This window comes from Garra rufa, chromosome 2, assembly GCF_049309525.1.
Source record: "Garra rufa chromosome 2, GarRuf1.0, whole genome shotgun sequence".
Taxonomy (NCBI): domain Eukaryota; kingdom Metazoa; phylum Chordata; class Actinopteri; order Cypriniformes; family Cyprinidae; genus Garra; species Garra rufa.
In genome coordinates, this window is record NC_133362.1 from 65,753,590 (window position 1) to 65,825,678 (window position 72,089).

At 41.7% G+C, this 72,089-nt stretch overlaps 1 protein-coding gene across 1 annotated transcript; it reads right to left on the reverse strand.

Moving 5' to 3' along the window:
- Nucleotides 1-16,130: 16,130 nt before the first annotated feature.
- LOC141325684 (membrane-spanning 4-domains subfamily A member 4A-like) lies at nucleotides 16,131-38,427 on the reverse strand. Its single transcript, XM_073834445.1, has 7 exons — nucleotides 38,114-38,427; nucleotides 25,569-25,679; nucleotides 25,403-25,471; nucleotides 24,841-24,984; nucleotides 24,468-24,581; nucleotides 16,660-16,740; nucleotides 16,131-16,444 (listed from the first exon to the last, which is right to left on the reverse strand). Exons 1-7 carry the CDS (start codon nucleotides 38,294-38,296, stop codon nucleotides 16,379-16,381), a joined length of 768 nt encoding a protein of 255 aa, XP_073690546.1. The 5' UTR covers nucleotides 38,297-38,427; the 3' UTR covers nucleotides 16,131-16,378.
- Nucleotides 38,428-72,089: the final 33,662 nt, after the last annotated feature.

Sequence of the window (72,089 nt, forward strand, 5' to 3'; positions counted from 1 at the left end):
CAAAACAACGGTTTCTCAGCAATGGAACAACGAACATTTCACAACGTGAAAATGGTCTTGTTTGAAAGAAGAGATCCTAATCTAAAAGACAAAATGGAGTTTGAGGCTATTTGCGGCTAACTGAAGCAGTAGTATGTGGAGGAAAGTAATAGAATATATTATCATATTCTTCAAGTATATTCTGACATCGCGATTCAATTGAAAATTATTTGATCTGTGTTTGTCACACAATAAAATGATTTATATGGTCAGATTCTTGAGAATGAGCACTTTCTTGTGATATATGATTTGTCTGTTTTGAGAAAAATATAAGAAATACACATTCTTTGTAATAATTCTTCACAATTGTTTGGCGGAAATTTGTGTGTGGAACAACATAAATTCTAAGCATAATTTTACTACTAAACTAAAAGTTATGGTATTCCTAGTAAAGAGGAGACTCTAAGCTTTCAAATGAGATCATTTATGGGCTGATACTATATGAGGAAGGTCATGTAAATGAAGCAGCAACATTTTGAAACAATTTTTATTACATTCTGACATCGCGATTCAATTGAAGATAATTCGATCTGTGTTTGTCACACAATACTACTTTATGAATCATAAAACTAAATGTTATGGTATTCCTCGTAAATTCCTCGTAAAGGGTCCGCAGAGTTTAAGAGGCTAATAATCAACTAATGTTTAAAGCATTTAAAGCACACTTTTGAAAAACACACTAATAAAACTCTTTTGCATGTTTTTTCTGTAGTATACTTTATTTTAGTACACTAAAAATTTATTTAAGTATCACTGGTATTTAGTATACTTTTTTCAAGTGTACTTAAGTCCTACTGAAGTATAAACATACTTTTAATTAGTGTATTTATAGTGTATAAACATCACACTTTTTTAACACAAAAAAATAACAATGTACTAAAAATGTATTTGCGGGTTGCAGTGTATTTTCATTGCATTTAAGTATTTTTTTTCACCTGGGTATGCATGAAATAAGAAACTAAAGTGTTTGATGTGAAATAAATTATGGTTAAGCTAAAATATAAGCATAAGCCATGAGGAATAAGTTGCATTATGTTTATTAAAACTATGAAATAAATGTATTACATTTAAAATGTTTGCAAACCCTCTCTTTCACACAGTAATCTAATCCATAGATTTGTTAAAACAAATGTATAGTGTGACAACCAGTTTTGGACCCCATGTGAAAATGACATGAGCGGGTGTGAGACACAGACTAGCCCGCTCAAACTAAGATGCACTCGTAACTGTTGTGTTAATAGAGACTTTTCAATAACTATTTTTTATATCACCTAATATATTGTTGAAAAAGCAATGTATATACAGCCATTACATGTATGGTCACTTTTACATACAGTGTGATAGGGACTGAAACACGAGTGTAACTGTGTAACGCGAGCTCAAACAGCCCACGTGCACGCTGGGGAGGGAGTATGAGAGGGTTAGAGAGAAAATGGACTCACGCACGCATACTTTTATTTTTCACCCAAGACTGTAAAAAGGTAAGGGAATTTTTTAATGATTTACTTTTAAATGATAGGAATATTATTTATTATATTATTGTTATTATTATTATTATTTAAAAATATATATTTATCTGATATATGTTTACTATTATCGGCTCTCATTTTAAAATTGTTGTTGTGGTTCATCTTTTTGTAATGAGTAAACATGGACGCCCCACCCTAAACACTTCACAATGGGGTGGGGGACAAGACCGTAAAGTTGCCAAAACATTCTTCAGGACCTCCTTTCCTGTTTGTCCAGATGGTCACGCAAACAGACAATATTTCTCCACCCTGATGACACCCAACACCGGACTACCAGACATAAACAACATATTTCACTATCCCGGGGGATATAGCTTGACGCAACACTACGTAAACCCCATCATAAATTTGTCGCAACAACCGCAAACCCGTCATCGGATGACGCAACACCGGGTAAACCCCCTTCATAAATTGTTGCAACAACCGTAAACCCGTCATTGGTTAATCCCGCACCTGGGGTAAGCATCTCATAAATTGTAGAAACAACCGTAAACCTGTCATCCGTTGACGCAACACCGGGTAAACCCCCATCATAAATCCTTGCAACAAACCGTAAACCTGTCATCCGTTGACGTCGCACCTGGTCAATCCATCAAAACAAGGTCAGTAGAGTTCACTAGGTCAGCGCGGGGACAAACATGTGGTCGGGCTCCATGTGTGTGGGCCCCTAGAGGAGGGGCGTGGGGGAGGGGGAAAGGTCAAAAGGTCAAAGTCATTAATCATTCTTGACCCTAGGGCGTCCCTATTGCTACTGACATGAATGTATCATCACGAGCCACAGGGTGTAATTTGGATTTGTGTGTGCATGCTTTTTTTACTTACTTTTTAATTGTAATATTTGGCAACATGCAACCTTAGAGCGAGTGTTTAAAGGTCCCATATCGTCAAAATCAAAATTTCCTGGCTTTTTTCATGATAACTAAGGTCTAGGGGCTATCTAACTACCATATGAGTTTCAAAACAGTCAATCCACAGTAAACTGCACACAGCCTGCTTAAAGTAGCTGTTCATTTTCACGAGCAGCTGTGACTTCCGTAACGATGTGACGTCCGATCGACTCAAGTCACCGCCTTCAGTCACAAACCAACGTCCCACCCTCCTTTTGTCAAACCCCCAGACAACAACGCATCCATTCCATTGAGCAACAACAACAGGAAAACAAGTGGAGAAAACCCTGTTCAGTCGATAGATGTCAAGCTACGATCATTACACAGGCTTCAGAACAACGTTAATATAAGAGACCAGCGGCACGTCAACTTCAGCCTCTTTCACACAGCGATTCCGGTAAATACACGGATAATGTGTCCCACGATTTGTTCCGGAATTGTTTAATTTGGTTCATTCACAGTTGTTTTCCGGGATCTGTGCGTGCTTTACACACAAACCATAAAGACATGTGACGTTTGGATGTGAGATGTAATGCGACGCGTACGTTTCACTAAACTGAAACTAACCTGAACAAACTGTGCTTCAGCGCTGATAGTGAGGAGCTGGCTCTGCCTGATGATCGCTGCTTCATTCCACTTTGCACGTAACGTTATTTTTCGTTGTGAAGAGTCGCTTGATAACGTGCTTCATTACTACAACACTGCCTTTGAAGTGGTTCCCCTCTTCCTCGATTGAAGAAACATTTTTGAGACTTGGGTTTTGATACCAAAAGAATAGACTTTATTGCCGAAACAATCAAGCCGAGCCCCTAAAGGAAAGCATCCACAGAGAACAGGCTCTGCAGTCTGGTCCTAGAGAGAACTAACTTAGCTTTGTCGAGGCAGGGTTTTATACCTGCCTTTCTCACGCACACATGTCAAACTAAATTCTTGAGGGTCCTTAGATTTACCATTATTATTATAAACAGATGTTCTTCTCCACCATGGACCAGCTAGAGGCCCCTAACATAACAAGTTCTTCCTTACCCTGGCCTCTCTAGTGGACATGGCCTGGCTAGTGGGCCTCACCATATATTTTGTCTAATGTCAAAACAAACCATATAGCGTCATCATATGAGGTCCACCATATGTGACTTTTGCAATGTTTGCACATTCCATTCTCCTGCAGGCCCTTACACACCCAGAAAGACACATTATTATAATAGTGAAATAATTTGATGCATATATGGCTGTAATCACATTGATTATACTCGATTCTGATTAATAAAAATCTTCTTCATATTTCCCCCTTTGAGACGTTTCACGTCTCACTTTTCCCACAGTGCTGTTTCCTAATTAAGATTCTACTCAGTGACTAACCAAAGTACTCTGAAGGGGTATTTATCTGTCTGCTTCTCTCTATGAAACATTTACCTCCCAATTTTACTACATCTAACCTTATGACATTTGATATTACCATGTGGTGAGCTATTGAAGATTTCATGTTGAATTCACAACTCTTCTGATCATGCACATTACAACAAGTCCACATACATTGCAACATAGCTAGTGCTGAGAGGGCAATTAATCTAATGTGTTCAGCTTTCTACCATAATTCCTTTAAACCAGTTTTATCCCCATACATTGTCATCAGTATTCATTTCTCTTGCGGTCAATCTTTCTATTGCTTTAGTCATGTTATGGATGCCTAGGTCTATCATGTGTTCATCTGCATCATTGTCTGGAATATATGTACAACATGTAGTCTCCACTATTGTACACATCCCCCGTAGATGCAGTGAGCTGGTCCAAGACGAGTTGGTTTCGCAGTGCTGTCTTAGTTCTTGCAGGTCTTCCTTGATGCCTCCATCATTACCTTCGTAGTGTTCATGAAACTTATCAGTTCATACCTTGTCACTTCGACTTATCAACTTAAAGGCTAGTTTATAGTTAATGTTCTTTCGGAACAGGGTTGTCTCTTCCCAATCTTGAATATTTGCTGTGATCTTGCAGTGAAATTACTTTCATGCCGATTTCACTTTTCGCCTTGATCAGATGATTTCTTGCCTTGTTGTGGTTAATCAGTCTCCACCACATGTTGCTAGCATAGGAGTGGGCAGGATCTGGGTTGTCCAGCTAGTGTTCATCTCTTGCCTTCACTTCTTGGACATCTCGGCCTTCTCGATCAGAGTAGCAATGAGCAAGATCAGAACGATCATATTTGTTGCTAATATCTGCAGACTCGGTTCTGTCTCTAGGGATTTCTTCATTTTCCTCATCTTCCTGTTTAATTCAATGTGTACCATTCTTGTCAGGTACTGCCATGTGACACCTGCTAACTCCTGCTAACTTCTCCTTGCTGTCATTCGTTGGCCTGTACTGACCTCAGATTACTCCCACACAGTGATGTCGCTGCGTGTTCAGCTCCCATACACCACTGTATGTTCATTTACCTTTGTCAGCCAGACGTCACTTTACTGATCTTTGTCGCCTTCGTCGTCTTCTTCCTCTCTCTTCAAGCAGCTTCTCGACATAAAAATCATGTTGTCTGATTTTCTCCAGTTTGACCAATAACATAAAAATCTTCAACCTTTTCAAAATCTTCAACCTTTTCTTGAACCTTTTCAACCTTCCCCCTTTGAGACTTATTAAGTCTCACCTTTGCATGTCTTTACTCAGAGTGCAGCTTCATAATTCGGTATCACTAGCTGGTGACTAAGGTAGGTCACATTGCTTTATTACTAATGACCAGATTATGGAATGGCACTTGGTAAAGCTGCAGGACCAAAAACCCTCCTCCCCACTCATTCACATCTGATTTTAGGGGAGAAGTAAAAAGATCCTGCCTTTAATATCAAAAGTTCTTTCATGACACAATTTTACATGTCTGCTTCATTCTCTGTCTTTGTCTTTTTCTTTTTGCGTTCTTTCTCATTGTCTGTTTCAACTTTCATTCTCTTTCCATTTCCTCCTTTCCATTTGTTGGCCTACATCTTCACCAGGGTGACTCTTTACGAGCCGTTGCGATGGTCTTTCCCTCGTTGGCAAGAGAGGGTCGTTACTAGCACGCCCTTGATCCCTTGCTTCATGCTGTGTAGGGTTGTTGAAGCTGGTTGGCGCATTTAAGGTGGGAGATTTGGACCTTGGTGTCACTCTGCAACCATGTTGCTGATGTAAGATTCTCCCTTCATAATTGCTCCCTCAGTGGTTCATATTTGTGGAGCCAACCCTTCCCTGGCCTTGATAGTGCTGTTACCTGTAAATGGAAACTTTCAGAATTTTTATTAGTGATATCAGACATGCTAATTTTTTCATCTGGCCGGTCGTCCTTCTTGGTCCGACCTGTGGAAATGTCATGTGGGTTAAGGGCTGTCCTGGCCCCTGGGCTCTCATATCCATTGCTATCAATATAATGAGCTGGGTTTTATTACATGAATTGCATTGTTACTAGTTTTAATCAGTTTCCAATTCATTCTCAACAATTTGCAAAATCAGTTTTCACTTTGTTTTATAAGCTCAGTTCTACTTTCATTGGATAATTTCTTAGACATATCATGCTCAGTAGCATAGGCCTTTCAACCAGGAAAACACTCAACCCACTTTATTCATGTTAACAGTCAGAAAACAATATTTTTCATTTTGACACACAATCAGCTCTCTGATGATTTGCTGAAAAGGAAGTTAGATGTGGGGTGGACAGAGCAAGCTTTCTTGCTTTGCCTTCCAATGCAATACGCTGTGCAAGTGTGGCATTTTTCTTTCTGCCACAACAATAACCAAGGTGCTGACCAGGAAACTTAACCAAATTCATCCATGGTCATAATTTTACTGGGCATAACTTGCCCTGTGGGCCCACATTTCAAATTTGCATACAGCTGTTTTGGCAAAATAATTGATTTGCCTCAGTGTCTCGTCAGACACTATCTTTCACTCCATATCGCACCCTTGCACACCATCATTCATACTTTTTCTCTCTTTTTCACACACACACCCTTTTTGGTTAACTTCATTTTTATTTTTATTTTTGTCCAACCTTAGCTGATTGTGAATGAACGATTTTAGCCTCAGCTTTTGAATAGACTAACGTAAGCTTTTTTCATTATCAGCCTCTATTAAGTGTAGTTTTGGTTGTATTTCCCATAGGTTCTAAACATCATTTTATGCAACTGGGTAACTTCTGTCCCCACATATTTTATTTAGCGCTGCTATGTAAACCTCTTTTTTTTTCCTCATCAAAATCTAACAGATTATTTGGTTCAGAATAATTGTTCTAAGCATTGTGCAGTTGAGAGCCAACTGTAATTTCTCAAATGTCATTTATTTGTCTACTTTAAATTTTCATCATATACTTTTTGTTATTGCTCATGAGCATCTTAGAGAAGAGCATAAAAGCTTTCTGCATAATCTAGGATCCATGGATATCAACATTTCTATCTCATTTCCCCCAGTGTTGACAGCATTTGTGATTTTTTCATGATTTTGGAACTTTATAGTTTTTTTTTCCTTCATTCTATCCCCAAAATGTCCTTCAACAAAATGGAGTGACCAACTTTTTATTTTATCAGCCCTATTTTTCCTATTAGACATCTTGTCTGTCCCCCTTTTTTCCATAAAAGCTCAGCATTTGTATCGATAATTCACCTGTACATTTCCCTTAGTTGGTTAATGAAATAACCCTCTCTACGCCAAATCCAGCTCCATTTTTATCTGATTGGTGAGTTAAGCACCCACTCTTTCTGTCAAAAGTTCTTTTCCTTTAAGACATAAGGCTGGACTGGTACCTAATGAAAAGCAGATCAAGAATGTTAGTTAAAACACAGAATTCAAAGAGCTGCTGTGAGACCAGTGAATAATCAATATTAAGTTATTAAAATTAATTATTAAATTTGAAGCAGTCTCTATAGTGATCATTAGATATGCAGCACCTGTGCACACAATGGGAAGTGATGAAAGTTCTTCTGTGTAGATCATCAGTCTGTTGAAGCTCTTTAGCTGTTGCACTGGGTCGTCAGTCTGTGATGGCAGTCAAAGGCTTGATGTTGGGTTGTATGTTCTCCGATGTTTCTTTGCTTCTCCTCAGTCTGGCTTTTGCTTGATCCTGCCAGAGTTTTGCATTTCCGTATGTTCTTTTCATTCTCAGGAAAAGTCTCAAGTGAAATGTTCACCTTTTCCTGCTTTAAGTCAGTCTTTCTCCATTCAGGAGTGTGTGTTCCTCTTTTAGGAGGGGGGTTGAAAGCCCATCAGCCCCTCCCTCCTTTTCTCTCCACAGCCTTGTCTTTGTTTCTTCATCACAGTGTTAGACAGACTCCAGTTCTTTGCTTTCCTTTGTCAAGGCACTGTTCCCGAAGTCATCTGAAATTTGAACACTCAAGAGACTGCATTAATCAAATCGAATCTTAGTAAACTATGACCTCAATTGTCTGAGCAATCAGCTCTAACTAAATTTCACTTTTCAGCCAAATCTTTCAATGGTCAGTTTCATCTGGTTAAAAACAGCAGTTCCCTTATTCTATTTTAGTAAAGCAAGTTCTTCATTGCGAAAATAGCAAGCAGTTTCTTCTTTGCAAAAGGCAGGAAAAAGCTACCTTTATTATCTAAGTACTGTATACTACAATAAAACAAAATGATCCTTCTTCTTTCTACAACAGCATGGCATGCATATTGTGAAACAAAGATTTCCATCCTATTTTTCTTTTACATTCGCATAGATTGTTCAGAATAATCTAGTAATGGTGAATGAATTTTTCCATATCAGCATATATTTATTCACCAAGTTCCCTTACTATTTTAAAATGTCTATGGCCTTTAAATCATCATTTCTATTAACTTGGTCACCCAATCTTGTTCTTATTCCACATTACATTACACAAGTTATCTTTTAGTTAATTCAACCCCAAATCTCTGAAACTCTGTAATGGATTAACTTCCATACTGTCTTCCAGGGATAACAAGATACAAATTTTAGACGTCATTAGATATAAAATATTATGTTCTTAAGCACGTGCAATCTTATTTATTCATCTATCAAGATAAATCATTAACTAATACTTCTTATTTTAATGAATCTCTTACTATAGTACTTTGCAAAGTCTATTTCTTTTATAATTTTTAACCAACATTTTCTTTATTTATTATTATCTATTAGTCCCTATTATTCAGGGCTCTCTCTCCAATCTGACCACACTCAAGTGTTTGTCCGGGAGGGGCACGCACATCTGGTCCCCCCTTTTCTGGAGTTTTTTCTCCTCACTCACACAGACACAGACACAGACACTGACACATACATTTACACAGACTACTCTACACTCTTCTTGAGTGACCTGTCAGTTCTACTCGCTCTTTCACTGAAAAGTTTCCTTAAAAACAGTAAAAAAGCAGTACTCTGAAGGATTTTTGCCTATCAGTACCTCTGTAACCTCCTAACTCCTCTACAGAGCGGAATCCATAGGACTTTACTTTATCTGCTTCACGTTTATTGCTATCCTCAAGGCCCACTTAACAATAAACACAGATCATATTCAGCTCTTACACAAAACAAATCAAATACACTTTAACAACTTAACATTCCCTGATACACTTCCTCAACACAGGGAAACAATCTGGCAAGTTTGCGCTCTGTCTCATTGATTCACTTCCTCTACACAATGAAGGCAACCCTTGCAGAAATAAAGCCTACCTCTTGTAGGTCTTTTGCCTAGGACTTCTCTTTTAACACTTTAAACATCTAACATAAACTTTACACTTATAAAAATATTAAAATCTGTATTCCCTATTCTTCTCAAAACCAAAACAACAGAAAACACAGATCAATGCATGCATTTAGTTCTTTTAGACTCAAAACCCCTTTTATTATTTTTAAATTTGGAAGAGCAAATATCTGAGTGTTCTTACCACCCTGGGCAGACCTGGCTGAACAACACAAACTAATTATGCAAGCAAAACTGCCTACCTTTTTTAGTGGCCACTGTTTATGTTGCTCAGTCCAGACAGCCCAAAATGGTCTTTCACCCGTGCTCCTTTCCATCCTGCCGACAACGCCAATATGAAGTGGTTCCCCTCTTCCTCGATTGAAGAAACATTTTTGAGACTTGGGTTTTGATACCAAAAGAATAGACTTTATTGCCGAAACAATCAAGCCGAGCCCCTAAAGGAAAGCATCCACAGAGAACAGGCTCTGCAGTCTGGTCCTAGAGAGAACTAACTTAGCTTTGTCGAGGCAGGGTTTTATACCTGCCTTTCTCACGCACACATGTCAAACTAAATTCTTGAGGGTCCTTAGATTTACCATTATTATTATAAACAGATGTTCTTCTCCACCATGGACCAGCTAGAGGCCCCTAACATAACAAGTTCTACCAGAAAGACTCGGGAGAATTTATACTATACCGATTACATTTATGTAGAAGCTCAGCAAGCAATCCGGTTCTTTGGCGTAGGCCCCGTTCGTAACTCGCATTCCAAGGGTACGGAAACAGCGAGTCCCGCCTGAAGACGAAGGCGGGGGCGCCGCTAACCCCCCCGCGGAGTCAGGAAAGGGGCCAACTGGTGATGGTGAGGATTGAGGAAGACAATCTGAGGTCTTCGTGAAGAAGGGGATAGCCTGATTGATGGATGTGGTAATAGAGGGATGACCCAGCTTGGTAGAATAGAGGAGTTGGAGGAGAGATTCCATCTTGGTGGAGGTGGGGAGGATGGAGGTGCTGGAGCAACAGCATCTGCGAACTCAGACATGGTAAGCGCTACCCCTTAAAGCTACAGTAATGATATGATTGGAAGATGAGGAGGTAATTAGTGACGCGAACGATTGAGTCTTCCTGCCAGAACTTGCGCTAGCTTCATTTCTACCAGAAAGACTCGGGAGAATTTATACTATACCGATTACATTTATGTAGAAGCTCAGCAAGCAATCCGGTTCTTTGGCGTAGGCCCCGTTCGTAACTCGCATTCCAAGGGTACGGAAACAGCGAGTCCCGCCTGAAGACGAAGGCGGGGGCGCCGCTAACCCCCAAAGATAGGTGGACTAAGGATCCACCAGAACGGGGCCCACCCCCAAAGGACGGTTTTAAAATTACCTTACGGTCGTGAATCCTGGGGTTCCTGGCTTAGATGGAGAAAGAAAGAGAACAAATTAGATTTAGATGAGTGCCATTCATGGTTAACTTAAATGAACCACTAGCTGTTTTTTTTTTTTTTTGAAAATGAACATATGCTCCTGGTATCCTTGATTGCGACGTGAAACAGGGCCATCCTTTGATAGAACGCATGGACCACGGGCATCTTTTGATAGAACACATGGGCCACAGGCCATCTTTTGATAGAACGCTTGGGCCACAGGCCATCTTTTGATAGAACACATGGGCCACAGGCCATCTTTTGATAGAACGCTTGGCCACAGGCCATCTTTTGATAGAACGCTTGGGCCACAGGCCATCTTTTGATAGAACGCTTGGGCCACAGGCCATCTTTTGATAGAACACATGGGCCACAGGCCATCTTTTGATAGAACACATGGGCCACAGGCCATCTTTTGATAGAACGCTTGGGCCACAGGCCATCTTTTGATAGAACACATGGGCCACAGGCCATCTTTTGATAGAACACATGGGCCACAGGCCATCTTTTGATAGAACACATGGGCCACAGGCCATCTTTTGATAGAACGCTTGGGCCACAGGCCATCTTTTGATAGAACACATGGGCCACAGGCCATCTTTTGATAGAACACATGGGCCACAGGCCATCTTTTGATAGAACACATGGGCCACAGGCCATCTTTTGATAGAACGCTTGGGCCACAGGCCATCTTTTGATAGAACGCTTGGGCCACAGGCCATCTTTTGATAGAACACATGGGCCACAGGCCATCTTTTGATAGAACGCATGATTGAATACACAGCCCTCTTTTGATAGAACGCATGATTGAATACACAGCCCTCTTTTGATAGAACGCATGATTGAACACAGCCCTCTTTTGGTAGAACGCATGATTGAATACGCAGGCCGTCTTTTGTTAGAACGCATGAATAAATACACAGGCCGTCTTTGGATAGAACGCATGATTGAATACGCAGGCCGTCTTTTGGTAGAACGCATGAATAAATACACAGGCCGTCTTTGGATAGAACGCATGATTGAATACGCAGGCCGTCTTTTGGTAGAACGCATGAATAAATACACAGGCCATCTTTGGATAGAACGCATGATTGAATACACAGGCCATCTTTTGGTAGAACGCATGAATAAATACACAGGCCATCTTTGGATAGAACGCATGATTGAATACACAGACCATCTTCTGATAGAACGCATGGGCCACGGGCCGTCTTGATAGCTTTGGTATTTATAATTACGATAGCGCATGAAGGCAGCATAAGCTGCAGCCACTTGAACCTATAGCGTGTACAGCTGTTTGACAGACGTATAACCCGCAGGCCATCTTGCTTTAGTAGCTAGCCATGCAATTCGTGAGAGTGCCAACCGCTTTGGCAAAACACCACCACCAGTAGAAAAAAATAGGATTTACCTAGATCGAGGCTGGAGAGCTTGCTGGGCTTCGAGGATGGAGGTACGGGAGCGATGGCATCGGTGAGCACCGCGGGTTCGTGTCGGCGCTCGGCCGCTCGGCTCTCTCCGGCTCGGGTTGGCGCGTGTAGCGCGAGCGCGCTGGCGATCAGAGCCTCATGCCGCCGCTTGAGCAGCTCGAGCTCACAGATTCGCCAGACTGGGCTCTAGCCGCTGCTTCTGTCTACCGCCGCCAGCGAGACGACGGTACATTGTTACGACTCCTGCACCGCAAACACATCCGCAGAGGAGGAGAACCGCACGGTTCACGTTAAACTATGCCGACAGTCGTTTTTAATTAAGTAACCATGGTATCCGTGATAAATCCTGTCAGTTTGAGAGAGTTAACAGCTCCGCTCCTTGCGACTGCGGCTGGAATCCAGTTTCACGGCTGTGTGCTGGAGCAACAGCATCTGCGAACTCAGACATGGTAAGCGCTACCCCTTAAAGCTACAGTAATGATATGATTGGAAGATGAGGAGGTAATTAGTGACGCGAACGATTGAGTCTTCCTGCCAGAACTTGCGCTAGCTTCATTTCTTCCTTACCCTGGCCTCTCTAGTGGACATGGCCTGGCTAGTGGGCCTCACCATATATTTTGTCTAATGTCAAAACAAACCATATAGCGTCATCATATGAGGTCCACCATATGTGACTTTTGCAATGTTTGCACATTCCATTCTCCTGCAGGCCCTTACACACCCAGAAAGACACTTGATTATAATAGTGAAATAATTTGATGCATATATGGCTGTAATCACATTGATTATACTCGATTCTGATTAATAAAAATCTTCTTCACCTTTAGGTTCTGGCTTTGGTTCACACAGTTCCCGTAATTTTCCAGAATCAGCGCGCATTGTGAAAGGGGCTTTACTAAAGCAGCAGTTATGTAGCCTACTGCATTCGGTGTTTGAAAAAGAAAAAACATTAATGATAATTCTAAAATATCCTGTTGAGTATCAGCTCTCTCTATTGCTCTGAGCTCGCTTACGCTTACAGCATACATGACCGTAGTTACCTGTGATTGGCCTGGTTGTGCGTCACTCAGAAAACAACAGGCCAATCAGAAGAGAGGCTCATGAATATTAATTAGATGGGCCAAAATCGACCTGTTTTTGACAGAGCTCCTAAAAAAGGAGCTGTAAAAATATATTGAGATGGATTTTGGCACTTATACCGCAAATATATATTCTTAAGGACATCAACAAATAAAATAAACCTCCAGAAATGTGTACGATATGGGACCTTTAAACTTTTTGAAATTTTGAAATCGTGATGTACAACAATTCACATATTTAAAAATATGTTGACGTATTCTCTTGTGTTGGCATAGATTATAAATGATTTGCATTACAAATCTAGTAAGATAACATACCCTGTTTTCTCAAATGAACGTTAAGCAACCTAAACTCACAGCAAATGCAGAGAAAGAGTTAGTTGAGTGAGCTGCTGAGATGGAGATGTGCTGCACGCACAAATGATAACAGTGCAACACAAAGCGTGTCAGTCTTTATGTGCCTTTCCAAATGTATTTGATTGGAAACACAAACAAACAGCACATGCAATAAAAGAGCAAACAATAAAAATGCAAGCACTATTAAAGGTTTTACCATAAACTCAACTTTATACTGACATCGCTGATGCTGTATTTAATATCAAACGCACTGCATTGTTAATTTTCCATGAAAAGGTAGTTTCTATCGAAAACAAAACTAAACACTAATTTCCTATTTACTACCTTTTAAAAATTCAAGTACTTCAAGCACTTAAAGCACCTTGTACGAACCCTGCAAATATTAGTAATTTGATGAGCGCAAACATTAGTAAAACGCACGGCGTGGTTAATTTTAATACTATGTTCAGGTGCAAAAATAACTTTCCAAGCCCGTCCAGCACTAATTAAGCACTGTGCGTCTTTGGTAAATCCTGACAGTACTATTTTATCAACAAAAGACACTGGCACAAGCTGTTAGTAAAACTGGTCATCATATTTAGAATAGGGAACACATATTTACTACTGATTAAGAGTTTTCCCTCAGTACACACTATGGTTTTGACAAGCTTTACCAGGTCAACCTGCTTAATGAGATGATGGAGGGTTTGTGTGTTAGAGGAGCTGAGGACGATGAGCGAGATCCATGGTCTTTTTCTACCCTTCCCCCCTCCCATTCCCACTTGAGTGTTTTGCCTGGCTGCTGTTTACATCTGGCCCTGATACTGGATTAATTATGTTTTTGGTGGGTTGTAGTAGTTGGTCCTCACAAACCAACTACTGATGGTCCAGTTGTCAGAAGAGGTATTGGTTCAGCAGCAAGATGATAATAGTGGATATGACTCGCTCTCGAGGGGTGTGAGTTAAGCTCTAGAACTCGGGTCCTGCAGCCACCATTTTGGTCTGAGAGACTGTAGGGGGCATGGGGAGATAAAAGTTTCTGTTCAATTATCTATACGTTGTAGCTTGATGACCTCCAATGTTTTGGCTTTTAAGTGGGATTCCTGGCTCCCTTCTCTGATCTGGGTTGGGCTGTCGTCCTTGTATTAGACGGTTTAACGTAGATGGCCCACCTATATCAGTCTTGCCAGAAGTTGGTAGCTATCTGAGGAAAGTTCACTTGAATGGGTTGTTCTTGATTGGGCTGTTTCCTTCATCTCAGAGGTTTTCAGTAGACAGTCTACATAAGGCTATAGGTCTCTTTCAGGCTCCCTACTCAAAGAAAACCAGCCTCGACTGTTACATCTTTGACAAAAACTTTGATAAGATTCCCCTTTTGTATTGTGAACTTTTCCCACTTATATTTTTGGTAGCAGGCTTAGGCTTTCTTTCTGTTTTAGAGCTTTAAGTAGGAGGCCTCCTGATGTTGACATTTTATTTAATGTAGTCATGCCTCCCCTCATTAGGTAGGCAGCCAACTTACAGGAAACTTGTAGGGGGTTAGTAGCTGTCTGAGGATAGTTCTCTTTGATGAGTTGTTCTTCCTATTCCCATGCTTGGGCCGTCTCCTTTGTGTTAGGGTTTTAAGTAGATGGCCCATTACCCTTAGGAATACTGCTGTCTGTTCAAATTTATTTTATTAGGATAAACCCCTTGAGATGCATCATCTTGTTTTCAAGGGGGTCGTAAAATACATTGCGACCATCACAAAAGAATAATAAAATAAACGAGTGTACAATTATACATATTGACAAACAAATACATACAGAACCACAAACACAAAAAAAAAAAATAATAATAATAATATTAACCAAAATATACCAAACTTTACAACCATTAGATCAAATTGTCAGAAATACATTTTAGATTGAATATATTCACATTGTGTCAGCATCATACATTACAAGAGCAGTAAATCACAAAGTAAGAAGACAAGGTATGCTTAAACATCCCAAATTAAGTGATGGATCTAATATCGGAAGGTAAGTTATTCCAATCTAAAGTGGCTTTGAACATAAAAGCTCTTTTGCCAACTGTCTTCTTGGCTCGGGGGACAGAAAAAATAAAGCTGAACAGGGTGCCTCAAATGATCATTTGAAGTAATAGGAACAAAATACTGTTTTAAATAAAGCGGATACATTTGAATATTAGTTGAAACCAGTGCATTTGTCTTCTTATATTTAAAGATGGCCAATTCAGGGCATAATACATTGTGCAATGATGGGTGAGAAAAGGGCAGTTGAGTCTGTCTGAGGACAGTTGTGTTCCCAGCTTGCCTTAATTATTTGCAAATTTTGGGTTCCCTATTTCCTCCAAGTTATTCTAGACACCCGGGCGTCATTGGCTGCCCCCTTAATCGGTGTATGTTTGCCACAATTTTTTGTGCTCTCTCACCAGGTTGTCAGGCATGCACCAGGACATGGTATAGTAGGTATTTTGTTCCCCAAAATGTCCCCTAGGGCACGGAGGACCCCCAGCCCTGCACATGTTGTATGTCTACCTTACCAGACACACCCAATATAGTTCTTGCAGTCTCTACTAAAAAGCTGATGAATCAGGTATCCCAGATGAGGGAGACATACAAAATGTAAAAAACAATAAACACACAGTATGAAAAAACAGTGTGAAAAAATAACACAATAATAAGCCATTTTTTACATTCTTTATTCTGACAGATTATACAGTATTAAGCAACCAAACATGACTTATAATTACTTATCCAAAGAAAGAAAATCAGGAAATAGTATCTATTAGTGTTTTGAACCATTATTGTTTAAACATATATGACTTTAAAAATCTGTAAAGTGTGCAATCTGATCAAGTGAATTCTTTGCTTATATGTGCTTTTTTATAATGACATGTAAAAAGTGAGAGTCAGGAAATCATTGGGAAGTCCAAGTCCATGTGTCCCATGAAAGCAACACAAAACAGCAGGATCAAACAATACATTAACTGTATTGTGGAGGATTGTCTGCAGGATGTTGATGCATGGAAGGGTTGCTGACTACAGGTATCTATAAGAAAAAAAGCTACATGATCAGCTTCTTTACTTATTGATTGCTTATTTACTTAATAATATCCAAAAAGTACTGCTCCTATTACATATTACTTTACCCATATCCAGTACATGGACACTCAATACTAAACCCAAGTGATGTTGTGTTTTTCATTGTTTTGTGTACCATTTTAATCAAAGTCCAAATAAACTGCTGTTATAAGCTTCTCTTACCTCTGAATGGTCAAGATCCTGGTAATGGCAACGTCTAAAATCACAAGGCAGTGGAGGTAAAACTTGTGGAACAATCGGCACCTTTGGAGAAATGCACATATAGCATTTTATGACTAATTACTGTAAAATGCCATAAAAATGCAACAACATTGGCATACAGTTCCAGTATTACAGCTTTTGCTATTAGTAGAGGCACTGCTGCTGCTAAATTTCTTGTTCAGAATAAATTGACCGAAGAGGGTCGACAGTAGAGAGAAAAACTGAAGACTAATATATTCTTTGTTCTTGAAGATGCTTGTTCTCCAAGGAAATTATGTAATTTCCATCAAGTCATGTGATTTAGGGCATTACAATTGAGATTTTAAAGGACAAGTAACACGGTCAAGTGGAGTTTGAGTTTTAGAGTTAACTAATTAATGGGTTTATACTAGTGGTGGGCCGTTATCGGCACGTTAACGTGAAACTCTTATCGCGCGATAAAAAAAATATCGCCGTTAATCTATTCTCAAATTTGGGTTGGGAGCTGGGTCTAAACTACGCAAGCTATGATGACTTTCACCTTGATAGTTGAATGCGGATGTATACCGAATAGAGTTGAGCCGGATACTCGGCTGAAACGAGTATCCGGCACGGATAAAGCACTTTCGCCGAGTACGAGTATCATACGAGTAATACGAGTCAATATCTGTGCTCAGATTAAATAAAAATTCTCATTGGGTAGTTTACTGTGTCTGCGTTCTGTGATAGACTAATCACAGCGCCCCTCCCCTATACACACATACAGATTTAGGGGCCGTTCACATGTAGCGTCTTTTGCAGGCTCAAATTCGTTATTTTAAATGTAGACGCATAATGGAAGCGCGCGCATAATGGAAGCGAAACAAATCAACTTTTCAGAATGCAGAAAGCGCACCGAAGCTTGGAGCTAGAGCGCAGCTGATGGTTGCTTAGAAACGGCAGATGCTTCCGGAGAGCAAGCGCCCGAGCGCTTTGTTGATAAGGAATAACGCGTCGTGCCTAGCGTTTTCCACGCGTTTTTAGGCGCGACATGTGAACGGTCCCGCTCTGCTCACACACACACACACAGAACACTGAGAAGAGAAGAGAACAGCGCGCTCTCTCTCGTTCTCTCCCTCAGTCACTCAGGTTTGCGGGTTTTTTTTTTTCGTTAACGTTTGGGGTTTCTTCAGCTTCAGGTTTGTTTTTTACTTTGGTTTGTTTGTAGTACTTACTTAACCAGTAGAGTTCCATGGGGTTTGTTAAGACGTGGTGCTTGGTAAAAGCGACTCGCGTCTCTGCCTGTCGGAGAATTTTTTTTCTTTTTTAAACCGTCAATTGGCTCTGACCAGGTTTTTTTTGAGTGTCTGACACTTTCTTTTTTGTATTTCATAAATAAATAAATAAATAAAAAAAGGAAGTAGTGGTATTACAAATTAATTAGTTACACACACACACACACACACACACACACTCTCTCTCTCCCTCTCTCTGCCGTTCGAGTTCTTTTTTTTAAACCTTCTGCTGGTTCGAAATAGTGGTATAAAAAAACTATATTGCACATGAATTAGCTACACACACACACACACACACACACACACACATACCTGGTGTGAAAAAAAAGAACCCAAATAAATAAAAAATCAAACTGCTCAAGGTTAAAAAAAGAAAGTTATGTTGAAATGAAAACTCTTGTTCATTACATTTTACTTCATAATTGCAACCGCATGCGTTGTATTCATTGTTGCAAAACTTGTTCTGTATATGGTTCGTTTGTTATCATGATCAAAACCACTGATCTGAAGCTCAATGCTGATGCTGTCATGTAGTTTTCTAATCAGCAATAAATATAACAATTTCTGATCAACCCATATCAATTGCATGCTTAAAATAACATACCGGTTAAAGCCCCGCCCATTTCAAGACAACATGACCAACTTCCAGGTTAAATCCCACCCACTTCCGGGTTAGGCCTGCCCACTCCGAGTACAGATACAGATAATTCATATGGTTAACAGATACAGATACAGATACAGATAATGCTGTACTCGCTCATCCCTAATACCGAAGACTATAGAATATGGTCGCGCGTTTAAGTCTCCTCCGCCAAAACACAGACGGGATCGCGTCGTCCTCCATTCATAAAAACCGAATCTACTATAGCGAAATGCCACGTAAATTCGTCGTTTTTTTGGATTCATAAATCAAATGTTGGTCAGTCACTTAATTCAAATCGCGATATGGACTAGTGTCATGACTCTGGGCTGCTGCCTTTCCCTTCGCCACACGATGTCGCTGTTTTCCCTTCCCTGCACTCACTTCTCTGATTGTTGCACCTGCCTTGATTGTCACTTGTCTTCCCCAGCTGATAACACTTATGATTTGTCTTTATAATCTCCACACTTCCACTACCCTGGTGAGTCTGCATTGTCTTCATGTATCCTGGTCTCTGTGTGGTTGGTTTCTCGTCGTTCTCGTTTTTGAAGTTTATGTTTCTGACCTTGCCTTGTTTGTGTTTTGTTTGTTTGTTTGTTTATTTAATAAATATACTTCCCTGCATTTGGACCCAGACCTCATCATCTTTCAAACGTGACAGAATGCAGACTCCCAAGATGGGTCCAGCGGGGAGTAGTTTTTTTTTTTCTGAGGAGGCGGAGGCGGCGTCGGTCGCCCGCTTCGAGACCATCTACGCCTGTCTGGCGGTGATGGATGCCCGCAACGCTGAGGCGGCGCGGAAGCGTCCCTACTATAGGGCGATGGCGGAGGCGCTTTTTCGAGAGAGGGCGTCCGCTGGATCTGTTCCGGACGCGGCGGTGACCGCTCTCTCTGTTTCGGACGCGGCGGTGACCGCTCTCTCTGTTTCGGACGCAGCGGTGACCTCTCTCTCTGCTCCTGACGCGGCGGTGACCGCTCTCTCTGCTCCTGACGCGGCGTTGACCGCTCTCTCTGTTCCGGACGCGGCGGTGACCGCTCTCTCTGTTCCGGACGCGGCGGTGACCGCTCTATCTGCTCCTGACGCAGCGGTGACCGCTCTCTCTGCTCCTGACGCAGCGTTGACCGCTCTCTCTGCTCCGGACGCGGCGGTGACCGCTCTATCTGCTCCGGACGCGGCGGTGACCGCTCTCTCTGCTCCGGACGCGGCGGTGACCGCTCTCTCTGCTCCTGACGCAGCGTTGACCGCTCTCTCTGCTCCGGACGCGGCGGTGACCGCTCTATCTGCTCCGGACGCGGCGGTGACCGCTCTCTCTGCTCCGGACGCGGCGTTGACCACTCTCTCTGCTCCGGACGCGGCGTTGACCGCTCTCTCTGCTCCGGACGCGGCGGTGACCGCTCTCTCTGCTCCGGACGCGGCGGTGACCGCTCTCTCTGCTCCAGACACGACGTTGACCGCTCTCTCTGTTCCGGATGCGGCGGTGACCGCTCTCTCTGCTCCGGACGCGGCAGTGAACGCTATCTCCGTGCCTGACGCGCCGGAGACCGCAATCTCTGTTCCTGACACTGCGGCGACCGTGCTTTCTGTTCCTGACGCGGCGGTGACTGCGCTGCACGGGCCTGGCCCGCCGTCCCTCCCCCTGATTTGCCTTCCCCCATTCCTCCACCCTCCAGACTTGTGGAACGTCTGGGAGCCGTTCCGTGGGGAGGGGGTTCTGTCATGACTCTGGGCTGCTGCCTTTCCCTTCGCCACACGATGTCGCTGTTTTCCCTTCCCTGCACTCACTTCTCTGATTGTTGCACCTGCCTTGATTGTCACTTGTCTTCCCCAGCTGATAACACTTATGATTTGTCTTTATAATCTCCACACTTCCACTAACCTGGTGAGTCTGCATTGTCTTCATGTATCCTGGTCTCTGTGTGGTTGGTTTCTCGTCGTTCTCGTTTTTGAAGTTTATGTTTCTGACCTTGCCTTGTTTGTGTTTTGTTTGTTTGTTTGTTTATTTAATAAATATACTTCCCTGCATTTGGACCCAGACCTCATCATCTTTCAAACGTGACAACTAGTGTATGTGAAAACTGAAATGCAAAAAGACCGTTTTAATATGAATCCGATATGTTCCGTTTGCCTAGCTGTATGTATGCAACTTCACGGCAACCTGTCAAAATAAAAGTACGGTGTAACATGTAATGGGCTGGGTAGGTGTTGACGTTAAAAAAACCACAATCTAATAGGGAGAAAAAATAATTTCATTGTTAGTTAGTTAGTAAACACAAGTACATCTAATTGAACATAATTTATTTTCATCAACAAATTATCATAGAACAGCTTTATGAGCTTTATGATCCATTCTCAAAGACTTTAAGTCATTATTTGGGTAGCACACATATTCTGAATGCCTTCAGCAGAATTCAAATTAGCCATTTTAATCTAGATTAATCTAGATTAATTCCAAGATTTAATCTAGATTAATCTAGATTAAAAAAATTAATCTATGCCCACCCCTAGTTTATACATAAATACATGTATTATTATAAATTGTATTTTATATAATAGTAGAGTAGTTTAATCCTTTTTTTCTTCAGTTGTAAAGAAATTATGTTTTTTGGAAAAAAAAAAAAACATTTCAGGAATTATCTCCATATAGTGAACTTGAATGTTGCCCACAAGTTTGAACGTCCAAAATGCAGTTTAAATGCAGCTTCAAAGAGATCTAAACAATCCCAGCTGAGGAGTAAGCGTCTTTTCTAGCCTTATCTATGCGTACACTGTGTATGTCATGATCGGGGCTGTGGGTCTTCCCTGTCGCTGTTCCCCTTGCACTGCACTCCCCTGATCGTTCACGTCTGTCTTGTCATTAGCACTGATTACACTCACACCTGCTCACTATTATCTGGTCTATAAGAACTCTCATGTCTCACTGCTCATTCTGGCTGCATTGTCTTCCATATGGTTTGTTTCTTGTCTCTGTTTGCTGTCTTCAGTGTTCCCGGGCCTTGTTGCTTAGACCTTGGGTCCGTTCTTCGTACCTCGCTAACTAAGTTAGCTGGATTTGATTGTTGACGATTTGGCATGATCTTGGATTGTTTGGTTCTTCGAAGCTCATCCTGGACTTGCTGTCATAGCAACAGCTCTGCAAGCTTAAACCTCCTCTGGAGCAGGTTTATTTCATGTAAACAGGATTTAGGCTGCGCTCCTGGCGGGTTATGATTGGTTGAAATGGCGAGGTCACATCTGATTGGTTAAAGAGCACGACTGACGCGGACTTACTCACGTGGGAAAAGAAAAGTATCTTGCAAGAAAGTGTATATATATGACAGGTTCCAAAAAATATTTGCAGCACAACTGTTGATATTATCCAACATTGATCATTCTAATAATAAATCAGCATATTAGAATGATTCCTGAAGGATCGTGTGACACTTAAGACTGGAGTAACAGCTGATAAAAATTCAGCTTTTCATCACAGGTATAAATTCTATTTTAAAGTATGTTAAAATAATAATAAAAAAAAACATTATTTTATATTGTAAAAACATTTTGCACCATTGCTGTTTTTTCTGTATTTTTAGAGTATAAGAGACTTCTTTAAAGACTATTACAAGTCTTACTGACCCCAAACTTTTGAACAGTAGTGTATAAAAAAATAAAAAAATAAATAAAATAACATATCAAGGAAAAAACATGTAACACGGGCAGCATTAACGCATTTAATGTGTTCACAACTTTTTGCCAGCCCTCTCTCCTTGCTTTTCCAGCCTTTGCAGTGTTCCCTTGCGTTTTAAATAAACTCTGAAACTCCTGAAATCCCTCAATCAAGAGTTCTTGCTCTGCTGCAGAAAAATACTGAGCGCGCTCCTTCGTCATGTTCGCCGACCAATCAAAGAGTTGCCGATCAATGTTTCTACTATCGATACGTATCCCCTTTTAAGCCACCCAGTGATCTCAAATAACTTCATCCAGCTATACTAATCATCAACAACAGGTGCGTTCGGAGAACCGGAATAGCGAGCTCATAGTTAGCACGATGATTTGATCTTAGATGTGTCATTTGATCTTGGATGTAGTAAGCGAGGTACGAAGAACGGACCCCTGGTTTTCAGTTCTGTTTATTTAGTTTGTATTCAAGTTGTGTGTGCCGTGTTGGCCTTTTGTTTGTGTTTTGTTTGTTTATTTATATTAAAACTCTTTCCCAGCATTTAGACCCAGATCTCCTCCTTGTCAAACGTGACAGTGTAATGTGAGTCAATACAGTTAGGGAATGTCGAAAAACTCTAATCCCATTTTCTCCTCCATCTTCAAAATGGTCCTACATTGCAGTAGAAGTATCAACCCTGTGTTTACAAATTGAATATGCAAAGAAGGTCAAACACCCTTTACAAAAAAGGTAAAAATTTTAATTTGATTACACAGAGTATGCATGCGTGTCGCAGAGCTAGAAAAGACGAGCATTTGAGAATTATACATTATATTATTTTTTTTTAGAAAATGGCTATGATCATTTCACTAGATAAGACCCTTATTCCTCGGCTGGGATCGTTTAGAGCCCTTTGAAGCTGCATTTAAACTGCATTTTGGACAATTTAAACTCATGGGTACCATTGAAGTCCACTATGAAGATAATTCCTGAAAGCTACAGCAGAACGGTTGTGAGTGATGTTTCTTTACTGAATGAATCTTCCATTTTGAATTAATTGAGTGAATCAATGATTCAGTGAGTTATTAGGCTTGTTCAAGATGCATCAGCACTGTGCAGACAAATCAGCATATGACATTAAAGTACCGCAAGAGTGATTTAATGCTTTTCTCATTTAACACAATAATGATTTTATATGATCTTTTGGGTGTAATTTCTCAGCCAAATTTGATGTGTGAGTAATTAGATGAAAGTTTTTAAATAGTTTGATTTTTTATGTTAAATTTGTGGAAAGGAATTCAGTTCGAAAGTCACACAAAGCTTCAATCAGAAGTTAGATGCTCACGTACAGATCTAATGTTTTAGGAGGCTCATGTGAAATCATATAGGAGAGAAACCAGTCATTTGAGTTTGTGGCAAAACCTTTTACAGTGCTTGGACATTGTTCTTGTTTTTACTGCATATGATTAATCACTCAATATTGTCTCTTGAGCTAATTGTGCCATCACACCCCTAGTTTTGTTTCATGGGGACATAAAATCTACTAAATAGTAGCAATAACCAATATAGTTAGTTAATCCTGTGAGAGGATTAACGTTACTTTCATTTTTGAAGGAAATGTGCCTGGCGACCTACATAAATGCGCCTGTTTGCGCAAATCATTTGTGATATAGCATCACCTGACAGCATAAGTGAGTAAAAGCATTTTTGCATCTTTGCAAATCACCTTTCTTAATAATGTGCTAGATAGCAAGTTTTGCGGCTAAACATAATGGCTTGTCACCCCATGGAAGAGAGGGATGGGGTGAGCAGAACTTATTAGCATTTAAAGGCAAATGCAAAAGAATGGGTGATTCTAAAAAGGTCATTAAGACCCTAAAGAATCATATCAACTTGTGGAAAATGAGCATCTGATGACCCTTTTAATATCTGGAAAGACAATGCGTTTAAAGTTCACTTCATCAACACTGACATAATTTCCAACGTTTTTATGTACAGCACAAGGTTTACAGCACAAGAATTTTATGTTAAAAGCTTGAACGTTTGAACATTTGAAAGTGAAGAATTTAATAAATAAATATTTGTAATGTAACTTAGTGTTTGTTGGTTATTGTAAAGACCCCAACTATTGTGAACCCAAGTGTGAACCCAAAACATCCTTAAGTAACTATTTCCAGTACATATCAGAAGGTTTCATTTGACAAATTTTTTTATGAACCTCCATTTTGAGGGATTACAAACCTGGGTGCAACAGCTGCAGCTGACTTTACAGGCATATGCTGACAGAAAGATGGAGATGATGAACTCAAGCAAGGCGAATATCAGCAACACAGTTCCGATTCCCCCGAAGAGGATCTGAGATGAAAATCAACATTAGCACAAATAATATTAAATTAATTGACAATTAGTACTCACACTGGTAAACTGGCTGCTTAATGTATAATGTCAACACGTTCTTGTTTTATATATGATCAGTGATAATAAAAGATGAGATGTTGGAGGGGGGGACTGGACAGAGCAGATTAAGAATTTACTTTCGACAAAAAGTGACTGACCACACAGTGATCTTATTGTGATTACCATACAAATGCAAATGTAAACATTGATGACATACCGTATACTTTTCCCTAAACTCGTAACAGTCAGTATCGTAGCAGTAGTAGTAAAATGGTCCAAGAGCCAAATCAAATGGAATTAAAATAAGGGTAATGCCTGCAGTTATAGCACTGAAAATGTTCATTCCAAGCGAACCTTTCACCTATCGGCAGAAAAAAATAACGTCAACATAAAACTGATTAATAAATTAGGAATAACTTTAACACATTTTGTTAACATCATATTAATGTAGATGGAAAAAATACACAACATAGTGTGCAAAGTCCAGTCAATCTTCACTGATTACTGTTTATATTACAGTAAATATGCTGGTCTCAAAAAGGACAACTGTTTATTCTCCCTTTTACTGTTAGTACAAATATTTTTTAGTGTCTTAAGAGGTGATTATAAGATACTGTGTGGTGCAATTTTGATGCAATTTAGTATAAAATTTACTAAATTTAGTATCTGTAAGAATTGTTTATATCAATTGCACAAAAATGTGAATATAATATTACAATGCCACCTGCCTGTGTTTGGCAGCTTGGACCTCTTAAAACATTCAAATGTTGAGTACATACCAAACACAAACCGGAGGATGAATTAACTTTGTTTTCACCAGCAATGCAGAGTGAGCCTGCGGTAATGTACTGAGAGGAGAGAGAAAGGCGAAAATGGAATGTTCTGTTGGAAAATGTAGCTTATATAAAAAAAAAAATAAAAAAAAATTATATAATTGTTGCTTACGATGATTGATCCCCAGTAAGGAATACCACTAATGACAGTGATGGAATCTACATTAAGTGTCAAGACGATCCCAAACAGTAAAGTCAACAGGCCGATCATTATCTGGACAGTCTGTGAGGGACAAGAAAAAAATGACAGGATAGGACAAGAGAGTCTTTTATAAAATGAAACGGTTCCAAATTTTGGGGACCAAAATTATATATTATACAATAAATTTATGGCAACTATAGAAAAATATCCCGAAACATTCAAGCGCACAATTCCTAAAACATTCTTCCTTGTGACTCTTTGTGACTGGTACACTGTGAAATTTACTCTGTAAATGATAAACTTTATTTTATATTGGTCTTCCTCATTTTGTATTTCATTGTCACCAAGACAATAAGTCACATTATGCAATAAAAACATCTCGGTTACGTATTGTAACCCTCGTTCCCTGAAGGAGGGAACGGAGACGTCTCGTCGAGACCGACGAATTGGGATATCGCCTGGATAGACCAATCTACTTCGTGTGTATACAAACGAGCCAATGAATATTGGCATGCATGATTGCAGCCAGCTGCGGCTGATCACAGCGTGAGCATATAATGCGCAGCAGGTGCATGCATCATCAAGGTTTCGCTGAGGAGCTGGGACAGGCCCGGCCATACAGCGGTGGTACAGGAGCCTCGGCGACGGGACGAGACGTGTCCATTCCCTCCTTCAGGGAACGAGGGTTATAATACGTAACCGAGACGTTCCCTATCAGTCGGTTCCTTCGACGTCTCGTCGAGACCGACGAATTGTGATCCCTAACAAAGCGCCGTGGCTGCTGTCCCTTCCAGTGTCCTGAACGGGCCCCCCTGGGTCCCGTTACTGGCTTTGGCCAGGGGCTCGCATCAAGGAGAGCCAGTCACCGTATAACTCAGCACCATCCATTTCAGTGAAACTGGAGCACTGGGAATATGCGGAGCTCACGTCCTTCCGATAGGAGGTTCGGAGCAATAAACATATAACTCAATTCAGGTTTATATGGAAGATTGGAGGTGATTGAACCCTCGTATACTGGTAGAAGTACTACCGGGGAAACACACAGCCTCTAGGGCGCAATGTGGAATTGTAAGAGATTAAATTAAGTCTCTACGTAGAGCCTAGCCCTCTACCGGTTCTGAAGGATTCATCGAGTGAGGGCCTGACGCCTGACGTTCCGCTACGTCGGCTGTCAAGCTCGGCGGACAGCTCGACAGAGCTACTCTTATGTTACTCTGGAGCAATATAGCAAGCCGACACGAGGCCTCTCTGTGCCTACCCGTTTGAGGTGAGAACACAGGAGGAGACTGTGTCTACACGAAGGCTATAGAACCTTGTGAACGTGTTAGGGGTCGCCCAGCCCGCCGCTCTACAAATGTCATTTAGCGAGGCGCCACGAGCCAATGCCCAGGAGGATGCAACACTCCTAGTCGAGTGTGCTCTCAGCCTGAGGGGGCAGGGCACACCCTGAACCTGATAGGCCAGGGTAATGGCATCCACTATCCAGTGGGCCATCCTCTGCTTGGAGACGGCATTCCCCTTCTGCCTGCCTCCATGACACACAAAGAGCTGGTCTGAGGTCCTGAAGCTTTGTGTCCGGTCAACGTAGCATCTTAGTGCTCGGATGGGACAAAGCAAAGCCAGGGCTGGGGCTGCCTCCTCCGAGGGCAGCGCTTGCAGGCTCACCACTTGGTCCCTGAAGGGAGTCCTGGGAACCTTGGGCACATAACCAGGCCGGGGCCTCAGTGTTACCTGGGAATCCGCAGGGCCAAACTCTAGGCACGAATCGTCGACCGAAAAATGCGTGCAGGTCTCCTACCCTCTTGATGAAAGCCAATGCAAGCAGGAGCAGAGTTTTCATCGAGAGAAACTTCAGCTCTACTGACTGCAAGGGCTCAAAGGGAGCCTGCTGCAGTGCTGTAAGCACTAGCGACAGGTCCCAAGAGGGCACGGAAAGGGGCCTAGTGGGATTCAACCTCCTGGCGCCCCTACGAAACCTGGTGATCAGGTCGTGCTTCCCCACCGACCTTCCTTCTATGAGGTCGTGGTTAGCGGATATGGCAGCCACGTAGACTTTCAGGGTTGAGGGGGACAGCCTACGCTCCAACCCTTGCTGCAAAAAGGAGAGCACGACTCTGATCGGGCATCTTCGGGGGTCCTCTCCACAGGAGGAACACCAATCAACGAACAGGTTCCATTTTAGGGCGTAGGCATGTCTAGTAGACTGCGCTCTCGCCGAAGTGATAGTGTCAACTACCCCTTGGGGTAGGTCACTTAGAACCTCCGCGTCCAGTCCAGGGACCAGACATGTAATTTCCAGAGGTCTGGACGCGGGTGCCATAGGGTGCCCCGTCTCTGAGTCAGAAGATCCTTCCTCAGAGGAATTTGCCAGGGAGGGGCTGTCGCGAGGAGCATGAGTTCGGGGAACCAGGTCCGAGTGGGCCAATAGGGGGCTACCAGAAGGACCTGCTCCTCGTCCTCCCTGATCTTGCACAGTACCTGTGCGAGAAGGCTCACTGGGGGAAATGCATATTTGCGGAGGCCCCGCAGCCAGCTGCATGCCAGTGCGTCCGTGCCGAGTGTGCCCTCGGTCAGGAAGAAAAAGAGTTGGCAGTGGGCTGTCTCCGGGGAGGCGAACAGATCTACTTGAGCCTCGCCGAAGCGTCTCCAAATCAGCTGAACCGACTGGGGGTAGAGTCTCCATTCTCCGGGAAGCGCAGCTCGTGAGAGCTCGTCGGCCGCACGGTTGAGCAACCCGGGAATGTGAATGGCACGAAGCGACCTCAGATGCTTCTGACTCCACAAGAGGAGATGACGGGTGAGTTGCGTCATGCGACGGGAGCGTAGACCGCCTTGCCGGTTGATGTACACAACGGTCGCAATATTGTCCGTACGGACCAGCACGTGTTTGCCACGTAGGTGCCCCTTGAGGCGGAGCAGGGCGAGACGTACTGCAAGCAACTCGAGGCAGTTGATGTGCCAAGTCAGCTGGGGGCCCGTCCAAACCCCTGAAACTGCCTGTCCGTCGTACGTGGCTCCCCACCCGGTGGTGGAGGCATCTGTGTGTACCACAGCATGGCTGGAGACCTGTTCCATGGGTACTCCTGCCCGTAGAAATGAGAGGTCTGACCACGGGGTGAAAGTCTGGCGGCAAGCCGGTGTTGTCTGAACCCGGTGAGAGCCGCGAAGCCACGCTCTCCTCGGGACACGGCCATGAAGCCAGTGTTGAAGCGGTCTCATATGGAGTAGCCCCAGCGGTGTAACCGCCGCTGCTGCTGCCATATGCCCCAGGAGCCTCTGAAATTGTTTCAGTGGGACCGCTGTCCTGCTCTTGAACTTATCTAGGCAGTTCAACACTGACTCTGCACGTTCCTGCGTGAGGCATGCTGTCTGGCTGACCGAGTCCAGTTCCATACCGAGAAAAGAGATTCTCTGTGTTGGAGAGAGTTTGCTCTTTTCCCAGTTGACCCGAAGACCCAACTGGCTGAGGTGTGCGAGCACCAGGTCCCTGTGTTCGCATAACTGAACCCGAGACTGTGCTAGGATGAGCCAGTCGTCGAGGTAGTTGAGAATGCGAATGCCCTGTTCTCTGAGGGGAACAAGGGCCGCCTCCGCGACCTTTGTGAAGACACGGGGGGAGAGGGACAGCCCGAAGGGCAGGACCGTGTACTGATATGCCCTGCCTTCGAACGCGAACCGCAGAAAGGGCCTGTGGCGCGGAAGGATTGAGACAGGAAAGTACGCGTCCTTCAGGTCGATCGCTGCAAACCAATCTTGGGGACGGACACATCTGAAAATGTGTTTCTGAGTGAGCATTTTGAACGGTAGCCTGTGAAGGGCTCGGTTCAAGACGCATAGATCCAAGATCGGCCAAAGCCCGCTGCTTTTCTTGGGTACTATGAAGTACGGGCTGTAAAAGCCCGTCCTCATGTCGGCTGGAGGAACTGGCTGTATCGCTTCCTTCGCCAGCAAGGAAGCGATCTCTGCACGCAAGATGGGAGCATCTGCGGCCCTGACAGAGGTGAAGTGGATACCTCTGAACTTGGGAGGGCGCCGGGCGAACTGAATCGCATAGCCGGAAGTGATGGTCCGAAGGAGCCAGCAAGATGGGCTGGGAAGCATTTTCCAGGCTCCCAGAAAGTGAACAAGCGGCACAAGGGGGACCACCGACGTACCCGCGGGGGAGCAGCCAAGGGGGGGCAGGGGTCAGAGCGTCTGTATGTTGAGTGTGTGAGACGCTTACCTGCGCATGAGCCGATGGTGCGTGAGTGGTCCGTCTCGCCGTGCTCTCGAACCGCCCATCGTCGCTCGCTGGCGAGGGGGGAGGACGGGTGAGGCGCAGGGGTGACCTGCGCACTCCCCGCAGTCCCACCTGACGGTCGGTGGCGGGGAAAAAAACAAACAAAAGATTCTCCGCCCGGCCCTCCGCCATGGTGCGGTCACCATCTCCCGAAGAGCAGCATCCTCCATCTCTGGGTTGCCCGTCTCAGGGTCTCTTGTTCTTACGTTTCCCACTGGTCTTTGTGGGGGCCTGGACGGGCTGGGCGGCTGCCCGGCGACCGGCTCCACGGCGCCGTTGTGAAGGCTGCTGTGGAGCGGAGGCGGAAGCCGGGTCTGCTTCTTGGCTGCGGAAAACTGCTGGGCAAAGCTCTCCACAGCGTCGCCGAAGAGGCCGGTCTGGGACACCGGAGCGTCGAGGAACCTGGTCTTATCGCAGTCCCTCATATCAGCCAGAGATGGCGTTCCTGGACCACCATGGTGGACATGGCACGACCCAGAGACCGTGCGGTCACCTTTGTCGCACGTAGCGCGAGGTCCGTGGCGATACGAAGTTCACGAAGAACTTCTGGGTCATGACCACCCTCGTACAGGTCTTTCAGTGCCTGGGCCTGATGCACCTGTAGCAACGCCATAGCGTGAAGGGCGGAACCAGCGGAGCCGCAGGCCGCATAGGCACTGCCGATCAGAGCCGACGAGTGCCTACAGGCCCGTGAAGGGAGCAACGGATTGTTGCCCCGCCAAGTGGAAGCGGCGCCCGGACACAGTTGCATCGCAACCGCACGCTCCACTGGCGGGACTGCCGTGTATCCCCACGCTGGTCCGCCATCGAGGATGGTTAGGGAGGAAGTCCCACTCGAGCGGTTTCGGGCAGTGAAAGGTGCCGTCCACGTTCGGGTGAGTTCTTCATGCACCTCCGGGAAGAATGGCACCGGGGTGGGGCGCTGAGAACCAGCGCAGGCCACCCCGAGATACCAGTCATCCAGCCGGGAGGGGTCGGGACGTGATGGAGGATTCCATTCAAGCCCTACCCTCTCGGCGGCCCGGGCAAGCATAGCCATCATCTCCAGGTCAGTATCAGGCACCGCTGACCGCCCAGTGGACGACAGTGTGCCGTCCTCCTCCTCAGAGAGGTTTGGCTCTCCCCCCGATGCTGAGACCGACATCTGTTCGTCGGGGGGGGGGGCCCAAAGGTAACGGGCGGTACCCCTAAGGGAGGTCCAACCCGCTCCCCTGAGAGCCCCGGTGGCGACGGAGCGTCGGTGGAAGGAGGAGCCCCAGCCGATTTAGTGGTCGGGGAGTTCCTCACCGTCACCCTCAGATCGGGCAACCCCCTGCTTCCAGCGACAACGCCCCCCCGGTGTTTGGAGGAACATTCGTTCTGGGCAGAGGGACTGGAACCCCGCCCCTTTGCAGGAAACGGAGTCTGGTCCGCAACTCCGCGATGGTCATTTTCCCACAATGGGGACATGACTCATCCACGAACGCTGCCTCAGCGTGTTGAAAGCCCAGACACGTGAGGCAGTGTGCGTGACCATCACCCTGCGCCAGGAAAGGGCCGCACCCTGAAACGCATGGGGAGAAAGGCATGTTGCCTCGTCTTTAAAAAGACGCTCAACCCGTGGAGCTCCTTTAGAAATTCACTCTTTTCGGAAACTGCTCTTATAGGAATTTGCTCTTTTAGTGCTGAGGCGCACAGGGGAGATGGCCGCAGCAACACAGAAGGTGGATGGTGAAGACCAGCTGTGTGCTTCCACTCGACACGGAAGACCACGCCGCTGAAGCGCCGTGCCGCCAACACAAAAGAGAAAAAAGGAGGTAAGTGTTGCTTCTCTAAAAAACAAAAAATCAAGTCAAGAATCTGGGTGTGATTCTGGAGTCAGACCTCAGTTTTAGTAGCCATGTTAAAGCAGTAACTAAATCAGCATACTACCATCTCAAAAACATTGCAAGAATTAGATGTTTTGTTTCCCGTCAAGATTTGGAGAAGCTTGTTCATGCCTTTATCACCAGCAGGGTGGACTATTGTAATGGTCTCCTCACTGGCCTTCCCAAGAAGACCATTAGACAGCTGCAGCTCATACAGAACGCTGCTGCCAGGATTCTGACTAGAACCAGAAAATCAGAGCATATCACACCAGTCCTCAGGTCCGTACTGGCTTCCAGTTATGTTTAGGATAGATTTTAAAGTACTTTTACTTGTTTATAAAGCACTAAATGGCCTAGGACCTACATACGTTGCAAATATGCTCACTGTATACAAACCTAACAGACAACTCAGATCACTAGGATCGAGTCAGTTAGTAATATCAAGGGTTCACACAAAACAAGGGGAATCCGCTTTTAGCTATTATGCCGCCCGCAGTTGGAATCAGCTTCCAGAAAAGATCAGATGTGCTAATACATTAGACACTAATGTAAACGCAGACTCAAAACTCACCTGTTTAGTTGTGCATTTATTGAATGAGCACTGTGCTACGTCCGAACAGACTGCATTATTTTATGTATAATCATTTTACTGTGCTAATTAATTTTAAAATCAATTTTTTAAATCATCTTAAATGTTCTTAAATTCTGTTTTTATTGTTGTTAGTGTGATTATTATTTTAAATTTTTATGATTTGTTTGCTGTTGTGATTTTAATTCCTTTTTATGTACAGCACTTTGAATTACCATTGTGTATGAAATGTGCTATATAAATAAACTTGCCTTGCCTTGCCTTGCCTTCTTGACTCGTCCCACAAAGAATGGTCCAGCTCCGAAGCGAAAGCTTGATGACGCATGCACCTGCTGCGCATTATATGCTCACGCTGTGATCAGCCGCAGCTGGCTGCAATCATGCATGCCAATATTCATTGGCTCGTTTGTATACGCACAAAGTAGATTGGTCAATCCAGGCGATATCCCAATTCGTCGGTCTCGACGAGACGTCGAAGGAACCGACTGATAGGGAACGGTGTATACTGTGTTAACTACTCCTTTTTTAGTAGAATTTATGGTAACACTTTAGAATAATGGGCCGTTGTTAACAAGTAACTATGCAGGAAGTAATAGGTAGTTCTACATTAACACTTAAAGGTTGTATCAGCGATTTCTAGCCTAAAACAAAGTGTCAATTTCAGCTGACCTTTCTTCACGATCCGCTTGCTGCCTGCCTCATAAATTGTCTGTGAAAAAACCGCGTCTCTCTGGTCAGCCTAGGGTCCGAGATATGCCAAAAAAACAATCGGCACTACCAACCTTTCCACAGATAAACAAAAAAAGTCCACAACACCAAACCCCTGACGCTGATTGGTTGGAACACTGTTTGTTTATCTGTGGAAAGGTTGGTAGTGCCGATTGTTTTTTTGGCATATCTCGGACCCTAGGCTGACCAGAGAGACGCTTCAGCTGAATTTGACACTTTATGTTTCAGGCTAGAAATCGCTGATACAACCTTTAACTAAATACTATTAACTAATAGAAAAGCAAGATTAACTAAGCAGTAAATAATTGCTAATCTTGGACAAAGGTAGTCCCTTATTAGGTATTTGATAATTACTAAAGAAAAAATTGTCATTGAGAACTACTTGAGAACTGTGACCAATTCATAAAGAATAACTAATTAATTATCACAACAGTAACATTTATAAAATCAACAATTAGGTTCTTTGTGCAAACTAATTTATGAAAACCATGCACCACCATCACCGGTTGAAGTACTGGTTGAAATTGTGACTTTAACAAAATATGAATGGATGTGTTCTCTGTTCATTTCAAACAAACATATAATTTATTTAATTAGGATGTAATGCCATCAATGATTGGATTCTCATGATTGGATTATTTCACTATTGTGAGCTGCATTTAGTTCAATGTTGTTGTTTTTTTTTTAAGTATTCTGGGGCAGGCTTCTCTTTAGTGTGATAGTAAATATGTTATTAACTGCATTTATTTTGTTAAGCACAAACACAACATTTTCCACATTACAATGTCTGTTAGAATATCAGTATGGTGCTTCAAAGAAATGCATGGCTGTACAGTATGTCATATAAAATATGATAAAAGCTGTTTATTGTAAATTACTTGCAAAATCCATCTTAACCCCTCAATAATAACTCAAGTGTTACCTTGTAAGTCCGCATGAACTACTAGTGTGATCTGGCCCATTACTTTAAAGTGAAAAACATCTTAACCCTTCACTAATAACTCAAGTTTTACCTTGTCAGTCTGTATGAACTACTTGTCACGTGAGTAATGGGAGGTCTGGGTCCAAATGCAGGGGGAAAGGTGTTTTAATAAGAAAACAATAAACAAACAAACAAAAGGCCAACACAGCACAAAACTTAACATAAACTTAACGAAACAGGGAACAAGGTCAAGAGCTTAGGTCTGGAACACAAATGTACATGGAAGACAAAAGAGAATGCAGACATGAAGCAGGAGAGAAATGTGAGAGTATTTAAAGACCGGATAATAGTGAACAGATGTGAGTGAATCAGTGTTAATGACAAGGACAGGTGAATGTTATCAGAAGTGCAGTGTGAACGGCGACCTCAGGAGGCTGAGGGGAGACCCACAGCCCCGATCATGACAGTACCCCCTCCCCACGGAACGGCTCCCAGACGTTCCCCAAGTCAGGAGGGAGGAGGCACGGAGGAAGGCAAGTCAGGGGGAGGGATGGCGGGCCAGGCCCGTGTAACGGCGCGTCAGGCCCGATAGCGGACACCGCCGTGTCAGGCAGGGAGATAGCGGACGTCGCCGCGTCGGGCACGGAGATAGCGGACACCGCCGCGTCAGGCACGGAGATAGCGGACGTCGCCACGTCAGGCACGGAGATAGCGGATTCTGCATTCTGTCACGTGAGTAATGGGAGGTCTGGGTCCAAATGCAGGGAGAAAGGTGTTTTAATAAGAAAACAATAAACAAACAAACAAAAGGCCAACATGGCACAAAACTTAACATAAACTTAACGAAACAGGGAACAAGGTCAAGAGCTTAGGTCTGGAACACAAATGTACATGGAAGACAAAAGAGAATGCAGACATGAAGCAGGAGAGAAATGTGAGAGTATTTAAAGACCGGATAATAGTGAACAGATGTGAGTGAATCAGTGTTAATGACAAGGACAGGTGAATGTTATCAGAAGTGCAGTGTGAACGGCGACCTCAGGAGGCTGAGGGGAGCCCCACAGCCCCGATCATGACAGTACCCCCTCCCCACGGAACGGCTCCCAGACGTTCCCCAAGTCAGGAGGGAGGAGGCACGGAGGAAGGCAAGTCAGGGGGAGGGATGGCGGGCCAGGCCCGTGTAACGGCGCGTCAGGCCCGATAGCGGACACCGCCGTGTCAGGCAGGGAGATAGCGGACGTCGCCGCGTCGGGCACGGAGATAGCGGACACCGCCGCGTCAGGCACGGAGATAGCGGACGTCGCCGCGTCGGGCACGGAGATAGCGGACACCGCCGCCCGCGTCAGGCACGGAGATAGCGGACGTCGCCACGTCAGGCACGGAGATAGCGGACGCTGCCGCGTCAGGCACGGAGATAGCGGACGCCGCCGCGTCAGGCACGGAGATAGCGGACGTCGCCACGTCAGGCACGGAGATAGCGGATTCTGCATTCTGTCACGTGAGTAATGGGAGGTCTGGGTCCAAATGCAGGGAGAAAGGTGTTTTAATAAGAAAACAATAAACAAACAAACAAAAGGCCAACATGGCACAAAACTTAACATAAACTTAACGAAACAGGGAACAAGGTCAAGAGCTTAGGTCTGGAACACAAATGTACATGGAAGACAAAAGACAATGCAGACATGAAGCAGGAGAGAAATGTGAGAGTATTTAAAGACCGGCTAATAGTGAACAGATGTGAGTGAATCAGTGTTAACGACAAGGACAGGTGAATGTTATCAGAAGTGCAGTGTGAACGGCGACCTCAGGAGGCTGAGGGGAGACCCACAGCCCCGATCATGACACTACTAGTGTGATCTGGCCCATTATTTTAAAGTGAAAAACATCTTAACTCTTCACTAATAACTCAAGTGTTACCTTGTAAGTCCGCATGAACTACTAGTGTGATCTGGCCCATTATTTTAAAGTGAAAAACATCTTAACCCCTCATCAACATGTCTATATGCAACGTGATTTCATGATAATTCGTATGTATTTACATAAAATGTGGTTCTCCAAAACGTACATTTACTTACGTTTTTCCAGACACTAAAACATACAATACTGACGTATTTACAGCATCTAAACGTACAAATACTTAGTATTTTTTAGCATTTTAAGGTCTACAAATGTTAAACAAGACTACACTTTAAACCATTAAAATAAATGACATTTCTGCAATCATTTAACCATTCATGTAATATTAGCTTCGTTTGCCGTGGTGGGACACAAAAGACGTTTTCTCCGACATGCTGTTACTAACAATACAACCATAAAATGCACCGAACATGCATCATAATCATAAAATCAAACAATTTTATTTGTACGCTGTAATCCAGATTTTCAGAATTCAAACGATTGCGAGGAACAGACCCAAATTCAAGCCTTTATATGACGATCGTGACATCTCCATCCCGAGCAGCGACTCCAGCAGCAAGAGCAATAAACCCCCGCGCTGCAGTGCATTTAACAATTCAAATACAAACGCACCAGGAAACTAACGTTACAGGCTTTACGACAGTAAAATCGAACGTTCATTGGCTCTTGCCAGCATTCGCTACAGATTACGACATGCCGTGTTTCTGGTGAGATTTGTTTGAACAATGCGCAGGCGCCATCACGAAGAGGATCAGGATAATATTTTCAGCCATCAGCAACCTAAATCCTACTCTGTACCTCAAAGAAACCTACTGTCTGTATTCCGCCAGAGACGACTGCGGCTGCAAAAGCATAGTCATTTGGATTACTTTTTGGTACGGCTGTTGACATTTTTGCAATGAATAAATGATTGCGATTGCACGTTTCCATCTTTCATGTTTTTCTTTATTACTGTACAGAGAGAGTTATGGTTAATGTTAGGTTTAGAGGTAGGAGTGTGATTAGTGACTATAATTTTTTTATGCTATATTGTTATCAAAATGAGAATTTTCCTGCAAATTTTGGTCAGTTAACGTTACGTTTTATATATTACATTTTAAATCACTTATTAATATAATAAAAAAATGCATATTTGCTGTAAAATGGTTTAGGTTTGGGGGTAGGTTAAGGGGGCTATCTAAATCGCTTATTAATGAAATTATAAATTTGCATATTTGCTATAAAATTGGTAGGTTTATGTTTGGGGGACATTTTAAAATTAAAGTAAAATTAAACTCTTAAAATAAATATGGCACAGTAAATATGCCTAGCCACAAGCAAGGTAACACGTGAGTTATTAGTGAAGGGTTAAGATGTTTTTCACTTTAAAATAATGGGCCAGATCACACTAGTAGTTCATACAGACTGACAAGGTAACACTTGAGTTATTATTGAGGGGTTAAGATGGATTTTACAAGTAATTTACAGTAAACTTGCAATGAAGCACTAGTGATATTCAGACATTGTACTGTGAAATTTTTTTTTGTACTTTACAAAATAAATGCAGTTAATGTCTTCATTACGGAAGTAAAAGAACATAATTATTTAGTGTGATTACTTACTATCACACTAAAGAGAAGCCTGCCCCAGAATACTATTAATACTAATACTAAAAAAAACATTGAACATTGAACTAAATGCAGCTTACAATAGTGAAATAATCCAATCATGAGCATCAAATCATTGCTGGCATTACATCCTAATTAAAGAAATTATATTATATGTTTGTTTGAAATGAACAGAGAACACATCCAGTCATATTTTGGTAAGAGTCACAATTTCAACCGGTGATGGTGGTGGTGTTCATAAATTAGTTTGCACAAATAACCTAATTGTTGATTTTATAAATGTTACTGTTGTGATAGTTAATTATGATATTTCTTTATGAATTGGTCACAGTTCACAAGTAGTTCTCAATGACAATTTTTTCTTTAGTAATTATCAAATACCTAATAAGGGACTACCTTTGTCCAAAATTATCACTTACCTACTGCTTAGTTAATGTTGCTTCTATATTAGTTAATAGTATTAAATTAAGTGTTAATGTAGAACTGCCTATTACTTCCTGCATAGTTACTTGTTAACAACGGCTCATTATTCTAAAGTGTTACCGAATTTATTTATGTAATTCTTTACTTCACACTACCATACACACATAAAAGGAAATATTTGGGTTTATGAGAATATTCTTACCCCAAGGGCTTTTGGTTGACCTTTCAGAAATGCCTGAAGTCCATGAAAAGGAGAAACTCCTGTGACCTGTTGGACATGAACAGGCACAGGAGCATTTGTCACTGCCCCAACTGGTGTTGCTTGTATTGATGGTTGAACCTGAATGAGTGTTGAAGAGTTCACGGGTAAGACTGTTTGGGACATTCTTGTTTCCGAATCTGAAATTGACCTATACAAAAATCATAGTACATCAAAACATGAAAAGGATATGATTAAAAAATACATTTTCTGTTTATTTTTTATATATTGTGACGAGTGTCTCTGGGCTCATCAGCGTCGCCCTGGCAACGGACAATCTACACCTGCACGCTCTCATCAGCGGCCGATCGGTCCCAGCTGCCGCTCATCAGCCAGCAGCATACGCCGCCGCTGCTCTCTTGTCTCATGCAGATCGCTCTGGTACTAACGTTCTCTCTTTTGTCACGCAGAGGGCAGCGAGTGACCGACGGCCGCAGCATTTTTTTTTTTTTTAATTAAAAAATTCCATATTCATTATGTTTGTTATAAATACAGTCGTCACATTGTAGAACTATTGTCTTCAATAAGAGTAACGCTATTATCCCTTGTGAATGAAGAATAGACTATATTAACAGTTCATGTTAAAACTGATCTACATCCATTTACATTAAATGCATTATAGATTAAATAAAGGATTAAATACCAGCCTTTATAGATTAAATAAAGGAACAATAAAAACAAGATGCAGATAATGAATAGACAGTTATTTGTATAAAGATAGTCAGGTGTAATGTAGGAATATATTTTGTTTTACCAGAGAAAAATCCTCACTTCAGTTTGCTCTGTAGGGTTGCTTTGCTCTGCAGTCGTACTTTGCCCTTACAAGAGATAAGGTGATTGAAAGGGGTGGAAAAACTCTGCCGCTGCTACAAGGTAATATAAAAATATCTCCCCTTTCGTAGGGTAAAAAAGACAGTAAAAAAAAGTATTCATAAATGTGTTTATGTTGCACATTTATAACAAGCAACCTACATGCTGGTTTGAAACGTGGAAATGTACGTATTGTAAAACAAAATGTGATACACTGCAAAAAAAATGGTCTTGTTTCCAGCCAAAATATCTAAATATTCTTAAATCAAGGAGGATTTTCAGAAAGAAAAAAAAGAAAGAAAAAAAAGTCAAAATTAAGTGAATAAATAAATCTGCCAATGGGGTAAGCAATACATTTTATTTCAAGCAGAAAACAGAAAGTCCTTCTTGTATTAAGAATTTTTAGATATTTTTGGCTGGAAACAAGACAAAAAACCTAAGCAAGAATTTTATTTATTTTTTATTTTTTTTATTTTTTATTTTTTTGCAGTGTACAAATAACAATGATCACGGCAGCATGATTTTTGACCCATTTTATGTGGTCGACAATGTAGATTTCACCGTTTAGTTAAGGTATTATTATCCCATCATGCCTGTACCTTAATTAAAAGGTAATTCAGGCCCTGTACCACAAAGCTAAAGCAATAGTTTTAAAATAGGTGGACTTTAAGGGTTGTTCAGAGCTATATTACAGTAACAGCATGTTATTACATTATCAGGTTTTGTACTTCTGACTCGCCTAGATTTTGATTCACTTACTGGAACCAACTTACACTACCAATCAACAGTTTGGACACACTTCCCCATAAAAGAGAATAGAGAAGTGTGTTCAACCCATACGGAAGTCACATAGATTGAAATCTATGTGCAATAAATACATTTCCATGTATTTACATGCATTAAAACTTAATAGAAGAAAATAGAAAAATATATTATACTTTTGCAAATGTATATAAATTTGAAACATATAGACCACAAAACCAGTCATAAGGGGCAATTTTTTTAAATTGAATTGTATACATAATCTGAAAGCTGAATAAACAAGATTTCCATTGATACATGGTTTGTTAGGACAAAATTTGGCCAACATACAACTATTTAAATATCTGGAATATGAGGATTCAAAAAAAAAAAAAAAAATTGAGATCATCAAGTTATTCAATTTAAGTTCTTAGCAATGCATATTACTAATCAAAAATTAATTTTTTATATATTTGCGGTAGGAAATTTGCAAAAATATTTTCATGGGACATCTTTACTTAATATCCCATAAAGGAGAAGCAATAATTTTGACCCATACAATGTATTGTTGGCTATTGCTACAAATATATTGGTTTTGTTCTCCAGGGTCACACATATTCAAATGTATTCAAATAATACTCCTTTTTAGAATACTTTACATAAGTAAATTAACCTTAACATGTTCTCAGAGAATATCTGATTCAAGTTTTTTAATTATGGGACTATAATTTGCTTTAAACAGACCAGTGTATGAACGAGTAATATTTATTCCCAAGTATTTAAATCCTGATTTTGATATGCAAAAAGGCAAGTCTCTGTCTGTAATCTGATCTGCCACATGATTTATGGGGAAGCATATACTTTTAGAGAAGTTTAATTTGTAACCTGAAAAATACCCGTACTCTTTTAATATTTTCACAACTTCAGAGACACATGATAGTGGGTCAGTTATATACAATAATAAATCGTCTGCATAAAGCGAGACTTTATATTCGATATCTATTCTTTTAATACCACTAATAGACTGTGATGACCTAAGTACTGATGATAATGGATCTATAGCCAGAATAAATAGTAAGGGGCTAAGAGGGCATCCTTGTCGCGTACCTCTAGACAAGGAAAAATATTCTGATATTATCTTATTTGTGACTACTGCTGTCTTTGGCTGATGATAAAGCAGGTGAATCCATTAAATAAATTTTGATCCGAATCCGAATTTATCTAATACTGCAAATAAATAGTTCCATTCAACTCTATCGAATGCCTTCTCTGCGTCTAGAGAAATAATCACTTCAGGATTACTCTCTGACGCAGAAGAATGCACAACATTAAGAAGTTTGCGAATATTAATAAAAGAGCGGCGACCCTTAATAAAGCCTGTCTGGTCTTGTGATATAATATCTGGTATTATATATTCTATTCTAGAAGCCAGTATTTTAGATAAAATTTTAACATCTACATTTAGTAAGGAAATAGGTCTATAAGAACTACAATCAAGGTCATCTTTATCTGGTTTCAAGAGAACTGTGATATGGGCCTGTGTAAGTGTTTGCGGTAGTTCTGATTGATCAAGAGAGTGATTGAACATATTTAGAAGCAAAGGTGACAGTTGTAGGGAAATTTTTTTATAAAATTCGACCGAAAATCCGTCCGGTCCCGGGGTTTTACCACTCTGCATGGCTCTGATAGAGTCTTCTATCTCTTTAAGTTGTAGAGGTTTATCCAGATTATTCTTTTGGTCTTTATTAACTGTGGGTAGGTTAACTTTAGCCAAGAATGTCGTCATGAAAGAGTTATTCTGTTGGAATTCTGAAGTATACAGATCTAAATAATATTTATGAAAAATAGAATTAATTTCCTGGGGATCTATTGTAATTTCTTGTGATGTTTTCCTAATCTGTGGAATAAGCCGAGATGCTGATTTACTCTTTAGCTGTTGGGCAAGGAGACGACCTGCCTTTTCTCCATGTTCGTAAAATCTGGCACAGGTGAAAACTAAGTCACGCTCTGTTTTTTCTGTCGATAGTAAATCGTATCTCGTTTTAAGACTAAGTTTTTCTCTAGATAGTTTTTCTGTTGGGTTCATAGTATCCTGACGATCAGTTTCCTGTATAGATTCAATAAGTTTCTCCAGTGTTCGCTTCTATTCTTTATTACGTGAGGCAGAGTACGATATTATTTCTCCCCTTATTTCAACCTTAAATGTCTCCCATAATAATGATGGTGATATAGAGTCTGTTTTGTTAGTATAAAATTGTCAATCGCAGACGATATGAATTGGCAGAAGTTTGCATCTGAAAGTAAAGTTGTGTTCAGTCTCCATACTGGCCGTGTTGGATAATTGTAAGAAAAACGGATATCAAGAATTACGGGGGCGTGATCTGATTCTACAATAGCAGAGTATTCCATGTTTTCTATTGCCGGAATAAGCCTTTTATCAGTAAAGAAATAATCTATCCTTGAGTATGTCTGATGGACATGTGAAATGCAAGAGAATTCTTTTTTATCAGGAAATAAAAACCTCCATGGATCCACACAGCCAATTTGAGTCATATATCCAGAAAAGATCTGAGACATTTTTAAAGGAGGTACAGTTTTAGGGTTGGAGCGATCCATAACTGTATCCATCACACAATTCAAATCTCCACCAAGTATAAGATGATAAATATTTAAATCTGGTAACAAGGAAAATATTTTTTTCACAAAGCTAACGTCATCCCAGTTGGGAGCATAGACACTAACCAGAACTACTGGTGTGTTGAAAAGATGACCAGATAAAATAATGTACCGCCCTTGGGGGTCTGAAATCGTTCCAGATGCAGTAAACTGTACCTTTTTATTAATTAAAATGGCTGCACCCCTAGACCTATGGGTAAAGTTGGAGTGGTAGATCTGGCCAACCCAAGTTTTTCTGAGTCGGTTATGATCTTCGATACGCAGGTGTGTTTCCTGTATATTACATTCCTCTATATTACATTCTAGATTTGTCTGTTGAAAAAAGACAAACCGCAGCTCGCAACAGTCTCTCAACTCCCGATAATCCAAGCCCATAGATATCATTTTTTTCCTAGAGCTCCCGAAGTAATCAAATTTTGCATTAAATGTAAAATCAAGCATACAAACAGGTCCTTTATGTAGTTCTGCATAGTAACCTTAACATAAATGCAAGGCATATATTTTTTAGCCAATCCACAGTTGTTCATTATGAACACTATTGAAGAATCTGTAAAATAGTTAAACTAAATAAAGTGCATTGCTTTAACAGTTATCAGACATAAAATCAATAACACAAATAAATCACCTTAAAACAAAAGTTGCACACCTATTACATGAAATTAGACCTTAATTCAAGAATCTAGGATGAATAATATAACCAAAGAATTATGCAAATAAGGCATCGCAGTTGTCAAAATAGCAAAAAGCATAAAACCACTGTAGAACAGAAAGTGCACTTAAATAAAGGTAAATAATGGTATGCTGAAAAGGGTTCTTAAGTTATCATAGTTTCTTAGGCCTACCTAAAAGCCAAAATGTCCTTTCTGTATTTCACCATATCGTTGTCACGGTATGAAGAAGAGTTATTCACGTGTAGCAAACCGTTGATCGTAAAAGTGCTGCGTTTCCTCCGGCGTGTTGAAAAGGAGTGTTTCGTCATTATGACGAACTCGTAGCCTTGCGGGATGAAGCAGCTGGAATCGCACATTCTTTTGATACAGCAGCTGTTTGATATTTTTAAACGTAGCGCGTTTCCTGGCGAGACCGGCGGAGATGTCTGGATAAATCCTCAAAGTCGAGCCCTTGTATTTTGCTTCATTCTGTCTGGCCCATCTTAGAGTTTTTTCTTTCTCCTGGAATCTGTGAAAGCATATAACCAGTGGCCGCAGAGGTCTACCTTCCTGTGGCTTTGAACCAAGCGATCGGTGCGCTCGTTCTAGTTCGGGAGGCTTTTCAAAAACGTCCTGACCCATAACTTCCATTAGCATCTCGGACACGAATTTGACAGTGGATTGGCCTTTCTCACTGTTCTCTGGAACGTTTAGGATCCTGAGATTTGCTCTCTGTGACCAGTTTTCTAGGTCATCAAGTCGATCCATACACTGTAAAAAACAACCTATAGAATCTACTCAATAAAATGGGGTAAACTGATGTAACAATTTGCACAGTTTGTTTGGGTAGATTCTATCCTATATATCTGAGTAAAGAATACCTGAATTGATCAGCTAAGACAAACTAAAAAAAGTAGGTAAAGTCTACACAGCAAAAAGCCCAGTATTAAATGAACTCTCCCAATAGTTTGAGTCCATACTCAGAGTATTAAAATGAACACTGAAGCAGTGTTAGAGTTATTGAGGTAATTAAGTTATTCATTGAGTGGTGATTGACCATTATTAAAGACCTGTGTGATGTTAAAAAGCAGAATCGCCAAAAGGAGAAAATCTAATTTTGTAAGTCACCATTATAGTGGTCAGTGTCAGCATTAGTTTAGCTCTTTACCATTAACTTCTTAACATTAGGTTTTGTTTGGGTGCTCTAATTGAGTTATAACGGTCAGACAAACCAGGAGAAATTAGATTATGTGGTGTTGAACATGCTTTGACAAAGTCATAATATAATGACCTGAATAACTGAGTTATATTTTATTTGTTAATTACACTGGATTAATCAGAGAGGTGTTTTTGAAGCTTATTTTGACAAAAATATACACATATTTTAGATATAGACACACAGACATCAACAATCAGCATGAGAATCACAACAATGGTGACCATCAAAAACGTATGTTGTAGCCAATCAAAACTCATCCGTGTCTCCCATCATGCATTGCGGCATGAATAAATTATGAGCTGATTATTTCCGTGATGTTTAGAGTTGATCTGTTTCTGAATATGCTGTTCGTCACCATTGTTGAGATTCATATGCTGATTCCTGATGTCTGTGTGTGCCTAAAAGAGCAACTTTTCTAATTTTTTTGATCAGAGGAACTTGTAAAAATGCTAATTAAAAAAAAAGCTTTATTATTATTTTTTGCTGCTGTGAAACCCCAATGCAGTTGTAATAAACAAAGAATATAGAACTGAAAGACTAGACTCTAAACGATTCCAGTGGCTCAAATTAAGCTTATTTTAAACCAGAATTATCACCACTGCATGACTTTTGCTCTTTAGCTTGTCTGGCTGGTTTAGCTAAACAGCTAAACAAAACTTAATGCTAAAAAGCTATAGGTCAAGAGCCCAACTAATGCTAACACTGACCACTATAATGGTGACATAAAAATTTTGTCACCATTAAAGTCTTCAATCATTTTCAATCACCACTCAATGAATCACTTAATTACCTGATTAGCTTTGACACTGCTTCAGTGTTGATTTTAACACTCTGAGTATGGACTCAAATAAACTCCCGGGAGAGTTCATTTAATACTGCGCTTTTTGCTGTGTAGACTTTACCTACTTTTTTTTTTGTTTTTCTTAGCTGATAAATTCAGGTATTCTTTACTCAGATATATAGGATAGAATCTACCCAAACAAACAGTGCAAATTGTTTCCTGAGTTTACCCCATTTTATTGAGTAGATTCTTAAATTCAGGTATTCTTTACTCAGATATATAGGATAGAATCTACCCAAACAAACTGAGTGCAAATTGTTACATCAGTTTACCTCATTTTATTGAGTAGATTCTATAGGTTGTTTTTTACAGTGTATGTATAGTGACGTTTTATTCATGCATATGAATTCAGCACATGATCGTGGTCAAAACGAAACTGTGTTTGTTCGGTACACATACCTAAGCACACAATTTTTTTCTGTACGAATAAGCGTACCATTACTTCCCTAGAAAACATTTAAAACACCAAAACTGCACTTACCTGAATAAGAGTGTGTCTGGGCAAAGGCTGTTGTAGACTCAGGAGCAGAGCGGGAAATAACGGACATGTATTTTCAAATTTTCAGTAATCCACCAATAGGAATACAGGAAGAATGAATGAATGGGCTGACATTTGGACTGCCACAAACCAGCCACACATGACTATAGCAGGTTATGTGTGTTTTTCCAAGTAAAAGCCAAATGTTAACCATAAGTTAACATATTTCAGGATGTGCCATAGCCTAGCCAAATATGGCTCTTGTCTGTGTACTGTCATATGGGCCATATACCTTAATACAAAAAGTCACCCAAATGAAAATTCCCTCCAATTCTAAAGCCATGGCAAAACATATATGGTACAAGTTTGGCCCATATGTGCTCAGCCATGCCATACTTAGGCCAAACGTGACAGCTTTCAGCCACATTTGGCCCAAACGTTCTTGCTATCTGGGCAGTGTCTTGTTATTTTTTATTTATTTTTTTTATTTGTGTATTTTTTCCTCTTTTGAAAAGTCATTGTAACACTTTTTCATTGCTATTGAGGCAAATGAGAACACAAAAACATATTTGTGGCAGTTTGCATTTACCACTACAGAAGTTTACAAAACTATGACTACTTCAATTTCTGAGAACCCCATGTATGTGGAAAGGGCTTATACAGACAAAGTCACGTAAGAAAAAAAGGTTCATGTCAATCTTTGCATGAATTTTGTCAGATACTTGCAGAGTTAAGAATTTGGGATGAAGGACGTCCTTAATAATTTTTATTTGCCAGATGGACGGTTTCTGCCAGGCTACTCCTCAATTTCTTCCTGGTCCTTTATGTAAAAATTTTGAGCTTCTGGGGTTTTCCAACTATCTGAATTACTATTGACACAATTCTAAGTATTCTTACGAATTCTAGGCCGTTCTCACAGATGAAGATAAAGCTCTCAGATCACGAGCTTAAACACAGTATTCAAGGGATGTGATCAGTTCTATACTATACTCTAACTATAGCACTCATGATCACAGAGATCAGAGAAAGACATTCACACACAACTCAAGTGTTCATTAGCATTAACAATGACAACAATTAAAGAAATGAGGCAGAAGCATCAAGAGCATCACAGATAAAAGATGACAGTCTCACTTTACATTTGTATTCACACACACCTCAAGCAAAAGATATTCATTTAGAATTTATCGTTTATCTTTCTGCTGAATTTCTTCACCAATATAATTGTGTCTTTTGTAGTAATGATTGTCACACCTATGGACTATCCTTGTGTTTGTTTTTGTTTCCATGAGCTCCTTGTCCTTGTTTTTCCTGATGTTCTCTAATGCCCATATTTGGTTTTCCTGTTCCTGTTTCCATTGATTTCAGGTGTGTCTTGTCTTCCCTTCGTTTAGTTGAGTTTTAAAGAGATGTTTGTTCCTGGTTTTCTCCTCTGATGTCTTACGTCCTCCGAGTAAATGTCTTCCTGTTGTACTCCTGAGTTGTGCTTCAGTTTGTCTGTTAAAAACTGTTTTGTTTTAAGTTCACTCCTGCGTTTCCTTGTCTCCTTGTTCCCTGATCCAGAGAAAAATTACAATGATATTGAAATGACAATAATAAATAGTAAATATCTAGTCCTAAATTTGGAAAAGAAGATTAGTGCATTAATAAATAACTTGATGTACCTGTGTTAAACAGTAAATATTTATTATTTGAAAATACAAATAGTGATTATATAAATGACATTAATTCTTCAAGACTCTTTATACATAAAGGCAAATTTGTACGTCTTTAATTATGCTCAAACTTAGTCAGCTGGGGTATGCATTTTACTAAATTACTATTTATGAAAAATAGGAAAGAAAGATATTAAGATAATTTGAACATGTTCATTAAATTTTTGATTAAAATATCAAAATATTTTTATTTACATGATTGCACAGAAAGTTGTGTAAAAGCATCACAGTCAGAACTCAGCAAAGCAGACCCAGTGCTATGAAAAGACTTAAAATCTGACAGAAATTTTTCAGAAGAACTTAAAAAAGACTGTAATTGGTCCAACAAAAAAATGTTCTAGTATCTTAGGTTAAAGGAACCATAGTCTCAGCCTCAGGCGTCACGCCCACAGAACGTTGGCTAAACGTCTGATGCATATGGTACACTTAACTGGAAACACTTCAGGAATGTCGAAGTCGTGATCTGATTAGTTGAATTTGATCGGATATCCGGAACACGCGAGTGTCGCGTTTATTTTCGGTCCGCCGGGAAACAAAGCGCAGACTGATTTACTCGAGTTTTGCTAAAAGGTGCTTATGCAGATGCCGTTGTTGTTATACACATTTGCGACGTTCGCGAACAAATTACTGACTTACTGCTTGTTCTCCCTCTTCTTCGTTAACTTTCAATGCTGGTTATTTCAGTGACTGACTTGTTGCATGCCCGTCTGTTGTTGTGGGGGCATTTCTACGCCCCGAAACGTGACGCTGAACGAAACGAACTGTGATTGGTTGTTTGACATGTCGGTCAAACGGCCTTATGGGCGGGCCTTGGCCAATGAAAGCTGCCATGAATACCAGACCTTCAGCCGTCAGTCTGAAGGTCTGGCTACGCGAGACTAAAGGAACCACAGAATTAGGCTGATAGTTATTTAAAACAGATGTGTCTGAAGAATAATTACTGCAAAGGAAGTATTAGAAAATCAGCAGAAAGATAAATGGCATTTAAATTTTAAAATGAATATATTTAGCTTTAGGAGTGTGTGAATATGAATGTGAAATGATGGTAAGTGTCATTTTTTGTCTTTATTGGCTGTTGATGTTTCTGCCTCATTTCTTTAATTGGTGTCTTTGTTTCTGATCAATATCTGAGTTAAATATGAATGCAGAGGCTGAAGGAGAGACTTTCCCTGATCTCTGTGATAATGAGTCTATAGTTCTGCTGATTGGATTAGAGTCGCTGAAAATCTGGGCAAATTCCTGTAACTGCTTACAGCCTTTGCATATTTTATCTTCTTTTTATTTTTAAAATATACATTTATTTTGTCTCCTCTCCACCAGTAAGCTGGTGTGTGGTGGGCGTTCTGGCGCACTATGGCCGCCGTAGCATCATCCAGGTGGATGCTGCACTCTGGCGGTGGATGAGGAGATACCCCTGACACTGTAAGCGCTTTGAGTGTCTAGAAAAGCGCTATGTAAATGTAACGAATTATTATTATTATTATTCTAATGACGATCCTGAAATCTGTATAAAACTACAGTGACTAAGCGCTTTAGTCAGTCTGGATGACTGCAGCGTCACACAGATCTGATGAAGATTCACTCAGTCTCCTGATCTTCTCTTCTGAGTTTACTACAGGTCTAACTGGATATTGTAAGTATTTGGTTTCAAAACTTTTAACTTCAGTAAATTCATAACATAAACATAAGTTATTCCTTACCCTGAAGAAGATGTCTCCTTCCTCTTCTGTCTTTATTTATATTCTTATATCTTTCGGCAATTTTTGAGTCCAGTGTTGATAGGTTATAATGAGCTTGTTACATTGTGATGCAATATGTTATTCCATTTGGAAAGATATTTAATTTATGCCACTACAGTTGCAGCTCTAAGTTGCGCTGGTATAAAAAATTTTTTTGAAGGTATTAAAAAGGTAGTAAAAGGTATTAAATTCCACTTAAGAAGTTCTGTATATACCCTGTCTCCTGGCTCTCCTCTTCCGGCACGGCGTGACAATTACAAGCACCATATACATGTTTATAACAAAAAATAAATACAAAACGGAAGCTTAAACCAAAACGAAAGTGAAATAAGTTTTAAGAGCTTTAATCAGCCTGCTTTGTGGCAAGTCTGTCTCTCTCCATGATGTTGAGGAGAACAATGGCTCAGGCAATCAGTGTTCCTAATCGAAACAACCCATTTTATAAACATTTTTTGAGGTCATTAATAAAATTGTTAAATTGTGTTTGTATGAGAGTACTCATCTGTCAAAGCCTCGTTCCACTACCCAACATAAATGTCTTAAGAATGTAAAAGTGTGCTGCATATGCTGTTATTGCAGACTAGACTTATAATTACCAATATCTACCCACAATAGGACAAAAATAGCAAAAATACAATTTGTTTATTTTTACACAAACACTCATGTACACACAGACAGACACAATGCCAACCACCATAACAATTCAAACACTCATGCACACACACAAACTCAGAGCCAGCAATAATAACATTCACTAATTTAATTTCAATAAATTTAAAACATGGTATTTAGGGAAAAAACAAGGTTTGGGTTAGATTTAATTAACAATAACAATAATGAATACTAAAGAATGTTGGGCAAATATTTAACACAATACTACTAGCAAAAAACTACATTACATCAGCATTTAAATCTTGAAGTTTGCTTTAATTGCATCAGTACGACGGCCAAACCTTCCAGAGAAGGGATGTTCCCTTCCGGAGGGAACTCTACGCTGCGTCCTGGTGGACACTATGGGAACTGCCTTCAGCATGACCGGTTCTGAAACAAATGTATGAAACAACGACAGTGAACTTGACACTGGCCGGCGCCAGCCTATGACATCATCATCAGGCGCCTGCTAGTATAAAAGCAGGTGCCTGAGAGCACATTACCATCTTTTTGTCTTCAGAGTCCTCTGTTCTAAACGAGTGAGTACAGCGATGCCTAGAGAAAGAAAACTGTAGGAAGTGTGCGGATCCGTGTCAGAGAAATCTGACACTTGATGGCGCACACGACCTTTTGTTTGGTGTGTTTAGGTGTAAGAGCACGCGCGCTCGGCTCTAGAAGAGCGGAGCGCGTTCATTGTGAGAGTTTCACTTTGAAGAAACTCCATTCTCGTCTGGCCCTTTTCTCGAGGGAATCGGGCCATCCATCTGCCCCACGCTGCTCCGGTCCCGCCACAGCTGAGGCTGTTCGGCGGCCGAGATTGCGGGGCTCACGGGTGGAGCTGGCTGACGAGTTTGAGAGAGCGTTTAATCGCTCGCGCACGTCAGCCGGAGACGAGAATGCGCTGCTAGCGGATGATGTGTTGTCTCTCACATCCTCCGGTTCTGCAGCGAGTGCTCTTTTGGCTTCAAGCCAGGGCGAGCAGGAGGTTGAAATGGAACAAATATGAGCTCGTTTGAGCCCATGCAGCCTCTCTGCCCCGCATATGAAGAGTTGATGTCTGTTAAGGACCGCGCGGCCGCCCGCTTGTATCTACAGTGGAAGCCCGCGAGGGAAGAGGCCGCTCTCGGCAGACTAGACGAGCGGCTTCTTCCGGGCCATGACAAAGCCAACTCCTGTGAGCCTCCCATTCCTTCCTGATCTGCTTAAGAGATCGAGAGGGAATGGGACAGGCCATATTCAGCCCGCATTCACAGGCATCGGCATGTGAATCATGCTGATGTCGAGGGAATGCACGGGCGCGGATATGTGACGATGTCTCTCGCTGACGGTTGCGAACTATCTCTCAGAGCGAGGGACATCGACCCTGAAGGCTCCAAAGCATATGCGGCAGTGGCCGGTGCTCCTCTGCACACGATGACAGTGTTGCAGAGGCGCACCAGGCTGATCTGCTGAAAGATCTGGACCGAGCCCCGGGGGTTTGCATCCCTTGCCGGTCCACGCCTCCACCTAAACACCGGGGGGAAACCAGGCCCGTCCTGGCCCAAGGGCCAGAGACGAGGCCAGTGTGGGGCTACCTGCCCCTCCCTTTTCCCCTTGACTCCGGGGCTGGGCCAACGATGAGACTGAGGCTCCGTCTGTTGGCCCGGTATGTGAACAGTAAAGACACTTTAATAAAATATTCAAGCGTGTATGTGTATGTTTTCCTTTGTCTACCAGCTCCGCTTGGGTGATTACTATTGCAGTTTCGAGCTCCTCTTGAGTTCTACTGCCACCAACTGCCGAGTGTAGCCAGGTCTCCCCTCGTTTTATAAAAGAAAACAGTGTGTAGAGACCTCCACTCGTAGAAACCCCCTCATGGGCTAAGCGTTGTCAGGTTTTGAAACCTCCGCTAGAGTGAGCTTGGTATAGACATGATCCAACATACATATACATACGAGAATAACCCTCTTGAGCGTTGTCAAGCTGCTTCAGGCGGAGTATCGCTCTGCCGAAGCCTCCGCTCACTCAAACCCTGCTAAGAGTAATACTCTTTTTGCATGAGTGTGGTCAGGTACCTTCCCTGTGTATTTTCATATACACATATGTGAGACCTCCACTCTTGGGAGTTTGTGTGCTAGGGTGAATAGAGCGTTGTCAAGGCTCCCTCTCTGAGAGAGAGGTGTTTTACTGGAGCCTCCGCTCTCTTTAAAAAGCCCCGCTTTGAAGTAGAATTGAGTGTAGCAGGCCTAGGAGGCCTCCTCTCTGCGAAGTCCTCTGTGAAGAGAGACATAAAGAGAATACTTCTTAGCGGTGAATGTGGCATAGATCCATTCATGAGAGCTTTTTACTGGGTCGAGTGTTGCTAGGCTCCCTCTACATGAGGGGTTTCTGTTAAGCCTCCACTTCCCAGAAATACAGGCCGGGAGAACACAAGGTTAAGGCAGCTTGTGAACTCTTTCCGTGGACCTGTCACTACAAGCGTTGAGTGTAAAACAAAGTAGGCCTCCCTTCTATGAGAGGGCGTGTATTCCAAGGCCTCCACTCGATAGAGCTTCCTCAGTTGAGTGTTGTCAGGCTTGTTATGTTCGAGAACTTAAAGCCTCCCTCACTGAAAGCTCCGCTTCCGGGTTCTGCTATCACCCGGGTTAATACAGGTGTCTTTCTCACGAAACGCTTAGAGCACCTTCTTAAATCCACGTTTGTGGTGTTTGCTCACGCAAAGTCTTTGAGCACTCTCTGAAATCCACGCGAGTGGTGAGTGCACTAATCCAGGCACTTAACTAAAATCCATACTTATGGTAAGGTTCCTCCCGTAAAGGCAGGTTCCTTTCTCCTACGGACCACGCAGGTAATCCTCCGTGCCCGTTCTTCGAGTTGGTTCCAAAACCCTTAAGTTTTACAACTCCTTCGATAGCACAGTGTAATAGGTCTCCCTCTGTCACAGCCAACAGTACTGAGACCTTCACTCTCACAGTTATAGCAGCTGGCAGGCCCATGAGTGCCTCGCTGACTATTTTTTGGGGGAGTGCAGTCTTCCACTCACCAAAAACTAGTGTTGTAGGCTTCTCTCCTTGAAGATGTAGTCTCGGAGCCTCCACTACACAGAGCTAGATGATAAATGAGAATTTTTCATTATTGGCTCTGACTGTGAGTTTCTGCCTTTCTTGAGCGTCGAGTGTAGTCAGGCCTCCCCTCGCCTAGAGGGTTTTACCTGAGGCCTCCACTCTGAAGAGTTTCCTAGGGAGAGCGTCGTAGGCCTCCTCTCGCTTAGAGAGTCTTTCTGCTGAAGCCTCGCCTCTCCAGAAGCTCCGCTTTCAGGCTCCGCTATCGCCTAGAGACTGCAAATCTGGTGATCCTCGCTATGCTCAGGACACCTACTCAAAACCACATTTGTGGTGTTTGCTCACGCGAAGTCTTTGGGCATTCTCTAATCCAGATAGCGCTGCTAGCAGGATCGAGTGTCGGGCCTCCTCAGGCCTCACTCTCCAGAAGAGCTCCAAAATGAAGGTATTTCTGTCGCACAGGCTAGTCAGCCTCACGGATGACCTTCAAGGCTAGAGTGTAGCTAGGTCATGAGACCTCCACTCTCAGAGTTCTTCCTTGCTAAGCACGGAGGTGTGTTAGGCTCCCTCTTCAGAAAGCCTCCACTCTCCAGACTCCACTCAGGCAGTACTGTCGTTTAGGCTGTTCAGCTTCGATGAACGCCTGCAGTGTTGAAGTATAGTAGGTCTTGGGACCTCCACTCTTAGAGTCCTTCTGCTGCTCGCAGAACATTGCCAGCCTCACTCACAGAGTGTTGTCAGGCTTCCTTTCGGCGAAGCCTCCACTCCTTGGGAATCTCCACTTAGACAGGCCTGCTGCACAGGCTATTCAGCCTCACAGGCCGTCGTCAGTGTCAAGTGTAGTTAGGTCATGAGACCTCCACTCTGTAGATTCCCTCTGAGCAGAAGCTCCACTCGGGTAGTTCGGGTTGCATAGGCTATGCAGCCTCACTGAATACCCCCAGTGTCGAGTATAGGCTTTTTCCTCCGGGCGTGAGTGTAGCCAGGTCTCCCCTCACTGAAGGGCTAGTGAGACCTCCACTCCTAAGAGCTGGTGGACTGAACGTTGTCAGGTTTCCTCTCTTTTTAGAGAGTCTTCTGTGAAGCCTCCGTTCTCCAGAGGCTCCGCCTCCAGTACTTCTAGGCGTGAGTGTAGTCAGGTCTCCCCACACTGAAGGGTTGTTTGAGACCTCCACTCCTAAAGAGCTAGTGGATGGAATGTTGTCAGGTTTCCTCTCTTTTCAGAGAGTCGTTTATGAAGCCTCCATTCTCCAGAGGCTCCGCTTCCAGTACTTTTAAGCGTGAGTGTAGCCAGGTCTCCCCTCACTGCAGGGCTATGTGAGACCTCCACTCCTAAGAGCTAGTGGAGGGAATGTTGTCAGGTTTCCTCTCTTCTCAGAGAGTCTTTTATGAAGCCTCCATTCTCCAGAAGCTCCGCTTTCAGTACTTTCAAGCGTGAGTGTAGCCAGGTCTCCCCTCACTGGAGGGTTATTTTGAGACCTCCACTCCTAAGAGCTAGTGGATTGAATGTTGTCAGGCTTCCTCTCTTTTAGAGAGTCTTTTATGAAGCCTCCATTCTCCAGAAGCTCCGCTTCCCCATCTATACCTGTAGCACTGAATGTTGTCAGGTCCCTAGAGCAGGCGTCCGCCCTGCCGAGACATTCATTCCCTAAACTCCGCCCCTTATGGTCAGGGCGTTTATGAGCTCCTTCACTTAGAGAGCTAAGTGTAGTAGGCTTCCTCTAGGCCTCCACGCTTGAGAGTTGTGTTCACAGGTAGCCGGGCTAGCCGTGGCAGGTCACTGGGCCCCAGCGACTCTCGCTGATGCAGGGGTGATTTCCTTCTTGACTCCTCATTCAGTCAGTTTGATCACCTATCCCTCGGCATGGCGGTGTTGGTATAATCGTTCCCATAGTGTCCACCAGGACGCAGCGTAGAGTTCCCTCCGGAAGGGAACGTCTCAGGTTACGTAGGTAACCCTAGTTCCCTGAGGACAGGGAACGAAACGCTGCGTCTCGTGGCCATGCCTCGGGCCCTGCACATACCTCCGTCAGACAAAAAGATGGTAATGTGCTCTCAGGCACCTGGTTTTATACTAGCAGGCGCCTGATGATGATGTCATAGGCTGGCGCCGGCCAGTGTCAAGTTCACTGTCGTTGTTTCATACATTTGTTTCAGAACCGGTCATGCTGAAGGCAGTTCCCATAGTGTCCACCAGGACGCAGCGTCTCGTTCCCTGTCCTCAGGGAACTAGGGTTACCTATGTAACCTGAGACGTTTTCTGGGGATCATGCTGAGGGGTTTGAGGTATCTAAATGTTTTGGATGGAAGTGTGTAAGAAGGGGAAGTGTGTCATCATGAGGGGTATGATGCCTCACATCTTCCAAAAGGTCATTTAATCAAACAGTCAAGGAATCCAGAAATGGCTCATCCTGTAGATGGTAAGTGAGATCTGAAATTTCATGCAGTAAGCTCCCACACTTTTGCCTTTTCTTTGTCTGGAAGAATGCTGCCGCTGGTGTCATCCTGGGGAGGAGGGCTGCTGTCTCGGGGTTTAGTGGAACTCCTTAATCACATGATATCCAAAGAAAATAGGGCGTTTTCCCGATACGTCACTCCTAATTTCTCCCAGCCCCATCCCTGTACCATGCTGAAAACAGCACAAAAGTGCTGAGATTCCTCTGCCAGTCTTCACATGTGCAGGAGGGGATTGTTTTGGGGATATTTTGTGATAATCAGCAGTTTGGCTCTTCACAGATTAGGCTCTAATCTATTGGAACACTTGGTCATTTTCAAAAAAAAAAAAAAATTACAATTCATATACTTTTTAACCTCAAACACTCATCTAATCTACCTCTGTGTGAACACTGTGTATTCCAGGGCAAGACAGTTAGAGAATATCGAAAAACTCCCATCTAATTTTTTTCTCCAACTTTAAAAATCTCCCTTCATCGCTGTTTTTTGTGAAAGGGCATTTGATCTTCTTTGGATGTTCACTTTTTAAACACTGGGTCAGTACTACTGCAGCGATGTAGGACTGAATGTAACAGTTGGTGTAAGCGATGTAACTGTCTTGAACTGAAATACAGTGTTCACACAGAGCTATACAAGATGAGCATTTAGGGTTAAAAAGTATATCAATTGTCAAATTTTGGTGTTCAAATTTTATAGTGTCCTTTGAAGCTGCATTTAAACTGCATTTCAGAAATTCAAACTCAGGGGAACCATATAATTTTCATTAAATGGAGAGAAATCCTGAAATGTTTTCCCCAACAAACTTTTTCTTTATGACTGAAGAAAGAAAGACATGAACATCTTAGATGACAAGGACGGTGAGTAAATTATCATGAAATTTTTGTTATTGAAGTAAACTTGTCCTTTAAAGGAATAGTTCATTCAAAAATGAAAATGTGGTTCAACTGTTATTTTATAAAGCTAAAAACAAAAAAATGTAAACTTTATTCAATGATTTCTTTTTTCCCAGGACAGTCCTCTGCCATTACAGAATACCACAACAGATGTTGCTAATGTAGAACAAGCATGTGTCGCACCTTTTTGCATGAGCAGAACAAAGCACACATGCATCTTGGAACTCTACATAATGGTGAAGCACTGTCCTGGGAGAGAAGAAATGGACTTGAATGTGTCCTGTCTATGCATGGTCAGAAAGCTCTCAAATTTAATCAAAAATATCTTAATTTATGTTCTGAAGATGGGTCTTATGGATTTGGAGCAACTGAGGGTGAGTAATTAATCACTGAACTATACCTTTAACTTTATCTACAAATGTAAAGTCCTTCTCCCCACCACCATGAAGTGTATCCCATCAAAAGGGACGTACTGGAGTTCCCATGTCATTTTTTTGGATCCTGGTTTGGGGGGTCTGTAAAAGCAAGTTAACTACAGTAAATCTGTGTTCTCAGTTTAACTTCTAGCTAACTAAGAACAATCTTTTGGAAATATACTAAATAAAACCTGACTAATTTAAGGAGAGACACTGCAGGCAAAAACACTGTTTTTTCATGCACCTGTCAAGTTTTCAGCTTGTTTTCTGAATTATGGAGTGACAAAATTCCCTCTGTAAAAACATTCGACTCTATCAAAATTCTTGTTTAGTTTTTTTTTACATTACTGACTTTATCCAGTGTTTTGATTTTTTGTACTAGGAATGTATGCATAATTTGCATATTAAAACATAACATTTTAGAAACATTTTTATTGTCAGAGGTGGCAGCCTTCTTGAGGAAGATCCACATTCCCTGGTTTCGGAGGGCATGCATATTATTGGTGACTCCGCATACCCGCTTTTGCTTCAGCTAATGAAGCCAGGAGACTCAAATGTCTGCACACGAAAGATTTGACGAACATTTCCTCCGCAGTCACAGCCTGTTGCATTCTGTATATAACATGTGCCTGGAATCCAGTGACCACATAGAGGTGGATGAGCAGACAGATGATATAGAGGATGAACCACATCCACCAGAAGGCCACATTCACATAGATGCATCACATTATAGAGATACAATCTGTGGCCGCCTGTAAACATTATGTTGACATTCTACTTTCAACCCTTGCCTTAAACACATCTTTTTGCACAAAGGATTTTCATTGTACTGTATTTTGAGCTGGTGGATGGAATTAGGTATGCTATGATATAAAGCAGTAAAAAAAAAATTGATGCAGTATTATATCAGTCAACCACTGTCTCCTCTTAGGGAAGGGATGTTTTGTGATGTTATTTATTTGTTATATTATTATTATTTTGGAAAATCACTTAAAACTATATTAATGATGTGTGATGACCATAAAAATACACATGGGAATAGACTTTATATAGTTATAATTTATTTTTTAACAGATCAATTATCATTTCTTGGGATTTACTGATTTTGTTTAGCTGTTCAATTATTTCTCCAAGACTCTCTCTCCCTCTCCAAGGTTAGAGTTTTTATTTCAAACACCCTTCTATGTTTGTCTTTAAGCCTTCTCCAGCGCTCCAAGTCGGGCCGCACTAGCGTCTCCAATGCAGCAGTTCTCCTTTCTGAATGTGCCTCAAGAACATCATAGAATGTTGATCTTGCTCTCCTTCTTTCTGTGGAGGGGGAAGCAGTAGAGGGACCTGCTTGCTCTTCTTGGAGAGTCTGTTCTTGGGAGCTTGATGCCAGTACTGCTGAGGACTGCAGAGCTGTAGTCTGGGATGAGGTAGTGTTGAACAGATGAGTTGAGCATATTGTGCCAGGTGGTTCACTCCCAACTCCACATTTGCCAAATAATTCTTCCATTTGCTGTGAGAAAACAATTGATACAATATAAATATGCATGCATGTAAAATATTTGAAATGTTACTTTTTACTGTCCTGTTGCTCTGCACCAGTCTTTAGCCCTTTTGTAGGTGGTTATCATGTTGCCAAGTTTTTTTCTCAATTTTTCATTAGTGATGCTTTTTGTAGAGTGCTATTTTATTTTTGTAATACAGATGCAGTTATTTTTGTGTGAGGTCAAGTAGCAGCAGTTGTGGTCCTGTGTGTGAATTCTATATAATAATAAAAAAACAGTTGATAATTGTGAGAGATAAACTTTTTATAGATATTGAATAGTGCACTTTGAAAATAGTACATACCTTGTTGGGTTTCTTGACATTCCAACCGTTTGGATGGGGATTGAGGATTATGTGTTTGCAGGGCTTGAGTGAGATTTGTTTTTCTTCGTTCAATGGAACACTCGACATGGGATGCTGGACATGGGATGCTTTTGAGTGCAAATCAAAATAGTTCATATTTAGCATGGCAGGGGCCACAAATTTAATCCCGAGGGCTGCCTATTGAGCTGCAGCTTTTTTCTTTAAGATTTTCTGATCACTGGTCATATTTCATCACTTAGAAGTGCTATGTTTACAAGTTTAGCAATTCATGACTTGAACAAGAAACAGTCCACACTGTCAAGATAGTAAGCATTACACACATTTAGTCAGTTTTCATTTCCAACAAGAAAACACAAGTCCTTCTTTTGGGGAGACACAGGTGTGCAGTGTGGTGCTGGTGTAATCAGTCATCCTCTTAGACAATTGTGAAATAGGGTTTTTTGTTTTCTTGACACTTTTCTTTTGTTTGTGCAGATGGTTCTCGCACTGAAATGCACATCTTCTCCTAAGTTGGTCTTGTTTTCCATGCAAAGACTAAAGTTTCTAAATCAACATGCATTTACTACAGACCCAAAATGACAAGAATATAAGAAAAGTCTTGTATTCTGAGAAATATAGAAGTATTTATAGAGTGGACCTGGGTTGAAAATCACTTTCTGCTCGTGGGTTTTATACAAATACATTAGATCTTCAGCGTAGGCAGTATATGCATTTGTGTGTTGTCCTTAGAGTCTAACCAGAGTCCAGAGACCACTCAAGACCAAAATACATCATAATTCCTTTGTTTTTATTTGGTAAGGATTTCCTAACAGTGTTCCTGCATCTTTCGGCAGTTGATGCCCATATTTTCTCTCTACAGATAGCTGTTCATCAACAGATTTCGTTGTTCCTTTATTTTGAACAGCTCATTTAGCCAAATCACTTCTTAAATCACAAGAAGACATGTATACCATACTCTTTCTGCTTCTGTTCCATTATTTTCACCATAACTACTTTAGTTTTTTGTATACAAATTTGTTGTGAGCTGATTTGATGGAGAGCTGAGGGAATCGGTGATAATACTACAATTAAACAAACAGAATCATGTTGATTGAAACATGTTAATGCTATGAATACCAAAGTCTTTATGCTTATTGTTAAAGTTTAAGTTTGAATTGGGCATGTGGGTTTCCGTACTTCAAATGAGAGTTGAGATGCATGATGCTTTACATTGTTCCATAAGTGCATGAACATGGATGTCTGGTGTGAAAACTGCTGCTTCCAGACAGTTCCTTATGGTGTCAGCACTTCTCTAGCAACAACTTTGCCCTCATTGTTGATGATCTCAAGATAGGAGGTCATGATGGGTATGGGTGATCTCCCAGGATGCACCAGTCCTCAGATGGATACAGCTGCCGGCTGTAAATAGGGCTATTCTTGAAGGCTCTTGCATCATGTACAGATTTAAAACAACCAAGAACTTTCCTCTTACAGCCTGGAGCTGCACTTAATGGAATAATTCCCTGTTTAATTCTGCTTTGACAACTGAGGACTTTAGGAAAGGAAAGGAAGGAAAGGGGGTGAGTGAGGCCAAGTATGGTGACCCATACAAGGAATTTGTGCTCTGCATTTAACCCATCCAAGTGCACACACACACACACACACACACACACACACACACACACACACACACACACACACACACACACACACACACACACACACACACACACACACACACACACACACACACACACACACACACACACACACACACACACACACACACCCGGAGCAGTGGGCAGCCATTGCTGCGGCGCCCGGGGAGCAGTTGGGGGTTCGGTGCCTTGCTCAAGGGACTCACCTCAGTCGTGGTATTGAGGGTGGAGAGAGTGCTGTACATTCACTCCCCCCACCTACAATCCCTGCCAGACCTGAGACTCGAACCTGAAACCTTTGGGTTACAAGTGCGAATCTCTAACCATTAGGCCACGGCTGCCCCCAAACAACTGCCCTTTACATGAATGTGGCAGTTGTCAATAGCTCAGACTGCCATGTAAAAGGCAACCTCCTAGTCTGGTGGAATTTACTTTTATGGTGTAACATTAAATAACTGAGCCTCAAAAAACTAAACTGTGAACTCTATACAGTGGTGTAAAAAAGTGTTGGCCCCCCTTAATGGTTTTATTTTATTTTCTTGCATGTTTGTCACACTTCAATGTTTCATCAGCGTTGTCTTTAAAAAAAAAAAGAAGTGTTGACTGTATAATCCACAAAGGTCTGGTCTGATTTTAACACCTCAAGGTCTACTTTCAAACCGAAACAAATGCATTTAAAACAAAGGGAATTGTGACCTATATACATAAAAAAAACTATTTATATACATATATACACTCACCTAAAGGATTATTAGGAACACCTGTTCAATTTCTCATTAATGCAATTATCTAATCAACCAATCACTTGGCAGTTGCTTCAATGCATTTAGGGGTGTGGTCCTGGTCAAGACAATCTCCTGAACTCCAAACTGAATGTTAGAATGGGAAAGAAAGGTGATTTAAGCAATTTTGAGCGTGGCATGGTTGTTGGTTCCAGACGGGCCGGTCTGAGTATTTCACAATCTGCTCAGTTACTGGGATTTTCACGCACAACCATTTCTAGGGTTTACAAAGAATGGCGTGAAAAGGGAAAAACATCCAGTATGCGGCAGTCCTGTGGGCGAAAATGCCTTGTTGATGCTAGAGGTCAGAGGAGAATGGGCCGACTGATTCAAGCTGATAGAAGAGCAACTTTGACTGAAATAACCACTCTTTACAACCGAGGTATGCAGCAAAGCATTTGTGAAGCCACACCACGCAAAACCTTGAGGCGGATGGGCTACAACAGCAGAATACCCCACCGGGTACCACTCATCTCCACTACAAATAGGAAAAAGAGGCTACAATTTGCACGAGCTCACCAAAATTGGACAGTTGAAGACTGGAAAAATGTTGCCTGGTCTGATGAGTCTCGATTTCTGTTGAGACATTCAAATAGTAGAGTCAGAATTTGGCGTAAACAGAATGAGAACATGGATCCATCATGCTTTGTTACCACTGTGCAGGCTGCTGGTGGTGGTGTAATGGTGTGGGGGTTGTTTTCTTGGCACACTTTAGGCCCCTTAGTGCCAATTGGGCATCGTTTAAATGCCACGGCCTACCTGAGCATTGTTATTGACCATGTCCATCCCTTTATGACCACCATGTACCCATCCTCTGATGGCTACTTCCAGCAGGATAATGCACCATGTCACAAAGCTCGAATCGTTTTAAATTGGTTTCTTGAACATGCCAATGAGTTCACTGAACTAAAATGCCCCCCACAGTCACCAGATCCCAACCCAATAGAGCATCTTTGGGATGTGGTGGAATGGGAGCTTCGTGCCCTGGATGTGCATCCCACAAATCTCCATCAACTGCAAGATGCTATCCTATCAATATTAGCCAACATGTCTAAAGAATGCTTTCAGCACCTTGTTGAATCAATGCCACATTGAATTAAGGCAGTTCTGAAGGCGAAAGGGGGTCAAACACCGTATTAGTATGGTGTTCCTAATAATCCTTTAGGTGAGTGTATATATATAAAAACATGAACTAAGAACTATATTTAAAAAAAATTCTTCCTGCAGTTCGTCCTGCTCCTCCTCCTCCTCGTCATCTGCGAAATACTGTAGAGATGGACAAAAATATATTAAAAGGCAAATACACTACATTAGTTGTAGAAGGTCTGTATACATTACATTTTCCTCCTCGTCTTCATCAGGAGGAGCAGGACAATGCTCTGGTGATGGAGGTAGTGCGGGAGGAAGAGGAGGTAGAAAATTTGGGGGTCCCTCCTTCTCCCTAGATGAGCTGTATTCTACAAACAAGCAGAACTCAACAGCTGTCAAACCCAACATCACTGAATTACCACAGTCTGAAAATATTTGTATAACTTAATTACAAGTATAAATTCACTGTCCGGGTGATCATTTCCGTGGTGGCCTGTGAAAAAAATTAATTTAAATAATGAAAAATGTATCACTATCCTTACATTTTGAAGAATTGTATTTATTTTCTATCAGTACTTACACTCCTGCTACCAGTATCCTCCAGCCCACTGTCATCAGGGTTGCTCATTTTTCTGTTTAAAAAACAAAAAAAAAGAGTAAATCGCTCATTGTTTGTGCAAAAAAAACTTTGACCAAACTAAAACCTATATAAATATGTTTTATATCAAATGAAAACTTATTATTGGTACCATTGATTGAATGGTGGCAAAAACCAACAGGTCAAGAGTTCACATATACACTTAGTTTTAAAGGACTTGCCTTGGTGCTGTCATTAAATATTTATAGATTTTCTCATGTAAAATGGGTCTAGGGACATGGCTATAGCTTGTTCACAAATGGAACAGTTAAAGGTCAAATTCAGGTGCTTTCGCGAGGCCTTCAAAACAATGGAAATTTGATGCAAAAATTGCTTGTCGTTCAGGCAATTCTGGGGCTATAATTATGCATTTAATATCAATAGAAAGCTTAAATTCTTTCATTTTAAATGTTATAGCTTGTTTAGAGGCCGAGAGGTCAAAGGTCTAATGGAGCAGTTTCCGCCTCTCATCCTTCAAACCGGTCATTTACTCTCTGGCCAGAGTAAGGTCAAAATCATACAAAGATCTGACCATAGCAAATGGTTTGTCATTTAGGCAATTCTCAAGCTATATTTAACAGGGTACCCCCGGGATCCTCCAAATGAAATTCAAGGCTTTTAAAGACCTTTTTAATACCATTTCAAATAAAATTCAATGCCAACTTCATACCCATTCTGACAGACATATGAGGGGAAAATGTCAAATCTGTATAAATTTTGAACCCTATAAAATAATTATGTACAAGTGGGCTACTTAAATTAAATTAAAAAAAATATTTAAATTATCAGTTCAATTTAATACATAAGCAACAGCGTAACACACATTTGATTTGTAATAAATAAATTTGAACTTTGTGTTGAACTCTATAGCCTTCGCAGCTCTGCTGCCTTGGCTGCAATTTTTTCAATACACAAATATAAACAAATATCAAGGAAGGAATTTTATTTCACTATTTGGTGTATTTGCAGAGTGTTTACATATCAATTTAAGGTAATTTATGACCCTTTTTAAGAGCTGCACAAGTAAAATGAACAGTATAAGTAGGATTGGACAGTGTACGGTAGAATATTCAGCCATAAAATGGCATGATTTATAATTCAGATACAGGTTTACAAAAAAACAAAATATCATACAATGGAATCTCAGCCTTTATACCATTAGGGATAAATTGAGTATATAACTAATACATTTAAAACATAAATATTACTGTCTTAATTGTTTATATTAAGAAGGCACATTAACTTCTTTCACATTTACAACTCTTTGTGTTTGCTGCATAAAAACAGGTCGATAATTGCAATCATTTGACTATAAACAGCTGAAAAAATGTGGAAATTAAAATTCATTCTGTCACAAGGGGGGCGCTTTAAGAGCGCTGAAATACTACGGTTTCCCCAGTAACGGCTGTATACAAATCAGCATTAACGCCGTTTTATCAGGCATGCGATGACAATGCAAACGACGCGGTTCTGAGGACAGTTGGTTCCCTTCAGATGCATTCATATAAAGACATCCGTGTGGAGTTTTGACTTTGAAACCTACAGCGTGCATATTTATTCAATGACATCATTGCCTTTTGAAGTTTAATCCAGCCCTAACGCGATTCTCGTCTTTCTGCCCCCAAATGTAAGACCTCCTAAATTATAATTGAGACATTTCTTATGCTATTTAACATATTTAAAACTTTTTATGGCCTTAAATATACAACTAAATTTAGTAGTTTTTTAAGGACCTGCAGGAGCCGTCTTCTTTACGATAGCCCGTCGGGCAGTCCAGTGACACATTCTGGTAGCCGACTGGAAAACACAATAGCCCCGGGATGTCGGGCTAGCGATTTTGCAAGCCCTGGCTGTTGCGTAGTCTTCGTGGCCGAAGTTGTAAATATACTCATCATACTTCACTTTATGGTAAATCTGTAAGTGGTGTTTTACCTAGTAACCATAGTAACGGGTGCGCACAGTGCACACTTTCTGCTATGACGTGGTGCGCGAGGTGCACTCAACGTTACGCTGCATGAATTTTTAATTAGCCTACATTAGTAACAGTTAATTTTGTTACGGTATGAACTTAATCCTAGGAAAGGCAAAACATATAAAAAAATAAGACCTTTGTAAAGAAATCCAAGACTTTGTATACCAAATTCAAGGCTATTAGGTCCCATTTTGTCAAAATCGAAATTTCCTGGCTTTTTTCATGATAACTGAGGTCTAGGGGTTATGTAACTACTAGTGATGCGCGGGTCGTCTCATAACCCGCGGGCCCCGCGGGTAACCCGCGGGTCAGGTTGGGGCGGGTAAAGAAACTGTCACTTTATTTGCGGGTCGGGTTGGGGCGGGTCATTAAAAACAAAATAAAATAAAAAAAATCAATATGTTGCGTGCAATTCCCTATAGCCTATATTACATATTTGGGAATATCTATTTTCATATTTTATTAAGTTCTTTAATAAGGTTATCAACACGTCACGTCACGAAAGCGCCAAGCAGCTCCCGCTGCCAGCCACAAGCGCATCAAGCGAACGTACATTCAACTCTGCAGGCCTGGTGCTATGCGTATTTAAATCTCCTCTGATGCGCATTATCCTGCATTAGCCAAAATCATGACAGTCAACCACATCCAGTCATATGTGAATTAATGTAAATATTCGCTAAAAACACACAATAAAGACAGCAATGATGTAGTCAGGACTGTGGCGCCGGCTTGCTTTGAAATGTATTTGGTGATTGCGCCCGCTGCGTCTCCTGGCTGCACCCTAGTCATTTTAAACAGTACATAATAATGAAAACAATATCTTACAAATAAAAAGAAGCAGATTTTCATGATCAGAACTTCCTTAAACCAGTGAACCTTTAAACCATTCAGTCCAAGGATCCAGTAAACGAATGCGTTCAAATAGAAAGTTCAAAACGATATTCATAAATTAAGCATATACCCACATTTCTTCCGGCACCACTAACGTTACACCACTGATTATCTTGTTATTAATATGATTTGATTTATGGTTCATATTCATAATCGTACAGTATTGTTGCCAGTTTAAAGGGCGAAAAGCACTTTCGGTTTTCATTTGCATTACAATGCATAGTATGTCTATTTAATTGTCGCGGGGCGGGGCGGGTTGTAAAAATAGACACAGTACTGCGGGGCGGGCTGGGGCGGGCCAAATATTTCATAATTGCGGGACCCGCGGGTTGAAAAAAACCCCGACCCGCGCATCACTAGTAACTACTATATGAGTTTCAAAACAATCAAAACACAGTAAACTGCACACAGCCTGCTTAAAGTAGCTGTTCATTTTCACGAGCCGCTGTGACTTCCGTAACGATGTGACGTCCGATCTACTCAGCCACCGCCTTCAGTCACCACCCCAGCACCAACCACCGTCCCACCCTCCTTTTGCCAAACCCAGACAACAACGCATCCATTCCATTGTTGAGCAACAACAGGAAAACAAGTGGAGAAAACCCTGTTCAGTCGATAGATGTCAAGCTACGATCATCACACAGGCTTCCGAACAATGTTAATATAAGAGACCAGTGGCACATCAACTTCAGCCTCTTTCACACAGCGATTCCGGTAAATACACGGACAATTTTTCCCATGATTTGTTCCGGAGTTGTTTAATTTGGTTCATTCACAGTTGTTTTCCGGAATCTGTGCGTGCTTTACACACAACCCATAAAGACATGTGACGTTTGGATGTGAGATGTAATGCGGCGCGTACGTTTCACGAAACTGAAACTAACCTGAACAAACTCTGCCCGTTCGCCGCTTCATTCCACTTTGCACTTATTTTTTGTCAACAGGCCAATCAGAAGATAGGCACATGAATATTAATTAGATTGGCCAAAATCGACCTGTTTTTGACAGAGCTCCTAAAAAAGGAGCTGTAAAAATATATTGAGATGGATTTTGGCACTTATACCGCAAATATATATTCTTAAGGACATCAACAACTAAAATATACCTCCAGAAATGTGTACAATATGGGACCTTTAAGGCCTTAATTTGAGATGATCAAATTTAAGACTTTTTCAATGCTTTTAAGACCCCGCGGGTACCCTGCTCAGTGGATGGAACGTGGCGTTCCCCTGGACACAGTGTGCAGAAGGAAGGTGGTCTCGACAGATGCTTCCAACTTGGGTTGGGGAGCACTGTGCGACGGCAGACCAGCGTTCGGCCAAGGGTCGAAAGCAGAGAGTTGCCTTCACATCAACTGCCTAGAAATACTAGCAGTGTGCTAAGGCCTTCACACCCTTCTACCAGTACTGAAAGGTCACCACGTCTTAGTCCGCTCGGACAGCATGACGGTGATGTCCTACATAAATCACCAGGGAGGTCTTTCCTCGAGACGTCTGTTCACGCTAGTAGAACGTCTCTTAAAGGAACACTCCACTTTTTTTGGAAGTAGGCTCATTCTCCAACTCCCCCAGAGTTAATAAGTTGATTTTTACCGTTTTGAAATCCATTCAGCCGTTCTCCTGTTCTGGCGATATCACTTTTAGCATAGCTTAGCATAAATCATTGAATCCTATTAGACCAATAGCATCACGTTCAAAAATGACCAACGAGTTTCGATATTTGTCCTATTTAAAACTTGACTCTTCAGTAGTTATATCGTGTACTAAGACCAGCGGAAATGTAAAGCTGTGATTTTCTAGGCCGATAACATTAGGAACCTACACTCCCATTCCGGCGTAATAGTCAAGGAAGTTTGCTGCCGTAATATGACCGAAGCGGGCGGTGTAATATCACACAGCACATGTGCAAATGCTTACTTCCGTCAACATATCCAACGTGACCAACTGCATACACAGGCAGCGTTTCTCACCAAGGAGACATTTGTGAGAGACGATTTAGAATATATTTACTTCGGTGCAGGTCCTGAACCGTATCAATTTGAACCAGAATCCACTGAAGCTGAGGTTTGACGAGGACTTGGATGAAATGCTGCATCCTGCAGTAGTAGATTTTTTTTTCCGGTTTGACAAAATTGTCACGGTACACAAAGGGGTCAGGGTCCAAATGCGGGTAAAGAATATTTAATTAAATAAACACAAATAAACAATACAAAAAGCCAACACGACACACACGACAGCCAGGGGCAGGACTAGGGCAGGGAAACATGAAACAGAAAACAATGCAGAATCACCAGGGAAGTGGAAGTGTGGAGATTATAAAGACAATAGTGATTGTGAACAGCTTGGAATAACAGGTGACATAATTAAGACAGGTGAACACTCAGGGAAGTGCAGTGCAGGGAAGGGAAAAACAGCGACCCCAGGTGGCTGAGGGGGGCCCCACAGCCCAGATCATGACAAAAATAAACTGGAAAAAACGTCACACGCCGAGTGGACCTAATGGCCAGCTGTCGCAAGAGTAAGTTATTCCTGCAACCACTACAATATATAATATAAAGATTTTGAATGCATACTGTCAGTTTGCATTTTCAGGCTTATATTCATGATGTACACTTTTACTCAAAACTCACTTTAAAACACCACCGACTGTTCGCAATAACTTTCTTTTGCAATCACGCATGTAATTTGGTCATAGCAAATATTGTAAGCCAACTGTTCGCCCAAAACTACTCTACAGGGGTTGCATTTCACAGGTAACGTTAGCCAACAATAGCAATAAGTCATGTTACACTTACAGCCATGGGCGATGCTCCTCGTTGTCCTGTCTGTAACGTTACTCTGAAGATTGTTGGGATCGCCGTGTCCTTTAGACGCCGTGCTGTAGTTGTGACGGCAAAAATGAAGAAGGAAGCAAATGCAGTGAATGACAGTTTATTAGGATTAAAGGGTGAGTATACAGCAAGGCTTTGGGTGATGAGATCTCTCGGCTGGGGTGGAGCAGGGGTTAGATGGCTGGTGGTCCGGTGGTGTGAGTCCCGTGGTGGTGATATCCTGAAGGGCTGAGTGCAAACACGATGAAATCCAGACACGAATAAATCCTCATGAAGACCGACACACACGAAGACAGAACCAGCACGACCACAACATCCAGACGAACTATTGGACGGGGAAAGAGAGAATGGAGTGAGTATAAATAGGTTGATGATGATGAGAGGCACCTGCGCCGGACTGATTGGCAGCTCAGCTGAGGGAGCAGACAATCACATGACAAACCAACAGATCACGGGACATGAGAACGCGACAGTAGTACCGGTAAAACCATCCAAATAGTCATCTGGTTCAAAATGCTCGGAGCAAACACGCCATTTCTTGATCGTTTCTAAAGGTGTTTTGAGATCCGTGTTCAGAGCAGCCAGCCATTGATTCATTAGTCGGAATTGCTTTTTTTTCGTGGGAAACATGGTAGTAGAGTAAGTCTTCGACTTACTATCACAGCCCCTTACAATGCACATAACCATAACTAATCTCACACGGGTAAATCCAGCTGCAGCTCTGACACAAACTAAGTGCCGGTCACATTGGAAGTTACCTAGCTGGGATCTAATTTCAGGCGCTGTGTGATATTACTGCGCCTGCTTCGGTCATATTACGGCAGCAAACTTCCTTGACTATTACGCCGGAATGGGAGTGTAGTTCCTAATGTTATCGGCCTAGAAAACCGCAGCTTTACATTTCCACTGGTCTTAGTACACGATATAACTACAGAAGAGTCAAGTTTTAAACTGGACAAATATCAAAACTCGTTGGTCATTTTTGAACGTGATGCTACTGGTCTAATAGAATTCAATGATTATGCTAAGCTATGCTAAAAGTGATATCGCCACAACAGGAGAACGGCTGAATGGTTTTCAAAACGGTAAAAATCTACTTATCAACTCTGGGGGAGTTGGAGAATGAGCCTATTTCCAAAAAAAGTGGAGTGTTCATTTAAAATGGGCTCAATTCAACCTGCTCTCATTGAGAGCAGCACATGTACCAGGTAGGCTGAACCAGGGGGCAGACATGTTGTCTCGGAGCAACGTCTCCTCGAATAAGTGGACGCTCCATCCCCAGGCGGTTCAGGAAATATGGGCCGTCTTTGGCAAGGCAAAAGTTGACCTTTTCGCCTCAGAAGACATGTTTTTATGTAAATGATTGACAGTTTATATATTATCTGTTTTATATATTTAATACTTGGTCAGTTTGATTTGTTTGGTTAACTTTGGTTAAAGCTTTTATAATAATATTTTATAAACAAATATCAGTCGATCTCTACTATAGTCAGACAGACAGACAGACAGACAGACAGAGAGAAGTCATCAATGAAGTCATCAAAGTGAATGAGATTGTCTCATTCAGGCAGTGGCTTCTGCCTACTCACCTACTCTAAAAAATGGAGTTCATTTGGAAATTTAGCTTCAAATGCGAGTAATTTTCAAGTACTTTACAGTCCTTGATTCCATGTGTCTGAAATGTATTTAATTTCAAGAAGCATTGGAACCCTGTAGTAACTGACAGCCCTATCAACAAAAATGCAACAAATTAAAGGCATACATACTCTTTTATCCTTTGGTGGTTCCACAGGCACGTAAGATCCATCGATGGGCTTTACTGTGATGCTAAAAATTCTAGGAATTCTAGAAATGTTTTACATGGGAAACTTTTTGTCTGCCATTTTCCCTTTTTCTCCTCACTTGACATATACTCGAACCACACCTCAAGAACTTTTTCTGTTAAAACAGTATGAAAACAGCAAGGTAAGTTAGGGTGAGGTAAAGACAGTATAGCAAGATAAGGTAATGAATAATGATTTACATATACCATATAAGGGTGGACTTTGGGTCTGTATCTCTTTGGACTTTTTCAGCTGCCTCTTTAAAGATTTTATTGTTTGGCTTTTTTTGGCTAAACGTTTTTCTAGCTCTTTGCAATTTGCACAACCCTCCCCCTGTCCAGGAACCTCACTGTTCAAACTGTGACAGGGAATATTAGGTTGGCTGAGCTGTAGCATTTCTAATTCTTTTAAAACTTCTTTCTTCTTTGCTTTTTTTAAGAGTTCTGAGCATTCCTTCTTCTAAAACAAAAAAAGAAGAAAAAGCCATTATTGTTTAATGTGCGATTGTGTTAGTCACTATTCATCTGTGTTCTAAAAAAAACAATTATTTATTGCCCTCCAAATGTTTAGAAACATCCTAGGCAGAGTGGAGACAATATCTGAATCAGTTATTTTAATTTTGTGATGAATGATATAACACGTTTTTTTTTTAATAAAAATAAATCAATTAGATATAAATAAATTAGAGCAGGGGTATTCAATTTAAGTTCCAAGAGGTCCGTTCTCAAAATGTGTGTGTGTGTGTGTGTGTGTGTATATATATATATATATATATATATATATATATTGTCATGGGGGAGAAAACACACAACAAGGTTGGCTGGTGAACAAAAGCCCCGGAGGGTGGATTTATTAAAATTGAAGTACGTGGAGAGGAGAAAAGGGGAATTAAAGTCTGTTGTGCTGTCGTGGCTGGTGCTCCTGTGAAGTCCTCGTGCTCGTGAAGGTGGGTGTCCAGACGTGCTCAATCGGGCTGTCGGTCACTTCGCTGCCTTCTGGGAGAGGAGAAACAAAGGGTTAGTGCCAATGCGATCAGCATGAGACGGTTGTCTGTTGAAGTGTGTTTGGTGGTGGCTTTTAAAGCCACTTGATGACTGCCGGCAGCTGGGACCGATCAGCCCGTGATGAGGACGTGCAGGTGAGCTGCGTTGGTTGCCAGGGCGACGCTGATCAGCCCAGAGAGACTCGTCACACCCCCCCTGGCTTTTTTCATGATAACTGAGGTCTAGGGGTTATGTAACTACTAGTGATGCGCGGGTCGTCTCATAACCCGCGGGCCCCGCGGGTAACCCGCGGGTCAGGTTGGGGCGGGTAAAGAAACTGTCACTTTATTTGCGGGTCGGGTTGGGGCGGGTCATTAAAAACAAAATAAAATAAAAAAAATCAATATGTTGCGTGCAATTCCCTATAGCCTATATTACATATTTGGGAATATCTATTTTCATATTTTATTAAGTTCTTTAATAAGGTTATCAACACGTCACGTCACGAAAGCGCCAAGCAGCTCCCGCTGCCAGCCACAAGCGCATCAAGCGAACGTACATTCAACTCTGCAGGCCTGGTGCTATGCGTATTTAAATCTCCTCTGATGCGCATTATCCTGCATTAGCCAAAATCATGACAGTCAACCACATCCAGTCATATGTGAATTAATGTAAATATTCGCTAAAAACACACAATAAAGACAGCAATGATGTAGTCAGGACTGTGGCGCCGGCTTGCTTTGAAATGTATTTGGTGATTGCGCCCGCTGCGTCTCCTGGCTGCACCCTAGTCATTTTAAACAGTACATAATAATGAAAACAATATCTTACAAATAAAAAGAAGCAGATTTTCATGATCAGAACTTCCTTAAACCAGTGAACCTTTAAACCATTCAGTCCAAGGATCCAGTAAACGAATGCGTTCAAATAGAAAGTTCAAAACGATATTCATAAATTAAGCATATACCCACATTTCTTCCGGCACCACTAACGTTACACCACTGATTATCTTGTTATTAATATGATTTGATTTATGGTTCATATTCATAATCGTACAGTATTGTTGCCAGTTTAAAGGGCGAAAAGCACTTTCG

Coding starts and splice junctions, on each gene's coding strand:
- LOC141325684 (XM_073834445.1), bottom strand. CDS start 38,296: ATGTCCCAAACAGTCTTACCCGTGAACTCTTCAACACTCATTCAGGTT. Junction 25,472..25,568: donor CTTACTGGGGATCAATCATC/GTAAGCAACAAT, acceptor CTCTCCTCTCAG/TACATTACCGCAGGCTCACT. Junction 16,445..16,659: donor AGGATCTTGACCATTCAGAG/GTAAGAGAAGCT, acceptor TTTTTCTTATAG/ATACCTGTAGTCAGCAACCC.